This window comes from Oncorhynchus gorbuscha, unplaced genomic scaffold (genome assembly GCF_021184085.1).
Source record: "Oncorhynchus gorbuscha isolate QuinsamMale2020 ecotype Even-year unplaced genomic scaffold, OgorEven_v1.0 Un_scaffold_396, whole genome shotgun sequence".
Classification (NCBI taxonomy): Eukaryota; Metazoa; Chordata; class Actinopteri; order Salmoniformes; family Salmonidae; genus Oncorhynchus; species Oncorhynchus gorbuscha.
Genome location: NW_025745243.1, coordinates 853,216 through 915,641, shown reverse-complemented (window position 1 = coordinate 915,641; position 62,426 = coordinate 853,216). Strand labels below are relative to the sequence as shown.

General features: G+C 48.8%; 2 protein-coding genes across 2 annotated transcripts in view; one reads left to right on the top strand and one right to left on the bottom strand.

The window, feature by feature from the left end:
• The first annotated feature begins 14,427 nt into the window (after positions 1-14,427).
• On the top strand, positions 14,428-47,800 carry LOC124018138 (trinucleotide repeat-containing gene 18 protein-like). Its single transcript, XM_046333412.1, is given in 17 exon segments — positions 14,428-14,718; positions 17,071-17,199; positions 17,463-17,544; positions 22,565-22,682; positions 24,979-25,004; positions 25,007-25,053; positions 26,123-26,231; positions 27,182-27,298; positions 35,592-35,744; positions 39,492-39,907; positions 40,160-40,456; positions 40,510-40,935; positions 41,138-41,555; positions 41,558-41,682; positions 42,213-42,449; positions 43,770-43,844; positions 47,424-47,800. Coding segments are annotated over 17 exon segments (3,270 nt in total). The 3' UTR covers positions 47,628-47,800.
• A 10,324-nt stretch (positions 47,801-58,124) lies between these two features.
• LOC124018126 (actin, cytoplasmic 1) overlaps positions 58,125-62,426 on the bottom strand; it is a 5,172-nt gene continuing 870 nt past the window's right edge. The window contains exons 2-6 of the mRNA XM_046333400.1: positions 61,643-61,771; positions 60,713-60,952; positions 59,421-59,859; positions 59,119-59,300; positions 58,125-58,587 (exon numbers count right to left, since the gene is read on the bottom strand). Coding sequence (XP_046189356.1) covers positions 58,444-58,587; positions 59,119-59,300; positions 59,421-59,859; positions 60,713-60,952; positions 61,643-61,765 — 1,128 coding nt within the window. The 5' untranslated portion in view covers positions 61,766-61,771 and the 3' untranslated portion in view covers positions 58,125-58,443. The remainder of the gene's footprint in view (positions 58,588-59,118; positions 59,301-59,420; positions 59,860-60,712; positions 60,953-61,642; positions 61,772-62,426) is intronic.

The following is a 62,426-nucleotide window of genomic DNA, read 5'->3' as shown; positions in this document are numbered from 1 at the left end:
TGGATAAGAACGTCTGTTAAATGACTAACATGTTAATGTAACTGAGTCTCTGGATAAGAACGTCTGTTAAATGACTAACATGTTAATGTAACTGAGTCTCTGGATAAGAACGCCTGTTAAATGACTAATATGTTAATGTAACTGAGTTCCCTGGGATAAGAACGCCTGTTAAATGACTAACATGTTATTGTAACTGAGTCTCTGGATAAGAACGCCTGTTAAATGACTAACATGTAACTGGAGTCTCTGGATAAGAACGCCTGTTAAATGACTAACATGTTAATGTAACTGAGTCTCTGATAAGAACGCCTGTTAAATGACATGTTAATGTACTGAGTCTCTGATAAGAACGCCTGTTAAATGACTAAACATGTAACTGAGTCTCTCTGATAAGAACGCCTGTTAAATGACTAACATGTAACTGAGTCTCTCTGGATAAGAACGTCTGTTAAATGACTAACATGTTAATGTAACTGAGTCTCTCTGGATAAGAACGTCTGTTAAATGACTAACATGTTAATGTAACTGAGTCTCTGGATAAGAACGTCTGTTAAATGACTAACATGTTAATGTGTTGTGTCCTGACCCTGTGTTCTCTGCACCAGACTCTGACTCTGAAGAGGATGTCCGCCGGGGGGGCTGTCACCCCTTCTCAGGGTTGCGACCCCACACAACCCCGCCCAGGAAGAGACCGTCCCCCTCCTCGTCCAATCAGGCGGCTCGGGAGAGGAAACAGAAGCACTTATCCCTCCTGCTGCAGGAGGCTGGGCTTAGCTCCTCCGACGACTCCTTCGATCAAGGTTACTGACCACACCCCCTGGTTACTGACCACACCCTCTGGTTACTGACCACACCCTCTGTGATACTTTCATAAGGGCACAATGTTGCTAAACATTGAGATAGATGTTGTAGGGAATCACATCATCTCTGTTGAGATAGATGTTGTAGGGAATCACGTCTCTATTAAAACGCTGAGATAGAGATGTTGGGGAATCCTGTCATCTCTATTACTAAAGGTTGAGATAGATGTTTTGCTGTAGGAATCGCATCTCTGTTGAGATAGAGATGTTGTAGGGGGAATCACGTCACATCTCTGTTGACATAGAGAATGTATGAAATCACATCATCTCTGTTGACATAGAGGATGCTGTAGGGAATCACGTCATCTCTGTTGACATAGAGATGTTCAGGGAATCCTGTCATCTCAAAACTGTCAAATCTGCATCATTCTGAGTGTTTCGCCCACTGACCTCACTTCCTGCATACTGACCACACAGAGAGAGAGAGGGCTCTACAGCTGTGACATCGCTCCTGCGTGCTGACCACACAGAGAGAGAGAGAGGGCTCTTACAGCTGTGACATCACTTCCTGGCTCTAAGAGTCCCATTCCTCTCCCGCCGCTGCTGCCTCCTGGTTTTAGACTTGATTTGGTTACAGTTGTCACGGTACGGTTGTCACGGATGCGGTTGTCACGGTTTCGCCTGGCTTGCTCAGACTGCTTTTTTATACATTGATCATGTGTTGGTGTTGTTTTTTTCATAAAAAAAAAAGTTGTGTTTTTTGGTACTGAAGCTTTTTATTAAAGGTGTTTTTGAATTGAATTTGGTAAAGAAAATCAACTCACTGTGGTCCTTGTCTCTCGCTCTGCCTGTCTCTCTCTGTCCGCCTGTCCTGTCTTTTGCCTGCACACACTACTCGCTCTGTCGGACCTTATCCTCCTATGGCCCCCAACAGCACAAGGGCACTAGGTTCCTACACTGTAGTGCTTCAATGGGGTTTTAGTTTATCCCTCCCAACAGCACAAGGGCACTAGGTTCCTACACTGTAGTGCTTCAATGGGGTTTTAGTTTATCCCTATCCCAACAGCACAAGGGCACTAGGTTCCTACACTGTAGTGCTTCAATGGGGTTTTAGTTTATCCTAGCCCCAACAGCACAAGGGCACTAGGTTCCTACACTGTAGTGCTTCAATGGGGTTTTAGTTTATCCCTCTCCTATAGCCCCCAACAGCACAAGGGCACTAGGTTCCTACACTGTAGTGCTTCAATGGGGTTTTAGTTTATCCTCCCAACAGCAAAGGGCACTAGGTTCCTACACTGTAGTGCTTCAATGGGGTTTTAGTTTATCCTCTTCCTATAGCCCCCAACAGTAAGGGCGCCTCTGGGGCATAGGCGCCATGCAGAGAGTACAGTGGATGAAACACACACTCACACACTCACACACACAGAACTGTTTTCAATGAAGATGGTGAAATGTGATTGTGAGGGCTATGGTAAGGGTTGGGACGAGGATGGGTTTGAAGGAAGGCTTTTTAGATTCATAAAGCCTACACACACCCAGTTCAAACTATCTGATTGGCTCGTTGGGATATTTGCAGAATAGGGCCTTCCTGTCTACTAAACTCCAGATAACTCCGCCCTTCCTGTCGTTCGCTGCCACCTGCTCATCTTTCACCTGCTCACTCCTGACCCTCTCCTACCCATGATGCTTTACATGTCTCTCGGCCTGTGCTGTTTGTTCTGCTGCTGCTGACACACACAAGCCTGCCAGGACTAGCGCCACCTTAGCCATGCTACCTCGCTAAGGTATGGTTAGCTATAGCTAGCCTAACCTACAGCTAGTTGATGCTACGGCTAGCTATAGCTAGTCTCACCTACAGCTAGTTGATGCTACGGGCTTGCTATAGCTAGTCTATGCTACAGTTAGCTATAGCCAGTCTACTAAAACTTAAATGAAACAAAGTCTCAAATATTCGCTTGTCCCTTTTAATAGCCGGGCGACGGCACACATTTCTAGCTAAATTAATGGGTCTAAATTAATTGTTTATGAGGTTTGTTTAATTTGTATATTTAATAAATCAATAGTGATTTAAAAAAATTACGGCAATCATCATTAAGAAACTGCTAGCTACTTGCTAACTTGAAGAACAAAAACAGTCAACAACTTTGGGAAGTACCCTTATAGAAGTCGGCCCCTCTAGTGGTGAAATGTGAGAACTGCACAGTCAAAGAGGAAATAATTATTCTGTCAAGGAAAGTTTATTTTATTTTTTCGCGTAGAATGGAGGCACACTAAGACGACAACGTGAAGCAGTGTGTAAATGATGACATTGGTGAAGAAACCTGGTTGCATTAAACAATACAGGAAGTGAGTTCAAAGTTAAGCATGCAGATTAGCAAATCGACACCTGTTTCTCATCACCTATTGTATTCAGTGAGTTAAGCTAAATTAAACTTTTGGGAACAAATTCTTATTTTCAATGACTGCCTGGGAACAGTGGGTTAACTGCCTTGTTCAGGGGCAGAATGACAGATTTGTACCTGTCAGCTCAGGGTTTGAACTTGCAAACTTTCTGGTTACTAGTCCAACGCTCCAGCCCTTTAGGCTGCCTCTGCTGCTCCATAGATCTGTCATTCATTTCTTTCACTTTATTTAACTAGGGAAAGTCAGTTAAAAACAAATTATTATTTTCTATGACAGCCTAGAAACAGGAATGACAATGGTACCATGTCAGCTCGGGATTCATCTTGCAACCTTTCGGTTACTAGTCCAACGTCAACCAATAGGCTAGTGGGAATGGGGTAGATATTTTCATATGTGCTATTTCTATGTGTCTATTGGTTTTATACACCAGCTGAAAATACAATATTTTATTGAAAGCTTTTTCACAGTGGTTGGGGGTGGCAGAGAGTCAGTGGTTAGACCGTTGGACTAGGAACCTAATGCTGCGTGTCTAAACCCTGCTTGACAAGGTACAACTGTCGCTCTGCCCCCTGAACAGGCAGTTAGCTCACTCGTTCAGGCAGTCATTGAAAATAAGAATTTGTTCTTAACTGACTTGCCTAGTTAAATAAAGTTAAAAAATAAAATAAAAAGACCATGATTCTCTACACTGCTTGTTTTATTACATAAACTGAAATTAGGCGAACTCTTCGAATTTTAGCAACCAAAAAATTACTGCATATTGCATTTTTAAAATTGAAGTTTTACAGTATGCTACATCTAGTCGATGCTACATGGCTACGCTATAGGTAGCCGATACTACGACTAGGCTACATGGCTAAGCTACGCACGCTATAGCTAGCCGACACTACGACTAAGCTACATGGCTAAGCTACGCTATAGCTAGCCGATGCTACGACTAAGCTACATGGCTAAGCTACGCTATAGCTAGCCGATGCTACGATTAAGCTACATGGCTAAGCTACGCTATAGCTAGCCGATGCTACGACTAAGCTACATGGCTAAGCTACGCTATAGCTAGCCGATGCTACGACTAAGCTACATGGCTAAGCTACGCTAGCCGATGCTAGGCTACTCCATGCGCTGCCCTGCCTGAGGCCACACGCTTGTCACCTGTTGTGTAAGTAAGATGTCCCTACTCTCTCTGTGTCTCAGTGATGATGCTAACGCTAATATGGACGCTCAAACTACTATTCGCCTGGCGGGATCTGGGGTTGAATATTCAGTCTCATGAGCCCAATATTAATGCTCAATATGAACGCTTTTCCAAATAGAGCCTTGCTTGTGTTTCTGAGAGCTGAGACAGGATCCCTTCCTTCCTTCCTTTCCTTCCTGTAAGAAATGATCTGACCAATCTGGTTAGACTTGGATTGACCCTCACATGCCACAAAATCAACTTTTTGTAAAGAAAATGTGAGTCCTCTGGTAGGGAGGAGTCAGATCAGTGAGTCCTCTTTGAGTAGGGAGGAGTCAGATCAGTGATGACTCTCTGGTAGGGGAGGAGTCGAATCAGTGATGACTCTCTGGTAGGGAGGAGTCAGATCAGTGATGACTCTCTGGTAGGGAGGGTCAGATCAGTGAGTCCTCTCTGGTAGGGAGGAGTCAGATCAGTGAGTCCTCTCTGGGGGAGATCAGTGAGTCCTCTGGTAAGAGATCAGTGAGTCCTCTCTGAGTAGGGAATCAGTGAGTCCTCTGGTAGGAGATCAGTGAGTCCTCTCTGGTGGAGAGATCAGCAGTCTCTGGTAGGAGGGTCAGTGAGTCCTCTCTCTGGTAGGAGATCAGTGAGTCCCCTTCTCGGTGAGATCAGTGAGTCCTCTCTGGTAGGAGATCAGTGATGTCCTCTCTGGTAGGGAGGAGTCAGATCAGTGAGTCCCTTCTGGTAGGGGAGAGTCAGATCAGTGATGACTCTCTGGTAGGGAGGAGTCAGTCAGTGATGACTCTCTAGTGGAGGAGTCAGATCAGTGAGTCCTCTGGTAGGGAGGAGTCAGATCAGTGATGACTCTCTGTAGGAGGAGTCAGATCAGTGAGTCCTCTCTTGTAGGAGGAGTCAGATCAGTGAGTCCTCTCTGGTAGGGAGGAGTCAGATCGTGATGACTCTCTGGTAGGGAGGAGTCAGATCAGTGATCCTCTCTGGTAGGGAGGAGTCAGATCAGTGAGTCCTCCTGGTAGATCAGTGAGTCCTCTCTGGTAGGGAGGAGTCAGATCAGTGAGTCCTCTCTGGTAGGGAGGAGTCAGATCAGTGAGTCCTCTCTGGGAGATCAGTGAGTCCTCTGGTAGGAGAGTCAGTGAGTCCTCTCTGGTAGGGAGGAGCCAGATCAGTGAGTGAGACTCTCTGGGTAGGGAGGAGTCCTCCGTGGAGATCAGTGAGTGACTCTCTGGTAGGGAGGAGTCAGGTCAGTGATGACTCCTCTGGTAGGGAGGAGTCAGGTCAGTGATGACTCTCTGGTAGGGAGGAGTCAGGTCAGTGATGACTCTCTGGTAGGGAGAGTCAGGTCAGTGATGACTCTCTGGTAGGGAGGAGTCAGTCGGTGATGACTCTCTGGTAGGAGAGTCAGATCAGTGAGTCCTCTCTGGTAGGAGATCAGTGGGTCCTCTCTGGTAGGGAGGAGTCAGATCAGTGAGTCCTCTCTGGTAGGAGAGTCAGATCAGTGATGACTCTCTGGTAGGAGGAGTCAGATCAGTGAGACTCTCTGGTAGGGAGGAGTCAGATCGGTGAGTCCTCTCTGGTAGGGAGTGAGTCAGATCAGTGATGTCCTCTCTGGTAGGGAGGAGTCAGATCAGTGATGACTCTCTGGTAGGGAGGAGTCAGATCAGTGAGTCCTCTCTGGTAGGGAGGAGTCAGATCAGTGATGACTCTCTGGTAGGGAGGAGTCTGATCAGTGATGACTCTCTGGTAGGGAGGAGTCAGAGGAGTGAGGAAGGAAGGATGCATTCTGTGCTGAGTGATTAACCAAATTTTGTCCGACGTCGGTTCAATTACTGAATTCCATTTAGATCGGGTTTTGTGAAATCAAATCATTCGACAAAAATTAGGAAACTGTATTGATGCTGGAGTTGAAGCTGGAGTTGTAGTTCTCATTTAAGGAAATATTCAAACCCCAGTTCAGAAAAGTGGTAATTAACTACAATCCCATAATCCATTGCGGCAGTTTTCCCTCAACTTGTCGCCTCCCTTCCCCACCTTTCTGACAACAACTCCTCGTTATTAGGCCCGGAGACATGAGCATCTGGTCATTATATACAAACCTCTGGACGGATAGACTGTTACACCTGATACGTCTGTCTGTTTCACTTTCCTGTCTGTTTCTCTTCCTGTCTATCTACCTGTCTGTCTGTTTCTCTTCCATCTGTTTCTCTTCCTGTCATTTCTCTTCCTGTCTGTTTCACTTCCTGTCTGTTTACCTGTCTGTCTGTTTCACTTCCTGTCTGTTTTACCTGTCTGTCTGTTTCTCTTCCTGTCTATCTACCTGTCTGTCTGTTTCTCTTCCTGTCTATCTACCTGTCTGTCTGTTTCTCTTCCTGTCTATCTACCTGTCTGTCGGTTTCTCTTCCTGTCTATCTACCTGTCTGTCTGTTTCTCTTCCTGTCTATCTGCCTGTCTGTCTGTTTCTCTTCCTGTCTATCTGCCCTGTCTGTCTGTTTCTCTTCCCTGTCTATCTACCTGTCTGTCTGTTTCTCTTCCTGTCTATCGACCTGTCTGTCTATTTCTCTTCCTGTCTGTTCTCGACCTGTCTGTCATTTCTCCTCCTGTCTATCTTGTCTGTCTGTCTGCTCCTAACCCCTTACTTCCTCTGACCAATCACAGCTCTTCCTGTCTGTCTGTCTATCCCTAACCTTACTTCCTCAACCAATCACAGCTCATCCTGTCTACAGCCATGGTTCTAACTCCTAACCACTGGGCTGAGTCTCAATCCAGTAAGGTTCAGATGGCCCCCTATTCCCCATCTAGTGTACTACTATAGACCAGGACCCCTATTCCCATCTAGTGTACTACTATAGACCAGGGCCCCTATTCCCATCTAGTGTACTTCTAGACCAGGGCCCATAGGGGTAGTGTACTACTATAGACCAGGGCCCATAGGGGTAGTGTACCATTGCAGACCAGGGCCCATAGGGGTAGTGTAACTACTATAGACCAGGGCCCTTAGGGGGTGATGTACTACTATAGACCAGGGCCCATAGGGGTGGTGTACTACTATAGACCAGGGCCCATAGGGGTGGTGTACTACTATAGACCAGGGCCCATAGGGGTAGTGTACTACTATAGACCAGGGCCCATAGGGGTAGTGTACTACTATAGACCAGGGCCCATAGGGGTAGGGGTAGTGTATAGGGGTATAGTGTATAGGGGTGGTGTAAAGGGGTAGTGTGTTGTGAATAGGGGTAGGGAATAGGGGTAGTGTGTTGTGAATAGGGGTAGTGTGTTGTGAATAGGGGTAGGGAATAGGGGTAGTGTATAGGGAATAGGGGTAGTGTGTTGTGAATAGGGGTAGTGTGTTGTGAATAGGGGTAGTGTGTTGTGAATAGGGGTAGTGTGTTGTGAATAGGGGTAGTGTATAGGGAATAGGGGTAGTGTGTTGTGAATAGGGGTAGTGTGTAGGGAATAGGGGTAGTGTGTTGTGAATAGGGGGTGTAGTAGGGTAGTGTGAATAGGGGTAGTGTGTAGGGAATAGGGGTAGTGTGTAGTGAATAGGGGTAGTGGGTGAATAGTGTGTAGTGAATAGGGGTAGTGGGAATAGTGTGTAGGGAGTGTGAATAGGTAGTGAATAGGGGTAGTGTGTTGTGAATGTTGTGAATAGGGTAGTGAATAGGGAATAGGGTAGTGAGTGTAGGGAATAGGGGTAGTGTAGGGAATAGGGGTAGTGTGTAGGGAATAGGGGTAGTGTGTAGGGAATAGGGGTAGTGGTGTAGGGAATAGGGGTAGTGTGTTGTGAATAGGGGTAGTGTGTTGTGAATAGGGGTAGTGTGTAGGGAATAGGGGTAGTGTGTTGTGAATAGGGGTAGTGTGTAGTGAATAGGGGTAGTGTGTAGTGAATAGGGGTAGTGTGTAGTGAATAGGGGTAGTGTGTTGTGAATAGGGTAGTGTGTAGGGAATAGGGGTAGTGTGTTGTGAATAGGGGAATAGGAATAGGGTAGTGTGTATAGGGAATAGGGGTAGTGTGTAGGGAATAGGGGTAGTGTGTAGGGAATAGGGGTAGTGTGTTGTGAATAGGAATAGGTAGTGTATAGGGAATAGGGGTAGTGTGTAGGGAATAGGGTAGTGTGTAGGGAATAGGGGTAGTGTATATAGGGGAATAGGGGTAGTGTATATGGAATAGTGTGTTGGTAGTGTATAGGGAATAGGGGTAGTGTGTAGTGAATAGGGGGGGTAGTGAATAGGGGTAGTGTAGGAATAGGGGTAGTGTGTTGTGAATAGGGTAGTGTGTTGTGAATAGGGGTAGTGAATAGGGAATAGGGGTGTGAATGGGAATAGGGGTAGTGTGTAGGGAATAGGGGTAGTGTGTAGGGAATAGGGGTAGTGTATAGGGAATAGGGGTAGTGTGTGTATAGGAATAGGGGTAGTGTGTAGGGAATAGGGGTAGTGTATATGGAATAGGGTATAGGGAATAGGGGTAGTGTGTAGGGAATAGGGGTAGTAGGAATATAGTGTGGGAAAGGGGTAGTGTATATGGAATATGGGGTAGGTATAGGAATAGGGTAGTGTATAGAATAGGGAATAGGGGTAGTGTATAGGGAATAGGGGTAGTGTGTTGTGAATAGGGGTAGTATAGGGGTAGTGTGTAGGGAATAGGGTAGTGTATAGGGAATAGGGGTAGTATATATGGAATAAGTGGGAATAGGGGTTGTGTGTAGGGAATAGGGGTAGTGTATAGGAATAGGGGTAGTGAATAGGGGTAGTGTGTTGGAAGGGTAGTGTGTAGGGTAGGGGTGTGAATAGGAAATAGTGTGTTGGGTAGGGGTAGTGTATAGGGAATAGGGTAGTGTATGGGAATACGGGTGTATAGGGAATAGGGGTAGAATAGGGGTAGTGAATAGGGGTAGTGTGTTGTGAATAGGGAATAGGGGTAGGGAATAGGGGTAGTGTGTAGGGAATAGGGGTAGTGTGTTGTGAATAGGGCTAGTGTGTAGGGGAATAGGTATTGAATAGGAATAGGGGTATTGAATAGGGAATATGGGTAGTGAATAGGAATAGGGGTAGTGTGTAGGGAATAGGGTAGTGTATAGGAATAGGGTAGTGTGTTGGGAATAGGGGTAGTGAATAGGGTAGTGTGTTGTGAATAGGGGTATTGAATAGGGAATAGGGGTAGGGAATAGGGGTAGTGTATAGGGAATAGGGTAGTGTGTTGTGAATAGGGGTAGTGTGTTGTGAATAGGGTAGTGTGTTGTGAATAGGGTAGTGTGTAGGAATATGGGTGAAGTGTGTAGGGAATATGGGTAGTGTGTAGGGAATAGGGGTAGTGTGTTGTGAATAGGGGTAGTGTGTAGGGAATAGGGGTAGTGTGTAGGGAATAGGGTAGTGTGTTGTGAATAGGGGGTAGTGTGTAGGGAATAGGGGTAGTGTGTTGTGAATAGGGGTAGTGTGTGTGAATAGGGTAGTGAGTGAATAGGGGTAGTGTGTAGTGAATAGGGTAGTGTGTAGTGAATAGGGGTAGTGTGTGTGTTGTGAATAGGGTAGTGTGTAGGGAATATAGTGAATATGGGTAGTGAATAGGAATAGGGTAGTGTGTAGGGAATAGGGGTAGTGTGTTGAGGGGTAGTGTGTTGTGAATAGGGGTAGTGTGTTGTGAATAGGGGTAGTGTGTAGGGAATATGGGTAGTGTGTGTAGGGAATATGGGTAGTGTGTAGAATAGGGGTAGTGTGTAGGGAATAGGGTAGTGTGTTGTGAATAGGGTAGTGTGTAGGGAATAGGGGGTAGTGTGTTGTGAATAGGGGTAGTGTGTAGGGAATAGGGGGTAGTGTGTTGTGAATAGGGGTAGTGTGTAGGGGAATAGGGGTAGTGAATAGGGAATAGGGGTAGTGTGTAGTGAATAGGGGTAGTGTGTAGTGAATAGGGGTAGTGTGTAGGGAATAGGGGTAGTGTGTTGTGAATAGGGGTAGTGTGTAGGGAATAGGGGTAGTGAATATGGGTAGTGAATAGGAATACGGGTAGTGTGTAGGGAATAGGGGTAGTGTGTAGGGAATAGGGGTAGTGTATAGGGAATAGGGGTAGTGTGTAGGGAATAGGGTAGTGTGTAGGGAATAGGGGTAGTGTATAGGGAATATGGGTAGGGTATAGGGGTAGTGTGTAGGGAATAGGGGTAGTGTATAGGGAATAGGGGTAGTGTGTAGGGAATAGGGGTAGTGAATAGGGAATAGGGGTAGTATGTAGGGAATAGGGGTAGTAATGTAGGAATAGGGGTAGTGTGTTGGGAATGGGCGTAGTGTATAGTGAATAGGGGGTAGTGTATAGGGAATAGGGTAGTGTGTTGTGAATAGGGGGTAGTGTGTAGGGGAATAGGGGGTAGTGTATAGGGAATAGGGGGTAGTGTGTAGGGAATAGGGGTAGTGTATAGGGGAATAGGGGTAGTGTATAGGGAATAGGGTAGTGTATAGGGAATAGGGGGTAGTGTATAGGGAATAGGGGTAGTGTATAGGGAATAGGGGTAGTGTATAGGGAATAGTTGTGGTCTCCTATCCAGCCGTCTCAGACCTACAGAGGGAAGGAAGGAGCAAACGAATAGGAACAAGACAGACCTGCCAGCACCCCTCTGATTGGCTCTGTTCTGCCTGTCTGTCTGCTAAACAGTTCTGGCTGTCTGCTAGACAGCTCTGTCTGTTCTGCCTGTCTGCCTGTCTGCTAGACAGTTCTGCTGTCTGTCTCTGTCTGCTAGACAGCTCTGTCTGGTCCTGCCTGCCTGTCTGTCTGCTAGACAGTACTACCTGTCTGTCTGCCTGTCTGTCTGCTAGACGGCTCTGTCTGTTCTGTCTGCCTGCCTGTCTGTCTGCTAGACAGTACTACCTGTCTGTCTGTCTGTCTGTCTGTCTGTCTGTCTGTCTGTCTGTCTGTCTGTCTGTCTGTCTGTCTGTTCTGCTCTGTCTGTTCTGTCTGCTAGACAGCTCTGTCTGTCTGTCTGTTCTGTCTGCTAGACAGCTCTGTCTGTCTGTCTGTTCTGTCTGCTAGACAGCTCTGTCTGTTCTGTCTGCCTGCCTGTCTGTTCTGTCTGCTAGACAGCTCTGTCTGTCTGTCTGTCTGTCTGTCTGTCTGTCTGTCTGTCTGTCTGTCTGTCTGTCTGTCTGTCTGTCTGTCTGTCTGTCTGTCTGTCTGTCTGTCTGTCTGCTAGCAGCTATGCTCAACTGCAGAGTACATTTCCCCCTCTCCCTTTCTCCCCCACCCCCTCTCCCTTTCTCCCTCACCCCCCCTCTCTTCCTCACCACCCCTCTCTCCCTCACCCCTCTCCCTTTCTCCCTCACCCCCCTCTCCCTTTCTCCTCACCCCCCTCTCTCCCTTTCTCCTCACTTTCCCCCACCCCTTCTTCCCTCACCCCCTCACTCTCTCTCTCCCTCACCCCCCCATCTTTCCCCTCACCCCCATCTTTCCCTCACCCTCTCTCTCCCTCACCCCCTCACCCCTCTCTCTCCCTCTTCCCCCCCTCACCCTCTCTCTCCCTCACCCCCTCACCCTCTCTCTCTCCCTCCCCTCTCTCCTCCCTCACCCCCTCTCTCTCCCTCACCCCCCTCACCCTCTCTCTCTCCCTCACCCTCTCTCTCTCCCTCACCCCCTCTCTCCCTCACCCCCTCTCTCCCTCACCCCCCCTCACCCTCTCTCTCTCCCTCACCCCCTCTTTCCCTCACCCCCCTTTCTCCCTCACCCTCTCTCCCTCACCCCCATCTTTCCCTCACCCTCTCTCCCTCACCCCCATCTTTTCCTCACCCTCTCTCCCTCACCCCCATCTTTCCTCACCCTCTCTTCCTCACCCCCATCTTTCCCTCACCCTCTCTCCCTCACCCCCATCTCACCCTCTCTCCCTCACCTCCCATCTCACCCTCTCTCCCTCACCCCCATCTTTCCCTCACCCTCTCTCCCTTACCCTCTCTCTCCCTCACCCCCATCTCTCCCTCACCCTCTCTTTCTCTCCCTCCTCACCCCCCTCTCTCCCTCACCCTCTCTCTCCCTCCCTCACCCCCTCTCTCCCTCACCCCCCTCTTTCCCTCACCCTCTCCTCCCTCATCCCCCTTCTCTCCCTCACCCCCTCTTTCCCTCACCCCCTCTTTCCCTCACCCCCTCTTTCCCTCACCTCTCTCTCTCTCTCACCCCCTCACCCTCTCTCTCTCCCTCACCCCCTCTCTCACCCTCTCTCTCTCCCTCACCCCCTCTCTCACCCTCTCTCTCTCCCTCACCCCCTCTCTCACCCTCTCTCTCACCCCTCCCTCTCTCACCCTCTCTCTCTCACCCTCACCCCCTCTCTCTCTCCCTCACCCCCTCTCACCCCTCTCTCTCTCTCCCTCACTCCCTCTCTCACCCCCCTCTCTCTCCCTCTCTCTCTCTCTCCCTCACCCCCTCTCTCCCTCACCCCCCTCTCCCCCCTCTCTCCCTCACCCCCTCACCTTCTCTCTCTCTCTTCCTCACCCCCTCACCCTCTCTCTCTCTCTCCCTCACCCCCCTCTCTCACCCCCTCTCTCCCTCACCCCCTCACCTTCTCTCTCTCTCTTCCTCACCCTCCCTCACCCTCTCTCTGATACTACAGTAATACTGCAGTAATGCTACAGTAATACTACTACAGTGATACTACAGTGATACTACAGTAATACTACAGTAATACTACAGTAATACTACATTAATACTGCAGTAATACTACAGACAGACATACCTGATGTTTGAGTTCCACTGTGATCCTGAGAGTCAATAATCTCTCTGTCACAGAGTCCTCCACTGAGGAGGACGATGATGAGGAAGAGTCGTCGTGCTCTGAGGGAGTGAGCTGGAGGAGAGTGGGTTGGGCCTGCTGGCCAGGTTCGCAGCCAGCGCCCTCCCGGTCAACCCCGTCCCCCTGCCCCGTCTCCACGACAACAAACACCGTAGCAGGCAAAGCATTCTGGGTGAGCAAGAGAGATTTGGACGTGTGAATTCCATTGTAACCTTGTCAGAGGTGCCGTTTACTACGTTTCTACCACCTGTGTGTGTCCTCTAGGTTCTGGTTCTGACCTGTGTGTGTGTCCTCTAGGTTCTGGTTCTGACCTGTGTGTGTGTCCTCTAGGTTCTGGTTCTGGTTCTGACCTGACCTGTGTGTGTCCTCTAGGTTCTGGTTCTGACCTGTGTGTGTGTCCTCTAGGTTCTGGTTCTGACCTGTGTGTGTGTGTCCTCTAGGTTCTGGTTCTGACCTGTGTGTGTGTGTGTCCTCTAGGTTCTGGTTCTGGCCTGTGTGTGTGTCCTCTAGGTTCTGGTTCTGGTTCTGACCTGTGTGTGTGTCCTCTAGGTTCTGGTTCTGGTTCTGACCTGTGTGTGTGTGTCCTCTAGGTTCTGGTTCTGACCTGTGTGTGTGTCCTCTAGGTTCTGGTTCTGACCTGTGTGTGTGTCCTCTAGGTTCTGGTTCTGACCTGTGTGTGTGTGTCCTCTAGGTTCTGGTTCTGACCTGTGTGTGTGTCCTCTAGGTTCTGGTTCTGACCTGTGTGTGTGTGTCCTCTAGGTTCTGGTTCTGACCTGTGTGTGTGTGTCCTCTAGGTTCTGGTTCTGACCTGTGTGTGTGTCCTCTAGGTTCTGGTTCTGACCTGTGTGTGTGTCCTCTAGGTTCTGGTTCTGGTTCTGACCTGTGTGTGTGTCCTCTAGGTTCTGGTTCTGACCTGTGTGTGTGTCCTCTAGGTTCTGGTTCTGGTTCTGACCTGTGTGTGTGTGTCCTCTAGGTTCTGGTTCTGACCTGTGTGTGTGTGTCCTCTAGGTTCTGGTTCTGGTTCTGACCTGTGTGTGTGTGTCCTCTAGGTTCTGGTTCTGGTTCTGACCTGTGTGTGTGTGTCCTCTAGGTTCTGGTTCTGACCTGTGTGTGTGTCCTCTAGGTTCTGGTTCTGACCTGTGTGTGTGTGTGTGTCCTCTAGGTTCTGGTTCTGACCTGTGTGTGTGTGTGTCCTCTAGGTTCTGGTTCTGGTTCTGACCTGTGTCTGAGGAAGTTCCCCTCTCTGCTCCACGGGAAACGCTCCACTCCCGAACTCCCCATGTTACCCCCGGCAACGCGCCACGGCGACCACACGAGCAACGAGACCTCGCCGGTTAAACGCAAGCCTCGCCCATCTCCTCGGTCGCCCCGGAGATTCACCTTTGACCCCGCCGGGGGACTAGGGGGAGGGGCTAGCGAGGAGGAGGGATGGACACGCAGACGCAGCGAGAGGATTTTCCTTCATGATGCCTCCACCAATCAGATCTCTCCCTCCAGTAAAGACCCTCCAATCAGCACTAAACCCGCCCCCAGACCTAAAACCACACCCAGGGACGGGAAAGACTGGAAGGTGAGTCGGCCTGTCCTCTCTGGTCTGTCCTCTCTGGTCTGTCCTCTCTGGTCGGTCCTCTCTGGCCTGTCCTCCGTTCTGTCCTCTCTGGTCTGTCCTTTCTGGTCGGTCCTCTCTGGTCTGTTCTCTCTGTTCTGTCCTCTCTGGCCTGTCCTCTCTGGTCTGTCCTCTCTGGTCGGTCCTCTCTGGTCTGTCCTCTCTGGTCGGTCCTCTCTGGCCTGTCCTCTCTGTTCTGTCCTCTCTGTTCTGTCCTCTCTGTTCTGTCCTCTCTGTTCTGTCCTCTCTGTTCTGTCCTCTCTGGTCTGTCCTCTCTGGTCGGTCCTCTCTGGTCTGTTCTCTCTGTTCTGTCCTCTCTGGTCTGTCCTCTCTGTTCTGTCCTCTCTGTTCTGTCCTCTCTGGTCTGTCCTCTCTGGTCGGTCCTCTCTGGTCTGTTCTCTCTGTTCTGTCCTCTCTGGTCTGTTCTCTCTGTTCTGTCCTCTCTGGTCTGTCCTCTCTGGTCTGTCCTCTCTGGCCTGTCCTCTCTGTTCTGTCCTCTCTGTTCTGTCCTCTCTGTTCTGTCCTCTCTGTTCTGTCCTCTCTGTTCTGTCCTCTCTGTTCTGTCCTCTCTGGTCGGTCCTCTCTGGTCTGTTCTCTCTGTTCTGTCCTCTCTGTTCTGTCCTCTCTGTTCTGTCCTCTCTGGTCTGTCCTCTCTGGTCTGTCCTCTCTGTTCTGTCCTCTCTGGTCTGTCCTCTCTGGTCTGTCCTCTCTGTTCTGTCCTCTCTGGTCTGTCCTCTCTGGTCTGTCCTCTCTGGTCTGTCCTCTCTGTTCTGTCCTCTCTGGTCTGTCCTCTCTGGTCTGTCCTCTCTGGTCTGTCCTCTCTGTTCTGTCCTCCTCTGTTCTGTCCTCTCTGGTCTGTCCTCTCTGGTCTGTCCTCTCTGGTCGGTCCTCTCTGGCCTGTCCTCTGGCCTGTCCTCTCTGGTCGGTCCTCTCTGTTCTGTCCTCTCTGGTCTGTCCTCTCTGTTCTGTCCTCTCTGGTCTGTCCTCTCTGTTCTGTCCTCCTCTGGTCTGTCCTCCTCTGGTCGGTCCTCTCTGTTCTGTCCTCCTCTGGTCTGTCCTCTCTGGTCGGTCCTCTCTGGCCTGTCCTCTGGCCTGTCCTCTCTGGTCGGTCCTCTCTGTTCTGTCCTCTGGTCTGTCCTCTCTGTCCTCCTCTGGCCTGTCCTCTCTGGCCTGTACTCTCTGGTCTGTCCTCTCTGGTCTGTCCTCTCTGGCCTGTACTCTCTGGTCGGTCCTCTCTGGTCGGTCCTCTCGGGTCGGTCCTCTCGGCCTGTCCTCTCGGGTCTCTCTTGGGTCTGTCCTCTCTGGTCTGTCCATCTTTCTAGTGTGTTTATGATGGTATGTGTGCGTGTGTGGTGTGGTGTGTGGGTATGTGATGGTGTGTGGGTATGTGATGGTGTGTGGGTATGTGATGGTGTGTGTGCATGTGTATGGTGTGTGGGTATGTGATGGTGTGTGGGTGTGTGATGGTGTGTGTGCATGTGTGTGATGGTGTGTGGGTATGTGGTGTGATGGTGTGTGATGGTGTGTGTGTATGTGGTGTGATGGTGTGTGATGGTGTGTGGGTGTGTGCATGTGTATGTGGTGTGATGGTGTGTGATGGTGTGTGGGTGTGTGATGGTGTGTGTGCATGTGTATGGTGTGTGGGTGTGTGATGGTGTGTGATGGTGTGTGGGTATGTGGTGTGATGGTGTGTGTGTATGTGGTGTGATGGTGTGTGATGGTGTGTGGGTGTGTGCATGTGTATGTGGTGTGATGGTGTGTGATGGTGTGTGGGTGTGTGCATGTGTATGTGGTGTGATGGTGTGATGGTGTGTGTGCATGTGTATGTGGTGTGATGGTGTGTGTGTATGTGGTGTGATGGTGTGTGGGTGTGTGATGGTGTGTGTGTATGTGGTGTGTGGGTGTGTGATGGTGTGTGGGTGTGTGATGGTGTGTGGGTGTGTGATGGTGTGTGTGTATGTGGTGTGATGGTGTGTGGGTGTGTGATGGTGTGTGGGTATGTGGTGTGATGGTGTGTGATGGTGTGTGGGTATGTGGTGTGATGTGTGTGGGTGTGTGATGGTGTGTGTGTATGTGTGTGTGTGTGTGTGTGTGTGTGTGTGTGTGTGTGTGTGTGTGTGTGTGTGTGTGTGTGTGTGTGTGTGTGTGTGTGTGTGTGTGTGGGTGTGTGATGGTGTGATGGTGTGTGATGGTGTGTGTGTATGTGGTGTGATGGTGTGTGTATGTGGTGTGATGGTGTGTGGGTGTGTGATGGTGTGATGGTGTGTGATGGTGTGTGTGTTCTAACTTGCTTGTTTCTGTGTGTGTGTTAAACAGAAGAAGAGGCTGAAGGACTCTCCCCTGACCCCGCCCTCTCTGTCTAGTCCAATCACAGAGAGCCCGGTAGCCCCAACCCTCAGCCCTGCACGCAAGAGCCAATCAAAAGCCAAGGCTAAACCCCGAGAGGTCTGTGCACTGCTACGTCCATCCTCTTAACATGATCCTTCACGTGTGTCACATACAACTGCCTCTCAGATATGACAACTCTGTGTGTGTGTGTGTGTGTGTGTGTGTGTGTGTGTGTGTGTGTGTGTGTGTGTGTGTGTGTGTGTGTGTGTGTGTGTGTGTGTGTGTGTGTGTGTGTGTGTGTGTGTGTGTGTGTGTGTGTTTCAACAGGCTCGTGGAGCGGTCAGTAGGCTGATGAAGAGTATGGAGGCTGATGAAGACTTGAACCCAGTCAGGACAGCAGCTTCTCTGAAGACGATGGTCCTCCTCCGTCACACAGCAGTCTGGCTGAGAGGACCCTGTCTGGTTAGTTGACTGGTTATGTAGATATCAGTCTGGCTGAGAGGACCCTGTCTGGTTAGTTGACTGGTTATGTAGATATCAGTCTGGCTGAGAGGACCCTGTCTGGTTAGTTGACTGGTTATGTATATATCAGTCTGGCTGAGAGGACCCTGTCGTCTGGTTAGTTGACTGGTTATGTAGATATCAGTCTGGCTGAGAGGACCCTGTCTGGTTAGTTGACTGGTTATGTAGATATCAGTCTGGCTGAGAGGACCCTGTCTGGTTAGTTGACTGGTTATGTATATATCAGTCTGGCTGAGAGGACCCTGTCGTCTGGTTAGTTGACTGGTTATGTAGATATCAGTCTGGCTGAGAGGACCCTGTCTGGTTAGTTGACTGGTTATGTATATATCAGTCTGGCTGAGAGGACCCTGTCTTCTGGTTAGTTGACTGGTTATGTATATATCAGTCTGGCTGAGAGGACCCTGTCTTCTGGTTAGTTGACTGGTTATGTAGATATCAGTCTGGCTGAGAGGACCCTGTCTGGTTAGTTGACTGGTTATGTATATATCAGTCTGGCTGAGAGGACCCTGTCTGGTTAGTTGACTGGTTATGTAGATAGCAGTCTGGCTGAGAGGACCCTGTCGTCTGGTTAGTTGACTGGTTATGTAGATATCAGTCTGGCTGAGAGGACCCTGTCTGGTTAGTTGACTGGTTATGTAGATATCAGTCTGGCTGAGAGGACCCTGTCTGGTTAGTTGACTGGTTATGTAGATACGTTGGTGTGTATATATCAGTCTGGCTGAGAGGACCCTGTCTGGTTAGTTGACTGGTTATGTAGATATCAGTCTGGCTGAGAGGACCCTGTCTGGTTAGTTGACTGGTTATGTAGATACGTTGGTGTGTATATATCAGTCTGGCTGAGAGGACCCTGTCGTCTGGTTAGTTGACTGGTTATGTAGATATCAGTCTGGCTGAGAGGACCCTGTCGTCTGGTTAGTTGACTGGTTATGTAGATATCAGTCTGGCTGAGAGGACCCTGTCTGGTTAGTTGACTGGTTATGTAGATATCAGTCTGGCTGAGAGGACCCTGTCGTCTGGTTAGTTGACTGGTTATGTAGATATCAGTCTGGCTGAGAGGACCCTGTCTGGTTAGTTGACTGGTTATGTAGATACGTTGGTGTGTATATATCAGTCTGGCTGAGAGGACCCTGTCGTCTGGTTAGTTGACTGGTTATGTAGATATCAGTCTGGCTGAGAGGACCCTGTCTGGTTAGTTGACTGGTTATGTAGAGGACCCGTTGGTGTGTATATATCAGTCTGGCTGAGAGGACCCTGTCATCTGGTTAGTTGACTGGTTATGTAGATATCAGTCTGGCTGAGAGGACCCTGTCTGGTTAGTTGACTGGTTATGTAGATACGTTGGTGTGTATATATCAGTCTGGCTGAGAGGACCCTGTCGAGGACCCTGTCTCTGGTTAGTTGACTGGTTATGTAGATATCAGTCTGGCTGAGAGGACCCTGTCGTCTGGTTAGTTGACTGGTTATGTAGATATCAGTCTGGCTGAGAGGACCCTGTCTGGTTAGTTGACTGGTTATGTAGATATCAGTCTGGCTGAGAGGACCCTGTCTGGTTAGTTGACTGGTTATGTAGATATCAGTCTGGCTGAGAGGACCCTGTCTGGTTAGTTGACTGGTTATGTAGATAGCAGTCTGGCTGAGAGGACCCTGTCGTCTGGTTAGTTGACTGGTTATGTAGATATCAGTCTGGCTGAGAGGACCCTGTCGTCTGGTTAGTTGACTGGTTATGTAGATACGTTGGTGTGTAGATATCAGTCTGGCTGAGAGGACCCTGTCTGGTTAGTTGACTGGTTATGTAGATATCAGTCTGGCTGAGAGGACCCTGTCTGGTTAGTTGACTGGTTATGTAGATATCAGTCTGGCTGAGAGGACCCTGTCTGGTTAGTTGACTGGTTATGTAGATACGTTGGTGTGTATATATCAGTCTGGCTGAGAGGACCCGGTCTGGTTAGTTGACTGGTTATGTAGATATCAGTCTGGCTGAGAGGACCCTGTCTGGTTAGTTGACTGGTTATGTAGATATCATTCTGGCTGAGAGGACCCTGTCGTCTGGTTAGTTGACTGGTTATGTAGATGCGATTGGTGTGTATAAATTGTTGTTGTTTTTAAAAATTTGTTTTTTTTAAAGTTACCTAGTTTCCATAATTATTCAGACCCTTTGCTATGAGACTCAATTGAGCTCAGGTTTTTCCTGTTTCCATTGATCATCCTTGAGATGTTTCCTTGAGATGTTTCCTTGAGATGTTTCCTTGAGATGTTTCCTTGAGTCCACCTGTGGTAAATTCAATTAATTGGACATGATTTGAAAAGGCACACACATGTCTAGGGAGAAGGGCCTTGGTCAGGAGGAGACCAAGAACCCAATGGTCACTCTGACAGAGCTCCAGAGTTCCTCTGTGGAGATGGGAGAACCTTCCAGAAGGACAACCATCTCTGCAGCACTCCACCAATCAGGCCTTTATGGTAGAAAGGCCAGGACGGAAGCCACTCCTCAGTAAAAGGCACATGACAGCCCACTTGGAGTTTGCCAAAAGGATCCTAAAGGACTCTTTGGCCTCAACGCCAAGCATCACGTCTGGAGGAAACCTGGCTCCATCCCTACAGTGAAGCATGGTGGTGGCAGCATCACGTCTGGAGGAAACCTGGCTCCATCCCTACAGTGAAGCATGGTGGTGGCAGCATCATGTCAGGAGGAAACCTGGCACCATCCCTACAGTGAAGCATGGTGGTGGCATCATCACGTCTGGAGAAAACCTGGCTCCATCCCTACAGTGAAGCATGGTGGTGGCAGCATCATGCTGTGGGAATGTTTTTCAGCAGCAGGGACTGGGAGACTAGTCAGGATCGAGGGAAAGATTAATGGAGCAAAGTACAGAGAGATCCTTGATGAAAATGTGCTCCAGAGCGCTCAGGACCTCAGACTGCGGCGAAGATTCACCTTCTAACAGGACAATGACTCTAAGCACACAGCCAAGACAGCGCAGGAGTGGCTTCGGGACAAGTGTTTGAATGTCCTTGAGTGGCCCAGCCAGAGCCCGGACTTGAACCCGATCGAAGAAGAGACCTGAAAATAGCTGTGCAGCGACGCTCCCATCCATCCTGACAGAGCTTGAGAGGATCTGCAGAGAAGAATGGGAGAAACTCTCCAAATACAGGTGTGCCAAGCTTGTAGCTTCATACCCAAGAAGACTAGAGGCTGTAATCGCTGCCAAAGGTGCTTCAACAAAGTACTGAGTAAAGGGTCTGAATGCTTATGTAAATGTTATATTATTTATAAAAACTGGTTTTTGCTTGGTCATTATGGGGAATTGTGATGTCATTATGGGGTATTGTGATGTCATTATGGGGTATTGTGATGTCATTATGGGTTATTCAAATCAAATTTATATAGCCCTTCGTACATCAGCTGATATAAAACCCCAAACAGCAAGCAATGCAGGTGTAGAAGCACGGTGGCTAGGAAAAACTCCCTAGAAAGGCCAAAACCTAGGAAGAAACCTAGAGAGGAACCAGGCTATGTGGGGTGGCCAGTCCTCTTCTGGCTGTGCCGGGTGGAGATTATAACAGAACGTGGCCAAGATGTTCAAATGTTCATAAATGACCAGCATGGTCAAATAATAATAAGGCAGAACAGTTGAAACTGGAGCAGCAGCACGGTCAGGTGGGCAGAACAGTCATCATGTCAGGTAGTCCTGGGGCACGGCAGCAGGCGAGAGAGAGAACGGTAGAGAGCATATGTGGGGTGGCCAGTCCTCTTCTGGGGACAGCAGCGTGGCCAAGATGTTCAAAGTTCATCATGTCAGTTGAAACTAGTCCTGGGGCAGCGGTCATCATGTCAGGTAGGGCTCAGGTTCTCCGAGAGAGAGAAAGAAAGAGAGAATTAGAGAGAGCATATGTGGGGTGGCCAGTCCTCTTCTGGCTGTGGGTGGAGATTATAACAGAACATGGCCAAGATGTTGTGATGTCATTATGGGGTATTGTGATGTCATTATGGGGGTATTGTGATGTCATTATGGGGTATTGTGATGTCATTATGGGGTATTGTGATGTCATAATGGGGTATAGTGTGTAGATTGATGAGGTAAAACATTTTTTTAAATACATTTTAGAATCAGGCTGTAATGTAATAAATGCACTGTGTTAGTGTATATATTGATGCGTTGATATATTGATTGGTGTATATTTATTGGTATATATTGATTAATATATTGATTGGTGTATATTGATTAATATATTGATTGGTGTATATTGATGCGTTGATATATTGATTGGTGTATATTTATTGGTATATATTGATTAATATATTGATTGGTGTATATTGATTAATATATTGATTGGTGTATATTGATTAATATATTGATTGGTGTATATTGATTAATATATTGATTGGTGTATATTGATTAATATATTGATTGGTGTATATTGATTAATATATTGATTGGTGTATATTGATTAATATATTGATTGGTGTATATTGATTAATATATTGATTGGTGTATATTGATTAATATATTGATTGGTGTATATTGATTAATATATTGATTGGTGTATATTGATTAATATATTGATTGGTGTATATTGATTGATATATTGATTGGTGTATATTGATTCATATATTGATTGGTATATTGATTGGTGTATATTGATTAATATATTGATTGGTGTATATTGATTGGTGTATATTGATTAATATATTGATTGGTGTATATTGATTAATATATTGATTGGTGTATATTGAGTGGTGTATATTGATTCATATATTGATTGGTATATTGATTGGTGTATATTGATTGGTTTATATTGATTGGTGTATATTGATTAATATATTGATTGGTGTATATTGATTGGTGTATATTGATTAATATATTGATTGGTGTATATTGATTAATATATTGATTGGTGTATATTGAGTGGTGTATATTGTTTGGTGTATATTGATTGGTTTATTGCTATATTGATCCAGCTCCGGTCCAGTGTGTGTTGGATAAAGACTCTCTTCAGGATGGTCTGAGGGTTCTGATCCCCATGGATGATCAGCTGCTGTATGCTGGACACGTCAACACGGTACACTCCCCGGACATGTGAGTACACACACTATGCACCACACAGGGTAGACACCAGGTAAGTTACCTAATTTATGTCCCGATAAAACTGCCCTGAATGCCTCTGTTGATCCTCCTACTGCTATTGTAGACAGTAATCCATGTGCCTTTGTGCCACAGTGATACTGATACGTAGGTGTGTCCTAGTAGGAAGTCCACTAGCTCACCCTGCACTAACATAAATAACATGAGCATGTCTACTTCTGCTGAGCTTCCCAGTAAAGCAATGAAAATCATTAATCAAGCATCACAGAAAAGTTTTTTTTTAAATAGCCCACGTTAACATATGTCGCTTAAGGTTCATGGAGTCAATAACTTGCTAGTAAACAGATAACATTCATATTCTGACTATCTCTGAAACTCACTTAGATAATACCTTTGATGATACAGTCGTAGCAATACACGGCTATAACATCTACAGAAAAAAGACAGGAATGACTATGATGGAGGTGTTGCTGTTTATATTCAGAACTACATTCCTGTAAAGAATAGAGAGGATCTCATGTTAAATACTGTTGAAGTTAATATGGCTACAGGTCCATCTGCCTCCCCTAAAGCCCATTCTGGTGGGAAGCTGCTATAGACCACCAAGTGATAACTGTCAGTATCTGGATAATGTTAAATACTGTTGAAGTAATATAGCTACAGGTTCATCTGCCTCACCTAAAGCCCCTTCTGGTGGGAAGCTGCTATAGACCAGTCAGTATCTGGATAATGTTAAATACTGTTGAAGTTAATATGGCTACAGGTTCATCTGCCTCACCTAAAGCCCATTCTGGTGGGAAGCTGCTATAGACCAGTCACTATCTGGATAATGTTAAATACTGTTGAAGTTAATATGGCTACAGGTTCATCTGCCTCACCTAAAGCCCATTCTGGTGGGAAGCTGCTATAGACCAGTCACTATCTGGATAATGTTAAATACTGTTGAAGTTAATATGGCTACAGGTTCATCTGTCTAAAGCCCATTCTGGTGGGAAGCTGCTATAGACCAGTCACTATCTGGATAATGTTAAATACTGTTGAAGTTAATATGGCTACAGGTTCATCTGCCTCACCTAAAGCCCATTCTGGTAAAATAGTTAATATGGCTACAGGTTCATCTGCCTCAGTATCTGGTGGGAAGCTGCTATAGACCACCAAGTGGAGTATCTTTATGTGTGAAATTGTGTTAAATTAAAATATATTTCATATTTTATATTCTTTTTAGCACCTTTTGCCTTGATGACTGCTTTGCACACTCTTGGCATTCTCTCAACCAGCTTCATTACGTAGTCACCTGGAATGAATTTCAATTAACAGGTGTGCCTTCTTTATAGTTAATTTGTGGAATTTCTTTCCTTAATGCATTTGAGTCAATTAGTTGTGTTGTGACAAGGTAGGGGTGGTGGTGGTGGACAGAAGATATCCCTATTTGGTTAAAGACCAAGTCCATATTATGGCAAGAACAGCTCAAATAGGAAACAAGAAACGACAGTCCATCATTACTTTAAGACACGAAGGTCAGTCAATACGGAAAATGTAAAGAACATTTTAAAGTTTCTTCAAGTGCAGTCGCAAAAACCATCCAGCGCTATGATGAAACTGGCTCTCATGAGGACCGCCACAGGAAAGGAAGACCCAGAGTTACCTCTGTTGCAGAGGATAAATTCATTAGAGTTACCTGCACCTCAGATTGCAGCCCAAATAAATGCTTCACAGAGTTCAACAGACCCTTAATGTGTTGTGAAATGTTTTAAACTCTATATAACTGTCTTAATGTTGCTGGACCCCAGGAAGAGTAGCTGCTGCCTTGACAGGAACTAATGGGGATCCATAATAAACCCCAGGAAGAGTAGCTGCTGCCTTGGCAGGAACTAATGGAGATCCATAATAAACCCCAGGAAGAGTAGCTGCTGCCTTGGCAGGAACTAATGGGGATCCATAATAAACCCCAGGAAGAGTAGCAGCTGCCTTGGCAGGAACTAATGGGGATCCATAATAAACCCCAGGAAGAGTAGCTGCTGCAGGAACTAATGGGGATCCATAATAAACCCCAGGAAGAGTAACTCCTGACCCCTGACCTCTGTTCTGTAGTTACAGTGTGGTGGTGGAGAGAGGGAACAGACCTCATATCTACTGTCTAGAACAACTCCCGACCCCTAACTCCTGACCCCTGACCTCTGTTCTGTAGTTACAGGCGTGGTGGTGGAGGGGAGAGAGGGAACAGACCTCATATCTACTGTCTAGAACAACTCCTGACCCCTAACTCCTGACCCTGACCTATGTTCTGTAGTTACAGCGTGGTGGTGGAGGGGGAGAGAGGAACAGACCTCATATCTACTGTCTAGAACAACTCCTGCAGGAGGCTGTGAGTACATCTCATTTCGTCTGTGTTCTTTGGGTTTTGTTACAGGCCGTGGATGTGATGCCCTCGTCAGTGTGTGTGTTATTCTGTGTGTTAATGTGTGTTATTCTGTGTGTTATTCTGTGTGTTATTCTGTGTGTTATTCTGTGTGTTATTCTGTGTATTAATGTGTGTTATTCTGTGTGTTAATGTGTGTTATTCTGTGTGTTAATGTGTGTTAATCTGTGTGTTATTGTGTGTTATTCTGTGTGTTATTCTGTGTGTTATTCTGTGTGTTAATGTGTGTTATTCTGTGTGTTATTTGTGTGTTAAATGTTATTCTGTGTGTTAATGTGTGTTATTCTGTGTGTTATTCTGTGTGTTAATCTGTGTATTTGTTAATGTGTGTTAATCTGTGTTATTCTGTGTGTTAATCTGTGTGTTATTCTGTGTGTTATTCTGTGTGTTATTCTGTGTGTTAATGTGTGTTATTCTGTGTGTTATTCTGTGTGTTAATGTGTTATTCTGTGTGTGTTAATGTGTGTTAATCTGTTATTCTGTGTGTTATTCTGTGTGTTATTCTGTGTGTTATTCTGTGTTATTCTGTGTGTTATTCTGTGTGTTATTCTGTGTGTTATTCTGTGTGTTATTCTGTGTGTTAATCTGTGTGTTATTCTGTGTGTTATTCTGTGTGTTAATCTGTGTGTTATTTTGTGTTATTCTGTGTGTTATTCTGTGTGTTATTCTGTGTGTTATTCTGTGTGTTATTCTGTGTGTTATTCTGTGTGTTATTCTGTGTGTTAATGTGTGTTAATGTGTGTTATTCTGTGTGTTATTCTGTGTGTTAATGTGTGTTAATGTGTGTGTTATTCTGTGTGTTAATGTGTGTTATTCTGTGTGTTATTCTGTGTGTTATTCTGTGTGTTAATGTGTGTTATTCTGTGTGTTAATGTGTGTGTTATTCTGTGTGTTATTCTGTGTGTTAATGTGTGTTATTCTGTGTGTTATTCTGTGTGTTATTCTGTGTGTTATTCTGTGTGTTAATGTGTGTTATTCTGTGTGTTAATGTGTGTTATTCTGTGTGTTATTCCAGATTGTGGATGTGATGCCTCCATCAGTCTGGTATCTTCCTGAAGGCTGTCGTGTTGCTGCATACTGGAGCCAGCAGTACCACTGTCTCTACCCCGGCACCGTAGTCAACGGTAACGCACAGTACCACTGTCTCTACCCCGGCACCGTAGTCAACGATAACGCACAGTACCACTGCCTCTACCCTGGCACCGTAGTCAACGGTAACACACAGTACCACTGTCTCTACCCCAGCACCGTAGTCAACGGTAACGCACAGTACCACTGTCTCTACCCCAGCACCGTAGTCAACGGTAGCACAGTACCAGTCTCTACCCCGGCACCGTAGTCAGCGTGGCACAGTACCACTGTCTCTACCCGGCTCCGTAGTCAACGATGCGCACAGTACCACTGTCTCTACCCCGGCACCGTAGTCAGCGTGTAACGCACAGTACCACTGTCTCTACCCGGCACCGTAGTCAACGGTAACGCACAGTACCGCTGTCTCTACTCCCCCGCACCGTAGTCAACGGTAACGCACAGTACCGCTGTCTCTACCCGGCACCGTAGTCAGCGGTAACACCACTGTCTCTACCCCGGCACCGTGTCAGCGGTCAGTACCACTGTCTCCCCGGCACCGTAGTCAGCGGTAGCGCACAGTACCACTGTCTCTACCCCGGCACCGTAGTCAACGGCACGCACAGTACCGCTGTCTCTATACCGGCACCGTAGTCAACGGTAACGCACAGTCACACTGTCTCTACCCGGCACCGTAGTCAACGGTAACGCACAGTACGCTGTCTCTACCCCGGCACCGTAGTCAGCGATAACGCACATGCCAGGGTTTCCATTAGCCCGGTAATAGCTGGCTTTTGGCCAATAAAAACTAGAAAAGCCCGATAAATGAAATTGCAGAAGACAACATCCCATTTGAGAAAGTGTTTATAGTCTCATCACCAGCCAATAGTTTGGACACATCTAGTCATTTCAATCTGGGTGACCTGTTCCTCACTGAACTGATACTTGGTGTGTATTGACGTCTATCTAGGTGACCTGTTCCTTTAACCCCTTCCTGTCTGTACAGGAAGTTCAGACGGTGATGACAGTGATGACCTCATCACGGTGGAGTTTGATGACGGTGACACGGGTCGCATCCCCTCTCCCACATCAGACTGCTGCCGCCCTGACTACAAGATACAGTGTAAGGATACAGCCCCCTCTCCCACATCAGACTGCTGCCCCCTGACTACCAGATACAGCCCCTCTCCCACATCAGACTGCTGCCCCTGACTACCAGATACAGTGTAAGGATACAGCCCCTCTCCCACATCAGACTGCTGCCCCCTGACTACCAGATACAGCCCCTCTCCCACATCATACTGCTGCCCCCTGACTACCAGATACAGCCCCCTCTCCCACATCAGACTGCTGCCCCTGACTACAAGATACAGCCCTCTCCCACATCAGACTGCTGCCCCCTGACTACCAGATACAGTGTAAGGACACAGCCCCTCTCCCACATCAGACTGCTGCCCCCTGACTACCAGATACAGTGTAAGGATACAGCCCCTCTCCCACATCAGACTGCTGCCCCCTGACTACAAGATACAGCCCCCTCTCCCATATCAGACTGCTGCCCCTGACTACAAGATACAGCCCCTCTCCCACATCAGACTGCTGCCCCCTGACTACAAGATACAGCCCCTCTCCCACATCAGACTGCTGCCCCCTGACTACAAGACACAGCCCCTCTCCCACATCAGACTGCTGCCCCCTGACTACAAGACACAGCCCCTCTCCCACATCAGACTGCTGCCCCCTGACTACAAGATACAGCCCCTCTCCCACATCAGACTGCTGCCCCCTGACTACAAGACACAGCCCCCTCTCCCACATCAGACTGCTGCCCCCTACCAGATACAGCCCTCCCACAAGACACAGCCCCTCTCCCACATCAGACTGCTGCCCCTGACTACAAGATACAGCCCTCCCACATCCCTCTCCCACATCAGACTGCTGCCCCCTGACTACCAGATACAGTGTAAGACCCCCTCTCCCACATCAGACTGCTGCCCCCTGACTACAAGATACAGCCCTCTCCCACATCAGACTCTCCCTACATCAGATACAGTGCCCCTGACTACAAGATACAGCCCCTCTCCCACATCAGACTGCTGCCCCCTGACTACAAGATACAGCCCCTCTCCCACATCAGACTGCTGCCCCCTGACTACAAGATACAACCCCCTCTCCCACATCAGACTGCTGCCCCCTGACTACAAGATACAGCCCCCTCCCACATCAGACTGCTGCCCCCTGACTACAAGATACAGCCCCCTCTCCCACATCAGACTGCTGCCCCCTGACTACAAGATACAGCCCCCTCTCCCACATCAGACTGCTGCCCCCTGACTACAAGACACAGTGTAAGGCACAGCCCTCTCCCACATCAGACTGCTGCCCACTGACTACAAGACACAGCCCCTCTCCCACATCAGACTGCTGCCCCTGACTACAAGACACAGCCCCCTCTCCCACATCAGACTGCTGCCCCTGACTACAAGACACAGCCCCTCTCCCACATCAGACTGCTGCCCCCTGACTACAAGATACAGCCCCCTCTCCCACATCAGACTGCTGCCCCCTGACTACAAGGACACACACTCACACAAGGACACACACTCACACAGGGACACACACACAAGGACTCACACACACACACACACACACACACACACACACACACACACACACACACACACACACACACACACACACACACACACACACAAGGACACACACACACACACACACACACACACACACACACACACAAGGACACACACACACACAAGGACACACACAAGGACACACACACACACAAGGAGTCACACACACACACACACACGCACACACACACACACACAAGGAGTCACACTCACACACACACACACAAGCAGTCACACTCACACACACACACACACACACAAGGACACACACTCACACACACACAAGGACACACACACACAAGGAGTCACACACACACACAAGGACACACACACACACCCACAAGGACACACACCCCACAAGGACACACACTCCACAAGGACACACACACACACAAGGACACACACTCACACACCCACAAGGACACACACACACACACTCCCACAAGGACACACACACACACACTCCCACAAGGACACACACACACACACTCCCACAAGGACACACACACACAGGACTCACACACACACACACACACACACACACAAGGACACACAGGACACACACACACACAAGGACACACACACACACTCCCACACAGGACACACACACACACAAGGACACACACACACACACACACACACACACACACACAAGGACACACACACACACACACACACACAAGGACACACACACACACACACACAAGGACACACACACACACACAAGGACACACACACACACACACACACACAAGGACACACACACACACACACACACACAAGGACACACACACACACAGGTCACACACTCACACAGGGACACACACTCCCACAAGGACACACACACTCACACAAGGACACACACACACAAGGACACTCCCACAAGGACACACACACACACACTCCCACAAGGACACACACACTCCCACAAGGACACACACACACACACTCCCACAAGGACACACACACACACACACTCCCACAAGGACACACACACACACAATCCCACAAGGACACACACACACACACTCCCACAAGGACACACACACTCCCACAAGGACACACACACACTCCCACAAGGACACACACACACACACACTCCCACAAGGACACACTCCCACAAGGACACACACACACACTCCCACAAGGACACACACACACACACACTCCCACAAGGACACACACACACACACAAGGACACACACTCCCACAAGGACACACACACACTCCCACAAGGACACACACACACTCCCACAAGGACAGACACACACACACTCCCACAAGGACACACACACACTCACACAAGGACACACACTCCCACAAGGACACACACACACTCCCACAAGGACACACACACCCACAAGGACACACACACACTCCCACAAGGACACACACACACTCCCACAAGGACACACACACACTCTCCCACAAGGACACACACACACTCCCACAAGGACACACACACACACAATCCCACAAGGGACACACACACTCCCACAAGGACACACACACACAGGACCCACAAGGGACACACACACACACTCCCACAAGGACACACACACACACACACTCCCACAAGGACACACTCCCACAAGGACACACACACACACTCCCACAAGGACACACACACACACACACTCCCACAAGGACACACACACACACCCACAAGGACACACACACACACACCCCACAAGGACACACACACACACACTCCCACAAGGACACACACACACTCCCACAAGGACACACACACTCCCACAAGGACACACACACTCCCACAAGGACACACACACACACCCACAAGGACACACACACACACAACTCCACAAGGACACACACACACTCCCACAAGGACACACACACACACTCCCACAAGGACACACACACACTCCCACAAGGACACACACACACACACAAGGACACACACACACACTCCCACAACACACACACACCCCCACAAGGACACACACACACACACACTCCCACAAGGACACACACACACACCCACAAGGACACACACACACACACTCCCACAAGGACACACACACACCCCACACACACACACACACTCCCACAAGGACACACACACACACACTCCCACAAGGACACACACACACACACTCCCACAAGGACACACACACACACACACACTCCCACAAGGACACACACACACCCCACAAGGGACACACACACACTCCCACAAGGGACACACACACACCCACAAGGACACACACACACACCCACAAGGACACACACACACACCCCCACAAGGACACACACACACTCCCACAAGGACACACACACACAAGGACACACACACACTCCCACAAGGACACACACACACACACAAGGACACACACACTCCCACAAGGACACACACACACACACTCCCACAAGGACACACACACACTCCCACAAGGACACACACACACTCCCACAAGGACACACACACACACTCCCACAAGGACACACACACACACTCCCACAAGGACACACACACACACACAATCCCACAAGGACACACACACACACACACTCCCACAGGACACCACAAGGACACACACACTCCCACAAGGACACACACACACACTCCCACAAGGACACACACACACACTCCCACAAGGACACACACACACACTCCCACAAGGACACACACACTCCCACAAGGACACACACACACACTCCCACAAGGACACACACACAGGACACACTCCCACAAGGACACACACACACACACTCCCACAAGGACACACACACACACACTCCCACAAGGACACACTCCCACAAGGACACACACACACTCCCACAAGGACACACACACACACTCCCACAAGGACACACACACACACTCCCACAAGGACACACTCCCACAAGGACACACACTCCCACAAGGGACACTCCCACAAGGACACACATCCCACAAGGACACACACACACACACTCCCACAAGGACACACACACACACTCCACAAGGACACACACACACACTCCCACAAGGACACACACACACACTCCCACAAGGACACACACACACTCCCACAAGGACACACACACACACACTCCCACAAGGACACACACACACCCACAAGGACACACACACACACTCCCACAAGGACACACACACACCCACACACTCCCACAAGGACCACAAGGACACACTCCCACAAGGACACACACACCCACAAGGACACACACACACACTCCCACAAGGACACACACACACACACTCCCACAAGGACACACACACACACACTCCCACAAGGACACACACACACACTCCCACAAGGACACACACACACACTCCCACAAGGGACACACACACACTCCCACAAGGACACACACACACACACACACTCCCACAAGGACACACACACACACACCCCACAAGGACACACACACTCCACACACACTCCCACAAGGACACACACACACACTCCCACAAGGACACACACACACACACTCCCACAAGGACACACACACTCCCACAAGGACACACACACACACTCCCACAAGGGACACACACACACACACCCCCACAAGACACACATACACACACACACACACACACACAAGGACACACTCCCACAAGGACACACACACACTCCCACAAGGACACACACACACACACTCCCACAAGGACACACACACACACTCCCACAAGGACACACACCCCCACAAGGACACACACACACACTCCCACAAGGACACACACACACACTCCCACAAGGACACACACACACACTCCCACAAGGACACACACACACACTCCCACAAGGACACACACACACACTCCCACAAACACACACACTCCCACAAGGACACACACACACACTCCCACAAGGACACACACACACACTCCCACAAGGACACACACACACACACTCCCACAAGGACACACACACACACTCCCACAAGGACACACACACACTCCCACAAGGACACACACACACACAATCCCACAAGGACACACACTCCACACAGGACACACTCCACAAGGACACACACTCCCACAAGGACACACACACACTCCCACAAGGACACACACACACACTCCCACAAGGACACACACACACACTCCCACAAGGACACACACACACACACACTCCCACAAGGACACACACACACACTCCCACAAGGACACACACACACACACTCCCACAAGGACACACACCTCCCACAAGGACACACACACACACACTCCCACAAGGACACACACACACACTCCCACAAGGACACACACACACACTCCCACAAGGACACACACACACTCCCACAAGGACACACACACACACACTCCCACAAGGACACACACACACACTCCCACAAGGACACACACACACACACTCCCACAAGGACACACACACACACTCCCACAAGGACACACACACACTCCCACAAGGACACACACACACTCCCACAAGGACACACACACACACTCCCACAAGGACACACACACTCCCACAAGGACACACACTCCCACAAGGACACACTCCCACAAGGACACACACACACTCCCACAAGGACACACACACTCCCACAAGGACACACACTCCCACAAGGACACACACACACACTCCCACAAGGACACACACACACACTCCCACAAGGACACACACACACACTCCCACAAGGACACACACACTCCCACAAGGACACACACACACTCCCACAAGGACACACACACTCCCACAAGGACACACTCCCACAAGGACACACACACACAAGGACACACACACACACAATCCCACAAGGACACACACTCCCACAAGGACACACACACACACTCCCACAAGGACACACACACACACTCCCACAAGGACACACACACACTCCCACAAGGACACACACACACACTCCCACAAGGACACACTCCACAAGACACTCACACAGGACACACAACACTCCCACAAGGACACACACACACACTCCCACAAGGGACACACACACTCCCACAAGGACACACTCCCACTCCCAAGGACACACACACACTCCCACAAGGACACACACACACACAATCCCACAAGGACACACACACACTCCCACAAGGACACACACACACACACTCCCACAAGGACACACACACACACCACCCCCACAAGGACACACACACACACACACTCCCACAAGGACACACACACACACACTCCCACAAGGACACACACACACACACCCACAAGGACACACACACACTCCCACAAGGACACACACACACCCAAGGACACACACACTCCCACAAGGACACACACACACACTCCCACAAGGACACACACACTCCCACAAGGACACACACACTCCCACAAGGACACACACACACACTCCCACAAGGACACACACACACACTCCCACAAGGACACACACACACTCCACAAGGACACACACACACACCCACAAGGACACACACTCCCACAAGGACACACACACACTCCCACAAGGACACACACAAGGACACACACACACTCCCACAAGGACACACACACTCCCACAAGGACACACACACACACACACACTCCCACAAGGACACACACACTCCCACACACACACACTCCCACAAGGACACACACACACACTCCCACAAGGACACACACACACTCCCACAAGGACACACACACACACACTCCCACAAGGACACACACACTCCCACAAGGACACACACACACTCCCACAAGGACACACACACACTCCCACAAGGACACACACACACTCCCACAAGGACACACACACACTCCCACAAGGACACACACACACACTCCCACAAGGACACACACACACACACACACTCCCACAAGGACACACACACACACACTCCCACAAGGACACACACACACTCCCACAAGGACACACACTCCCACAAGGACACACACTCCCACAAGGACACACACTCCCACAAGGACACACACACACACACTCCCACAAGGACACACTCCCACAAGGACACACACACACTCCCACAAGGACACACACACACTCCCACAAGGACACACACACACCCACAAGGACACACTCCCACAAGGACACACCCACAAGGACACACACACACAAGGACACACACACAATCCCACAAGGACACACACTCCCACAAGGACACACACACACACTCCCACAAGGACACACACACACACCCCCACAAGGACACACACACACACTCCCACAAGGACACACACACACACACAAGGACACACTCCCACAAGGACACACACACACAAGGACACACACTCCCACAAGGACACACACACACACACCCCCACAAGGACACACACACACACACACAAGAACACACACACACACACACCCCCACAAGGACACACACACACACTCCCACAAGGACACACACACACACACTCCCACAAGGACACACACACACTCCCACAAGGACACACACACACACACACACTCCCACAAGGACACACACACAAGGACACACACACACACACAATCCCACAAGGACACACACACAGACACACTCCCACAAGGACACACACTCCCACAAGGACACACACTCCCACAAGGACACACACTCCCACAAGGACACACACTCCCACAAGGACACAGTCCCACAAGGACACACACACACACACTCCCACAAGGACACACACACACACTCCCACAAGGACACACACACTCCCACAAGGACACACACACACTCCCACAAGGACACACACACACACACAATCCCACAAGGACACACACACAAGCACACACACACACACACTCTTGTATTTTTTCAGTCTGTCTGATGTTTCTGATGTTAAACCTGCCCCCCTGTAGGTGCTGAGCCCTCCCCCGCGCTGCTAGTGGCCAGCTGCTCCAGGAGGCGTGTCAGGAAGTGCAGCAAGGACACCAGTGAGACGACGCCTAAAACAGGGGACTCCGCCCCCAAGGGCAGAGGGAGACCTGCCAAGAAACCCAAACCCAAACCTGGTGAGCCAATCAGAGACCTGTTATCCCTGTTGGGTCTGTTATCCCTGTTGGGTCTGTTATCCCTGTTGGGTCTGTTATCCCTGTTGGGTCTGTTATCCCTGTTGGGTCTGTTATCCCTGTTAGGTCTGTTATCCCTGTTGGGTCTGTTATCCCTGTTATCCCTGTTGGGTCTGTTATCCCTGTTGGGTCTGTTATCCCTGTTAGGTCTGTTATCCCTGTTAGGTCTGTTATCCCTGTTGGGTCTGTTATCCCTGTTGGGTCTGTTATCCCTGTTGGGTCTGTTATCCCTGTTAGGTCTGTTATCCCTGTTGGGTCTGTTATCCCTGTTGGGTCTGTTATTCCTGTTGGGTCTGTTATCCCTCTGTTATCCCTGTTGGGTCTGTTATCCCTGTTAGTTCTGTTATTCCTGTTGGGTCTGTTATCCCTGTTGGGTCTGTTATCCCTGTTGGGTCTGTTGGGTCTGTTATCCCTGTTGGGTCTCTTATCCCTGTTGGGTCTGTTATCCCTGTTGGGTCTGTTGGGTCTGTTATCCCTGTTGGGTCTGTTAGGTCTGTTATCCCTGTTGGGTCTGTTATCCCTGTTAGGTCTGTTATCCCTGTTAGGTCTGTTATCCCTGTTAGGTCTGTTATCCCTGTTAGGTCTGTTATCCCTGTTAGGTCTGTTATTCCTGTTAGGTCTGTTATCCCTGTTAGGTCTGTTATTCCTGTTAGGTCTGTTATTCCTGTTAGGTCTGTTATCCCTGTTAGGTCTGTTATCCCTGTTGGGTCTGTTATCCCTGTTGGGTCTGTTATCCCTGTTGGGTCTGTTATCCCTGTTAGGTCTGTTATTCCTGTTGGGTCTGTTATCCCTGTTGGGTCTGTTATCCCTGTTAGGTCTGTTATTCCTGTTAGGTCTGTTATTCCTGTTAAGTCTGTTATTCCTGTTAGGTCTGTTATTCCTGTTAGGTCTGTGGATTATGTTATCCCTGTTAGGTCTGTTATTCCTGTTAGGTCTGTTATTCCTGTTAGGTCTGTGGATTATGTTATTCCTGTTAGGTCTGTTATTCCTGTTAGGTCTGTGGATTATGTTATCCCTGTTAGGTCTGTTATTCCTGTTAGGTCTGTTATTCCTGTTAGGTCTGTTATTCCTGTTAGGTCTGTTATTCCTGTTAGGTCTGTGAATTATGTTATCCCTGTTAGGTCTGTTATTCCTGTTAGGTCTGTTATTCCTGTTAGGTCTGTGAATTATGTTATCCCTGTTAGGTCTGTTATCCCTGTTAGGTCTGTTATTCCTGTTAGGTCTGTTATTCCTGTTAGGTCTGTGGATTCTGTTATTCCTGTTAGGTCTGTTATTCCTGTTAGGTCTGTTATTCCTGTTAGGTCTGTGAATTATGTTATCCCTGTTAGGTCTGTTATTCCTGTTAGGTCTGTGGATTCTGTTATTCCTGTTAGGTCTGTGAATTATGTTATTCCTGTTAGGTCTGTTATCCCTGTTAGCTCTGTTATTCCTGTTAGGTCTGTTATTCCTGTTAGGTCTGTTATCCCTGTTAGGTCTGTTATCTCTGTTGGGTCTGTTATCCCTGTTGGGTCTGTTATCCCTGTTGGGTCTGTTATCCCTGTTAGGTCTGTTATTCCTGTTGGGTCTGTTATCCCTGTTGGGTCTGTTATCCCTGTTAGGTCTGTTATTCCTGTTAGGTCTGTTATTCCTGTTAAGTCTGTTATTCCTGTTAGGTCTGTTATTCCTGTTAGGTCTGTGGATTATGTTATCCCTGTTAGGTCTGTTATTCCTGTTAGGTCTGTTATTCCTGTTAGGTCTGTGGATTATGTTATTCCTGTTAGGTCTGTTATTCCTGTTAGGTCTGTGGATTATGTTATCCCTGTTAGGTCTGTTATTCCTGTTAGGTCTGTTATTCCTGTTAGGTCTGTTATTCCTGTTAGGTCTGTGGATTCTGTTATCCTGTTAGGTCTGTTATTCCTGTTAGGTCTGTTATTCCTGTTAGGTCTGTGAATTATGTTATCCCTGTTAGGTCTGTTATTCCTGTTAGGTCTGTTATTCCTGTTAGGTCTGTTATTCCTGTTAGGTCTGTGGATTCTGTTATTCCTGTTAGGTCTGTTATTCCTGTTAGGTCTGTTATTCCTGTTAGGTCTGTGAATTATGTTATCCCTGTTAGGTCTGTTATTCCTGTTAGGTCTGTGGATTCTGTTATTCCTGTTAGGTCTGTGAATTATGTTATTCCTGTTAGGTCTGTTATCCCTGTTAGCTCTGTCATTCCTGTTAGGTCTGTTATTCCTGTTAGGTCTGTTATTCCTGTTAGGTCTGTTATTCCTGTTAGGTCTGTGAATTATGTTATCCCTGTTAGGTCTGTTATTCCTGTTAGGTCTGTAGATTATGTTATTCCTGTTAGGTCTGTTATCCCTGTTAGGTCTGTGAATTATGTTATTCCTGTTAGGTCTGTGGATTATGTTATTCCTGTTAGGTCTGTAGATTCTGTTATCCCTGTTAGGTCTGTGAATTATGTTATTCCTGTTAGGTCTGTGGATTATGTTATTCCTGTTAGGTCTGTGAATTATGTTATTCCTGTTAGGTCTGTAGATTCTGTTATCCCTGTTAGGTCTGTTATTCCTGTTAGGTCTGTTATTCCTGTTAGGTCTGAATTATGTTATTCCTGTTAGGTCTGTTATTCCTGTTAGGTCTGTAGATTCTGTTATCCCTGTTAGGTCTGTTATTCCTGTTAGGTCTGTTATCCTGTTAGGTCTGTGAATTATGTTATTCCTGTTAGGTCTGTAGATTATGTTATTCCTGTTAGGTCTGTTATTCCTGTTAGGTCTGTTATTCCTGTTAGGTCTGTAGATTATGTTATTCCTGTTAGGTCTGTGAATTCTGTTATTCCTGTTAGGTCTGTTATTCCTGTTAGGTCTGTTATTCCTGTTAGGTCTGTTATTCCTGTTAGGTCTGTTATTCCTGTTAGGTCTGTTATTCCTGTTAGGTCTGTGAATTGTGTTATTCCTGTTAGGTCTGTTATTCCTGTTAGGTCTGTTATTCCTGTTAGGTCTGTGGATTATGTTATTCCTGTTAGGTCTGTTATCCCTGTTAGGTCTGTGAATTATGTTATTCCTGTTAGGTCTGTGGATTATGTTATTCCTGTTAGGTCTGTAGATTCTGTTATCCCTGTTAGGTCTGTGAATTATGTTATTCCTGTTAGGTCTGTGGATTATGTTATTCCTGTTAGGTCTGTGAATTATGTTATTCCTGTTAGGTCTGTAGATTCTGTTATCCCTGTTAGGTCTGTTATTCCTGTTAGGTCTGTTATTCCTGTTAGGTCTGTGAATTATGTTATTCCTGTTAGGTCTGTTATTCCTGTTAGGTCTGTAGATTCTGTTATCCCTGTTAGGTCTGTTATTCCTGTTAGGTCTGTTATCCCTGTTAGGTCTGTGAATTATGTTATTCCTGTTAGGTCTGTAGATTATGTTATTCCTGTTAGGTCTGTTATTCCTGTTAGGTCTGTTATTCCTGTTAGGTCTGTAGATTATGTTATTCCTGTTAGGTCTGTGAATTATGTTATTCCTGTTAGGTCTGTTATTCCTGTTAGGTCTGTTATTCCTGTTAGGTCTGTTATTCCTGTTAGGTCTGTTATTCCTGTTAGGTCTGTGGATTCTGTTATTCCTGTTAGGTCTGTTATTCCTGTTAGGTCTGTGGATTATGTTATTCCTGTTAGGTCTGTAAACTCAGGTCAGTCATTTGTTAACTCCTGCCTTTCCTTCCCTCTAGAGCCCCCAGTGAGCCCAGACCCCCGGGAGACGATACCCCCCCCGGGACCCAGCCAGGCTCCAGACAGACCTCAGCTCCCCACCAGACCAGCCCAGGACAGGCCCTCCTCCTCCCAGAGGCCTGCTCAGGAAAGACCCCTGTCTGCCCCCAGGCCGGGACCAGGCCGACCCTCCAAGCCCACCAGCACACCCAGCCTGCCTGCCACCCCACGCAGCCAGAACCCTAGGAGACCCAGCCCAGCCTCTCCCAAGCCCCCCTCCCTCTACCACCCAGCTCCTTATGGGAAGATACTAAGGGTGGACCTGTACAGCCAACCCAACCTCACCTCTTGTAACGTCAGCACCCAACCGAACCCTAAAACCAACCCTAAGTCCAAACTACTTAAACCCAACTCTACTTCCTATCATCAGACCCAAGCCTCTTCTACCTAACCCTAAAACTAACCCTAAGTCCAAACTCTCCCTCCACTACTTAAACCCAACTCTACTTCCCCTATCATCAGACCCAAGCCTCTTCTACCTAACCCTAAAACTAACCTTACCTCCGTACCAAAATCCAAACCTAGACCTAACTCTACAGCAGAACTCCCAGAAGTCCCTGCAGCTAACTTTAGTCCTGATCACAACATACCCAGAACCGCTCCCAAAGCAATCTCCAGACCCAAACAGAACCATAACAAACCCAGGCTCACCCTGGATCCTTCTACCAGGCCCAGAACCAGCCCTGGGTCCAGCTCCAGTACCTCCAAACCTAGAACCAGCCCCGGGCCCAGCTCCAGCACCTCTAAAACCAGAACCAGCCCTGGGCCCAGCTCCAGTACCTCTAAACCCAGAACCAGCCCTGGGTCCAGCTCTAGTACCTCTAAACCCAGCCCCGGGCCCAGCTCCAGTACCTCTAAACCCAGAACCAGCCCTCTGCCCAGCTCCAGTACCTCTAAACCCAGACCCAGCTCAGACCTCTCTGCTGTCAGATCCAGACCGGACCCTAGCACCTTTATTCCAGGTATCTCCAGACCCAGGCATGTCCCGGGGAGGGCGGGGTGGGAGGGCAGGGCGGGGTGCGACATGGGCGTAAGGCCCTCCTAGAGGAACCCCTAGTAAAGCTGGACCACGAGGGCGTGACCTCACCCAAGACCAAGAAGACCAAGGCTCTGATGCTGCTGGAGGCCAGGGGCTTACGGCAAGACCACACACCCCTCTCCACGGCCGCAGCCAGCCAGAAGCCGGCGAGGGTAAAGGGGAGGGCTCCGGAGAGCGAAGCGGGGCTGCTGGAGGCCAAGGGCTTACGGCAAGAACACACACCCCTCGCCACGGCCGCAGCCAGCCAGAAGCCGGCGAGGGTAAAGGGGAGGGCTCCGGGAGCGAGGTGGGGCTGCTGGAGGCCAAGGGCTTACGGCAAGAACACACCCCTCGCCACGGCCGCAGCCAGCCAGAAGCCGGCGAGGGTAAAGGGAGGGCTCCGGAGAGCGAGGCGGGGCTGCTGGGGAGAGAACCCGCCTACAGAACGCCTTCTCTGGGCAGAGAAAGAGACCGGGGTGGAGGGGGGACAGAGAACCAAAGAGAGAGGAGAGAACGAAACAAGGGGAAGAGAAGAGAGGGGAGGAGACAGGGGGTCTCACGGCAGCAGTAGTTCAGGATCTGAGGAAGAGGAGACGAGGAAGAAAACGGTGTAGCTCCAGCTGCTCCCACCCCTCCTCCCCAGCCTCCTCCTCCTCGTCCTCCTCTAGCACCTCCTCTTCCTCTTCCTCCTCCACTGACGAGGAGTCCTCTTGTACTTCTGACGAGGAGACCGACCCCGCTCCCCCTGCACCTCTCCCCGTCTCCCCCCCTCCAACTACCCCACAGGAGGAGGTGGAGGAAGAGAAGGAGGAAGAGGAAGAAACTAAGAAGTTGAAAAAGGCGGAAGAGGAAGAGGAGGAAGAAGTATTAGAAGAAGATCAATCTCCCTCCTCTCCTCCCTCGTCTATCTCCCCATCCACCAAGCCAGCCAGGCCCCGGGGTCGTCCAGCCCGGCAGAAGTCCCAGGGTGGTGTGGGGTCGGTGGGCAGACCACGGCGCAGGGAGGGGCCCACCTCCCCACCACCAAGGAGCTGGCTAAGAGACAGCGATTACCGAGCGTAGAGAACAGACCCAAGATCTCTGCCTTCCTGCCTGCCAGACAGCTCTGGAAGTGGTTTGGGAATCCCACACAGGTGAGAGGGAGGACACACGCTTGGGATTGATATTTTGAAGCTCTCGATGACACTTGAGTTGTTGTTTTTTGGGGGGCTGGGTTCAGAAGATTAGCCAGAGAAATTTCTCCCTGCATACCCTCTGTTTGTCTGTCTGTCTTTCTGACTGTCTGTCTGTCTTTCTGACTGTCTGACTTTCTTGTCTGCCTGTTTGTCTGTCTGTCTTTCTGACTGTCTGTCTTTCTGACTGTCTGTCTTTCTTGCCTGTCTGTCTTTTTGACTGTCTGTCTTTCTGACTGTCTGTCTTTCTGACTGTCTGTCTTTCTGACTGTCTGTCTGTCTGACTGTTTGACTGTCTTTCTGTCTGTCTGTGTCTGTCTTTCTGACTCTGTCTGTCTTTCTGACTGTCTGTCTGACTGTTTGACTGTCTGTCTGTCTGTCTGACTGTTTGACTGTCTGACTGTCTGTCTGTCTTTCTGACTGTCTGTCTGTCTTTCTAACTGTCTGTCTTTCTGACTGTCTGTCTGTCTTGCCTGTCTGTCTGTCTCCAGAGGCGTGGTATGAAAGGGAAGGCTAAGAAGCTGTTCTACAAGGCCATCGTGCGGGGGAGAGAGATGATTGGTATCGGGGACTGCGCCGTGTTCCTTTCGGCCGGCCGACCCAACCTGCCCTTCATAGGGAAGATCCAGAGCATGTGGGAGAGCTGGGGATCCAACATGGTGGTCAGAGTCAACTGGTTTTATCACCCGGAAGAGACCAACCCTGGCAAGAAACTACACGACAAGAAGGTAGGGGTCAGGGGTCAGAGTCAACTGGTTTTATCACCCGGAAGAGGCCAACCCTGGCAAGAAACTACACGACAAGAAGGTAGGGGTCAGAGGTCAACTGGTTTTATCACCCGGAAGAGACCAACCCTGGCAAGAAACTACACGACAAGAAGGTAGGGGTCAGAGGTCAACTGGTTTTATCACCCGGAAGAGACCAACCCTGGCAAGAAACTACGACAAGAAGGTAGGGGTCAGAGGTCAACTGGTTTTATCACCCGGAAGAGACCAACCCTGGCAAGGAACTACACGACAAGAAGGTAGGGGTCAGAGGTCAGAGTCAACTGGTTTTATCACCCGGAGGAGACCAACCCTGGCAAGAAACTACACGACAAGAAGGTAGGGGTCAGAGGTCAACTGGTTTTATCACCCGGGGGAGACCAACCCTGGCAAGAAACTACACGACAAGAAGGTAGGGGTCAGAGGTCAACTGGTTTTATCACCCGGAAGAGACCAACCCTGGCAAGAAACTACACGACAAGAAGGTAGGGGTCAGGGGTCAGAGTTAACTGGTTTTATCACCCGGAGGAGACCAACCCTGGCAAGAAACTACACGACAAGAAGGTAGGGGTCAGAGGTCAACTGGTTTTATCACCCGGAAGAGACAAACCCTGGCAAGAAACTACACGACAAGAAGGTAGGGGTCAGAGGTCAACTGGTTTTATCACCCGGAAGAGACCAACCCTGGCAAGAAACTAACGACAAGAAGGTAGGGGTCAGGGGTCAGAGTTAACTGGTTTTATCACCCAGAGGAGACCAACCCTGGCAAGAAACTACACGACAAGAAGGTAGGGGTCGGAGGTCAACTGGTTTTATCACCCGGAGGAGACCAACCCTGGCAAGAAACTACACGACAAGAAGGTAGGGGTCAGGGGTCAGAGTTAACTGGTTTTATCTCTCTCTCTCCCTCCCATCTCTCTCTCTCTCTCCTCCCATCATCTCTCTCCCTCCCCATCTCTCTCCCCCCCATCTCCTCCCCCTCCATCTCTCTCTCCCCCTCCATCTCTCTCCCCCTCCATCTCTCTCTCCCCCATCTCTCCCTCCCCCTGTCTCTCTCCCCCTCCATCTCTCTCTCTCTCTCCCCCCCCTCCATCTCTCTCTCCCCCATCTCTCCCTCCCCCTGTCTCTCCCCCTCCATCTCTCCCCCGTCTCTTTCCCCCTCCATCTCATGACTTAAATGTAAATGTAAATGTAAATCTCTCCCCCATCTCTCCCTCCCCCTGTCTCTCTCCCCCTCCATCTCTCTCTCCCCCATCTCTCCCACCCCCGTCTCTCTCCTTCTAGAACTGGGATCAGATGTCTGGTCAGTCTCTTCCTTCATCTCTGCTCTCCTCTAATCAGAGGAAAGACTTCATGGAGGTGAGACCCTCCCACACCCTAAAACACACACCCTACCACACCCTACCACACACACCCTACCACACACTACCACACACACCCTACCACACCCTACCACACACACCCTACCACACACACCCTACCACACCCACCCTACCACACACACCCTACCAAACCCAACCTACCACACCCACCCTACCACACCCACCCTACCACACACACCCTACCACACACACCCTACCACACACACCCTACCACACACACCCTACCACACACACCCTACCACACCCACCCTACCACACCCACCCTACCACACCCTACCTACACACCCTACACACACACCCTACCACACACACCCTACCCACACACCCTACCACACCCACCCTACCACACCCTACCACACCCACCCTACACACACCCTACCACACACACACCCTACCACACACACCCTACCACACCCACCCTACCACACCCACCCTACCACACACACCCTACCACACACACCCTACCACACCCACCCTACCACACACACCCTACCACACATACCCTACCGTACCACACACACCCTACCACACACACCCTACCACACACACCCCACACACACCCTACCACACAATCTACCACACCCTACCCCACACACCCTACCACACACACCCACACACACCCTACCACACCCTGCCACACCCTACCACACACACCCTACCACACCCTGCCAAACACACCCTACCACACTACACACCACCACACACACCCTACCACACCACACACACACCTTACTACACCACATACCACACCCCAACACACACCTTACCACACCCCCACACACACACCCTACCACACCCCCACACACACACCCTACCACACCACACACACCCTACCACACCACACACCCCACACACACCCTACCACACCACACCCCCACACGCACACCCTACCACACCCTACCACACCACACACACACACCCTACCACACCACACTACACACCCTACCACACCCTACCACACCACACACACACCCTACCACACCCTACCACACCACACTACACACCCTACCACACCCTACCAAACCACACACACACCCTACCACACACACACACCCTACCACACCACACACGCACCCTACCACACTACACACCACCACACACACCCTACCAAACCACACACACACCCTACCACACCACACACACACACCCTACCACACCACACACACACCTACCACACTACACACCACCACACACCACCACACACACCCTACCACACTACACCCCCCCAAACACACCCTACCACACTACACCCCCAAACACAACCTACCACACCACACACACCCTACCATACCCCCACACACACCCTATCACACCACACACCACCACACACACCCTACCACACCACACACCCCACACACACACCCTACCACACTACACACCACCACACACACCCTACCACACCACACACACACCCTACCACACTACACACCGCCACACACACCCTACCACACACCCCCAAACACACCCTACCACACTACACCCCCAAACACAACCTACCACACCACACTACACACCCTACCACACCACACTACACACCCCCACACACACCCTACCACAACACACTACACACCCCCACACACAACCTACCACAACACACTACACACCCTACCACACCACACTACACACCCCCACACACACCCTACCACACCACACTACACTACACACCCTACCACACCACACTACACACCCCCACTACACACCCTACCACACCCCACTACACACCCTACCACACCACACTACACACCCTACCACACCACACTACACACCCCCACACACACCCTACCACACCACACTACACACCCCCACACACACCACACCACACTACACTACACACCCTACCACACCACACTACACACCCCCACACACACCCTACCACACCACACTACACACCCCCAGACCACACTACACACCCTACCACACCACACTACACACCCTACCACACCACACTACACACCCCCCACACACCCTACCACACCACACTACACACCCTACCACACCCCACTACACACCCTACCACACCCCACACACCCTACCACACCCTACCACACCACACACACACACCCTACCACACCACACACACACACCCTACCACACCCTACCACACCACACCCTGCCACACCACACCCTACCACACCACACCCTGCCACACCACACCCTGCCACACCACACCCTGCCACACCACACCCTACCACACCACACCCTACCACACCACACCCTGCCACACCACACCCTGCCACACCACACCCTACCATACCACACCCTACCACACCACACCCTGCCACACCACACCCTACCACACCACACCCTACCACACCACACCCTGCCACACCACACCCTACCACACCCTACCACACCACACCCTGCCACACCCCACCCTGCCACACCACACCCTACCACACCACACCCTACCACACCACGCCCTACCACACCACACTACACACCCTACCACACCCCACTACACACCCTACCACACCCCACACACCCTACCACACCCTACCACACCACACACACCCTACCACACCACACACACACACCCTACCACACCCTACCACACCACACCCTGCCACACCACACCCTACCACACCACACCCTGCCACACCACACCCTGCCACACCACGCCCTACCACACCACACCCTGCCACACCACACCCTGCCACACCACACCCTGCCACAACACACCCTACCCTACCACACCACACCCTGCCACACCACACCCTGCCACACCCTACCACACCCTACCACACCACACCCTGCCACACCACACCCTACCACACCCTACCACACCCTACCACACCACACCCTGCCACACCCCACCCTGCCACACCACACCCTACCACACCACACCCTACCACACCACGCCCTACCACACCCTGCCACACCACACCCTGCCACACCACGCCCTACCACACCCTACCACACCACACCCTGCCACACCACACCCTGCCACACCACGCCCTACCACACCCTGCCACACCCTACCACACCCTGCCACACCACACCCTGCCACACCACACCCTACCACACCCTACCACACCACACCCTACCACACCACACCCTGCCACACCCTACCACACCACACCCTACCACACCCTACCACACCACACCCTACCACACCACACCCTACCACACCACACCCTGCCACACCCTACCACACCACACCCTGCCACACCACACCCTACCACACCCTACCACACCACACCCTGCCACACCACACCCTGCCACACCCTACCACACCACACCCTGCCACACCACACCCTACCACACCACACCCTACCACACCCTGCCACACCCTACCACACCACACCCTGCCACACCCTACCACACCACACCCTGCCACACCACACCCTACCACACCACACCCTACCACACCCTGCCACACCCTACCACACCACACCCTGCCACACCCTACCACACCACACCCTGCCACACCACACCACACCCTACCACACCCTGCCACACCCTACCACACCACACCCTATTTGTTGTTAACGTGTGTATTTGTTGTTAACGTGTGTATTTGTTGTTAACGTGTGTATTTGTTAACGTGTCCCTGCAGCGGGCTCTGTACCAGTCGTCCCACAGCGATGAGAACGACGTTCAGACAGTCAGTCACAAGTGTCTAGTGGTCAGCGTGTCGGAGTACGAAACCATGACTCTGACGCGTCGCTACGCCGACAGCCAAGACCTGTACTACCTGGCCGGGACATACGAACCCACCACGGGTATGATCTACAACACGGACGGAGTCCCCATCATCTGATGAACGACACGCTAACGACACGCTAACGACACCAGACCCTGACCTTGACCCGACCAACGCCAAGGTCGATCCGGTCAACTCATAACGTTTGATCCAACGAACGAAGACCACCTGAGAGAGACTACAGACCGTATTCAACGAACGAAGACCACCTGAGAGAGACTACAGACCGTATTCAGCGAACGAAGACCACCTGAGAGAGACTACAGACCGTATTCAACGAACGAAGACCACCTGAGAGAGACTACAGACCGTATTCAGCTCATAACGTTTGATCCAACGAACGAAGACCACCTGAGAGAGACTACAGACCGTATTCAGAAACTCTTGAAACACAAGGGTCTTCTCTATAAACACACACCCAGACTTCTACCTGTAAATACATACAATAGTTCTAACACTCATAGATATATATAAAAGACAGGAAGTGATTTTATTTACCAGGGAAGACATCCTCCTGGCTGGATCGTAGCTGTGAGTCACAGTAGTTTTGATGAGAGGTTTGTCTATCTGACAGACGTATTACGAGAGAGAGACTTGCTGACAATCCCAACAATGGGGGTGGGGATACAGTCCTGTGTTCTGATTGGTGCCTGTCCTGTCTGGTCCCGCCTACTCCCCCATGACCTTATCACCCTGCTGGTGTTAACAGGGTTCTGATGATCTGATGTTTAGAGATATTATCAGTGTTTCTCTGGAGTGAACACACTCTTATTGCCCCCCCCCCAACCCCCCCTGGTCCCCATCTATCTGTCCTCATCTTTCCTGCACCCCCTGGTCCCCATCTATCTGTCCCCCCTGGTCCCCATCTATCTGTCCCCCTGGTCCCCATCTATCTGTCCCCCTGGTCCCCATCTATCTGTCCCCCCTGGTCCCCATCTATCTGTCCCCCCTGGTCCCCATCTATCTGTCCCCCCTGGTCCCCATCTATCTGCCCCCCTGGTCCCCATCTATCTGCCCCCCCTGGTCCCCATCTATCTGCCCCCCCTGGTCCCCATCTATCTGCCCCCCCTGGTCCCCATCTATTCCCCCCTGGTCCCCCCCCTGGTCCCCATCTATTCCCCCCTGGTCCCCATCTATCTGCCCCCCTGGTCCCCATCTATCTGCCCCCCTGGTCCCCATCTATCTGCCCCCCCTGGTCCCCATCTATCCCCCTGGTCCCCATCTATCCCCCTGGTCCCCATCTATCTGCCCCCCTGGTCCCCATCTATCTGCCCCCCCTGGTCCCCATCTATCTGCCCCCCTGGTCCCCATCTATTCCCCCCTGGTCCCCATCTATCTGCAACCCCTGGTCCCCATCTATCTGTTCCCCCTGGTCCCCATCTATCTGCCCCCTGGTCCCCATCTATCTCTGCCCCCTGGTCCCCATCTATCTTCCCCCCCAGCGGGGTTTCAGCCTTTTCTCCGTCCTGACACACCCCATGAGCGTCTCTGTACGGGGGGAAAATATTATTTAGAAAATTCTAAACGTTTGTTTTGTAAATGTCTTTGAGCCGAGGGGGAGAGATGGAGGAGGGAGGAGGAGGAGGAAGAGGAGGAGGGGAGGTGGAGGAGGGAAAAGGGTTTGTTTCATATTTTACTGAAGCAATCAACTTAATCAGTGTTTCTCCCGATATCCATTTAGTAGATCAATATTTTATAGTTGATCAATAAAGAGATACATCTATCGATTGTCGTCTCCTGAATTATGTCTCCTGTCTTATCAGACCTACTAGATCATTAGCCGATCAATCCTATTGTATTTCAAGTATCTTTTACATTAACATTTGTCCTCAAGTGCTGTGCAGTGCCGAACAATGTCCTGTCCCCGAGCAGCGGCCCAGTTACCGGGGGAACCCCCTCCAGAAGGAGAAACCGTGTTCAGCTGGACTCCATTTTGTGTCAGTAATGAAGCTGGTTCCTGTTTTTAAAATGGAGGAGAGTTTTCCCTCTTAGGGTCTCCATGCTGAACACTCACACACACACACACACACGCACACACACACACCCTCCTTGCTCACACACACACACACACACACCCTCCTTGCTGACTCACACACCTTTCAATTTCTCTCTCCTCTGTCAGTTTAATTCAAGGGGCTTTATTGTCATGGGAATCATGTGTTAACATTGCCAAAGCAAGTGAGGTAGACAATAAACAAAAGTGAAATAAACAATAAAAAATGAACAGTAAACATTACACTCACAGAAGTTCTAAAAGAATAGAGACATTACAAATGTCATTATCTCTAAATAAATAAACATAAATATGGGTTGTATTTACAATGGTGTTTGTTCTTCACTGGTTGACCTTTTCTCGTGGCAACAGGTCACACATCTTGCTGCTGTGATGGAACACTGTGGTATTCCACCCAGTAATGTGTGATGTCACACTGTGGTATTTAACCCAGTAGATGTGTGATGTCACACTGTGGTATTTCACCCAGTAGATGTGTGATGGAACACTGTGGTATTTCACCCAGTAGATGTGTGATGTCACACTGTGGTATTTCACCCAGTAGATGTGTGATGTCACACTGTGGTATTCCACCCAGTAGATGTGTGATGTCACACTGTGGTATTTCACCCAGTAGATGTGTGATGTCACACTGTGGTATTCCACCCAGTAGATGTGTGATGTCACACTGTGGTATTTCACCCAGTAGATGTGTGATGTCACACTGTGGTATTTCACCCAGTAGATGTGTGATGTCACACTGTGGTCACCCAGTAGATGTGTGATGTCACACTGTGGTATTCCACCCAGTAGATGTGTGATGTCACACTGTGGTATTTCACCCAGTAGATGTGTGATGTCACACTGTGGTATTCCACCCAGTAGATATGGGAGTTGATCAACATTGGGTTTATTTGTGGGTCTGTGTTTCTGAGGGAAATATGTCTCTCTAATATGGTCGTACATTTGGCAGGAGGTTAGGAAGTGCAGCTCGGTCTCTCTCACCCATCTGCTCTGCCTTCCAGCAATCTTCTCTGTGGGTGTGTCAGCAGAGACCGTTCTGATTGGCTGAGTTCAAGCGAACAGAGGCGTCCTATTGGCCGACAGCACATTACTGTCAGAGACAGAGCAGGGAATGGAGGGGAGGGTAATTGTGTCTTCCTAACTGGCTGAGGAAGCCTCTGCTGCCCAAGGCTGAGACAGAGCAGGGAGGGGAGGGTGTTGTGTCTTCATAACTGGCTGAGGAAGCCTCTGCTGCCCAAGGCTGAGACAGAGCAGGGAGGGGAGGGTGTTGTGTCTTCATAACTGGCTGAGGAAGCCTCTGCTGCCCAAGGCTGAGACAGAGCAGGGAGGGGAGGGTGTTGTGTCTTCATAACTGGCTGAGGAAGCCTCTGCTGCCCAAGGCTGAGACAGAGCAGGGAGGGGAGGGTCTTCCTAACTGGCTTAGGAAGCCTCTGCTGCCCAAGGCAGGGAGGGGAGGGTGTTGTGTCTTCCTAACTGGCTGAGGAAGCCTCTGCTGCCCAAGGCAGGGAGGGGAGGGTCTTCCTAACTGCTGAGGAAGCCTCTGCTGCCCAAGGCAGGGAGGGGAGGGTGTTGTGTCTTCCTAACTGGCTGAGGAAGCCTCTGCTGCCCAAGGCAGGGTCTTCCTAACTGGCTGAGGAAGCCTCTGCTTCCCAAGGCAGGGAGGGAGGGTCTTCCTAACTGGCTGAGGAAGCTTCTGCTGCCCAAGGCAGGGAGGGGAGGGTGTTAATAACTGGCTGAGGAAGCCTCTGCTGCCCAAGGCTGCGTGTTTCAATCCAATGATATGAAAGATGTTTTTGAGATTTTTCTTTTAAACCTATTAGAATAAATATATTAATATAAACTCAGGAAAGAAATAAACGCCCCTTTGTCAGGACCGTCTTTCAAAGATAATTCATAAAAATCCAAATAAACTTCACAGATCTTCATTGCCCAGGGTCCCTGCTCATCTGCGTGAACGTGCCTTAGTCACGTTGGGGTGGCAGGGTAGCCTAGTGGTTAGAGCGTTGGACTAGTAACCGGAAGGTTGCAAGTTCCCTGAACAGGCAGTTAACTCACTGTTCCCCGGTAGGCCATCATTGAAAATAAGAATTTGTTCTTAACTGACTTGCCCAGTTAAATAAAGGTACAAAAAAAATAGGCATGCTGCAAGGAGGCATGTGGCCAGGGCAATAAACTGCAACGTCCGCACTGTGAGACGCCTAAGACAGCGCTACAGGGAGACAGGACGGACAGCTGATCGTCCTCGCAGTGGCAGACCACGTGTAACAACACCTGCACAGGATCGGTACATCCGAACACCACACCTGCAGGACAGGTGCAGGTTGGATACAACTGCCTGAGTTACACCAGGAACGCACAATCCCTCCATCAGCAGGACTGTCCGCGGGAGGCTGAACTGAGGGCTTGTAGGCCTGTTGTCAGGCAAGTCCTCACCAGACATCGCGGGCACAAACCCACCGTCACGGGAAAAAGTCTTCACTGATGAGTCGCGGTTTTGTCTCAGAAATCTTGCTTGTTTGTAGGTGACCAAATACTTATTTTCCACCATAATTTGCAAATAAATTCATTAAAAATCCTACAATGTGATTTTCTGGAATTTTTTTCTCTCATTTTGTCTGTCATAGTTGAAGTGTACCTATGATGAAAATTACAGGCCTCTCTCGTCTTTTTAAGTGGGAGAACTTGCACAATTGGTGGCTGACTAAATACGTTTTTTGCCCCACTGTATATATAAGATATATAGTAGTGTTACAGTATATATATATATATATATAAGTCTGTAGTGAAATCTGTAGCGTTACTAGTATCAGCTGAACGATATATAGTAGTGTTACAGTATATATATATATATATATATATATATATAAGTCTGTAGTGTTACTAGTATCAGCTGAACAATATATAGTAGTGTTACATTATATATATATATATATATATAAGTCTGTAGTGAAATCTGTAGCGTTACTAGTATCAGCTGAACGATATATAGTAGTGTTACAGTATATATATATATATATATATATATATATATAAGTCTGTAGTGTTACTAGTATCAGCTGAACAATATATAGTAGTGTTACATTATATATATATATATATAAGTCTGTAGTGAAATCTGTAGCGTTACTAGTATCAGCTGAACGATATATAGTAGTGTTATAGTGTGTGTATATATATATATATATATATATATATATATATATATATATATATATAAAAGTCTGTAGCTTGGGAGAAAGAAAGAAAATGTTCATCATCTCTGCTTTGGCAACAAAAAAAATGTAGTTTAATTATGAAGAAATTAAATATTTATTTAAATATATTAAGTTTAATTATGAGGAAATTAAATATTTATTTAAATATAGTTTAAGAAATTAAATATTTTTAATTATAAGTTTAAGGAAATTAAATATTTATTTAAATATATTAAGTTTAATTATGAGGAAATTAAATATTTATTTAAATATATTAAGTTTAATTATGAGGAAATTAAATATTTATTTAAATATATTAAGTTTAATTATGAACAGTATCTTGCAGGATTCAATCGGTGGAATTGTAAGAGTTGTTGCCTCTAATAGAATCCCAAATTAAATATTTTTATTCATCAAATTACTTGGGAAAAACAACCACTTTATTTTATGAGCAGTATTAATTTACCTTCCTTACTAACCACTTAATGTACATGTATGTTACTGTTGACTGTTCATCACCATGGAGATTAATCAAATCAAATCAAATGTATTTATATAGCCCTTCGTACATCAGCTGATATCTCAAAGTGCTGTACAGAAACCCAGCCTAAAACCCCAAACAGCAAGCAATGCAGGTGTAGAAGCACGGTGGCTAGGAAAAACTCCCTAGAAAGGCCAAAACCTAGGAAGAAACCTAGAGAGGAACCAGGCTAGGAAGAAACCTAGAGAGGAACCAGGCTATGTGGGATGGGCCAGTCCTCTTCTGGCTGTGCCGGGTGGAGATTATAACAGAACATGGCCAAGATGTTCAAATGTTCATAAATGACCAGCATGGTCAAATAATAATAATCACAGGCAGAACAGTTGAAACTGGAGCAGCAGCACGGCCAGATGGACTGGGGTGGACTGGGGACAGCAAGGAGTCATCATGCCAGGTAGTCCTGAGGCATGGTCCTAGGGCTCAGGTCCTCAGAGAGAGAAAGAAAGAGAGAATTAGAGAACGCACACTTAAATTCACACAGGACACCGAATAGGACAGGAAAAGTACTCCAGATATAACAAACTGACCCTAGCCCCCCGACACATAAACTACTGCAGCATAAATACTGGAGGCGGAGACAGGAGGGGTCAGGAGACACTGTGGCCCCATCCGAGGACACAACCGGACAGGGCTAAACAGGGAGGATATAACCCCACCCACTTTGCCAAAGCACAGCCCCCACACCACTAGAGGGATATCTTCAACCACCAACTTACCATCCTGAGACAAATCAAATTTTATTTGTCACATACACATGGTTAGCAGATGTTAATGCGAGTGTAGCGAAATGCTTGTGCTTCTAGTTCCGACAATGCAGTAATAACCAACAAGTAATCTAACTAACAATTCCAAAACTACTGTCTTATACACAGTGTAAGGGGATAAGGAATATGTACATAAGGATATATGAATGAGTGATGGTACAGAGCAGCATAGAGTAGATGGTATCGAGTACAGTATATACATATGAGGTGAGTATGTAGACAAAGTAAACAAAGTGGCATAGTTAAAGTGGCTAGTGATACATGTATTACATAAGGATGCAGTCGATGATGTAGAGTACAGTATATACGTATGCATATGAGTATAGCCCACAAAGATCTCCGCCACGGCACAACCCAAGGGGGACGCCAACCCAGACAGGAAGATAACATCAGTGACTCAACCCACCCCTCTCAGGGACGGCATGAAAGAGCCCCAGTAAGCCAGTGACTCAGCCCCTGTAATAGGGTTAGAGGCAGAGAATCCCAGTGGAGAGAGGGGAACCGGCCAGGCAGAGACAGCAAGGGCGGTTCGTTGCTCCAGAGCCTTTCCGTTCACCTTCCCACTCCTGGGCCAGACTACACTCAATCATATGACCCACTGAAGAGATGAGTCTTCAGTAAAGACTTAAAGGTTGAGACCGAGTTTGCGTCTCTTACATGGGTAGGCAGACCGTTCCATAAAAATGGAGCTCTATAGGAGAAAGCCCTTCCTCCAGCTGTTTAAATTCTAGGGACAATTAGGAGGCCTGCGTCTTGTCTTGTGATTGTAGCGTACGTGTAGGTATGTACGGCAGGACCAAATCAGAGAGATAGGTAGGAGCAAGCCCATGTAATGCTTTGTAGGTTAGCAGTAAAACCTTGAAATCAGCCCTTGCCTTATTAACAGGAAGCCAGTGTAGGGATGCTAGCACTGGAGTAATATGATAACTTTTTTTGGTTCTAGTCAAGATTCTAGCAGCCGTGTTTAGCACTAACTGAAGTTTATTTAGTGCTTTATCCGGATAGCTGGAAAGTAGAGCATTGCAGTAGTCTAACCTAGAAGTGACAAAAGCATGGATTAATTTTTCTGCATCATTTTTGGACAGAAAGTTTCTGATTTTTGCAATGTTACGTAGATGGAAAAAAGCTGTCCTAGAAACAGTCTTGATATGTTCATCAAAAGAGAGATCAGGGTCCAGAGTAACGCCGAGGTCTTTCACAGTTTTATTTTAGACTTCTGTACAACCATTGTTGTGTGTTCGATTCCCACGGAGGACCCGAAAATGTCCGCACTCACTGCTTTCGCTGTCATTTGCCTAGTTACTGGTTTTGATTTTAAATCTGCTTGACAATCTATGTCTGTCTAAGCAATGATCAACAAGCAATTTGACAGAGCTTGACGTCATTTTTAAAATATATTTTTTTAGAGAATAATGGGCAAATATTGTACTATCCAGGTTTTGCGCAACTCTTCCGACAGAGGAATTTATGCATTTCTCTGCAGGTGCGGCTGTCTTTCCCGATCTGAATCAATTTGATGGACAACAGATTTTCTCGTGGAGTTTTCATTCAATCGGGGTTTCAAAGTACATTTAGTTGAAGCCATCCCTTTAAATTATGGTGTACCTTTAATGATATATTTTGTGCACAGACTCACTAGAATTACATGGAGAGAACGGGTTCACAATATAGAGATCGATGACAGAAAGACATCAATGAATTTTCGTCTCCGTTTGCAAAACCAACTGGTAGATTTAAAAAATACTCTGATCTTGTAATTATTTAGACCGAAATGTACGGTTATCAATGTTTGTATGAATAAGAAAAAAACGGTTCGGGAAGCCTATAAAATATATTGATAAATTAAAAATAAAATAAATGCTTTTCCGGCCTGGAACCGGAAGGGTTCGCTAAACCTTTCCTCGTGGTTTCCTCGATCGGTAACGTGGTAGAATGATGAGGGAATTTAATCAAGGTTAGAGTGTGAAGAACATACCTTATTCTAGCTCCAACTCAAACAAATAGTGGATGAATAAACATGCTATTTTCATGCTTAAATTCAAGGTCAGAAAAGGCACAGAGAGAAATGCGTTTTATTTAGTGTCTAATGGAAGTTCAGACCCCTCGACTTTTCCCACGTTAAGTTACAGATGGTTTTTTCCCTCATCAATCGACCCCCAGTGACAAAAGCAAAAACAGGTTTAGAATTGTTTGCCAATAAAATATCGTCTTCAGACTTTTGAAGCACCTTGGTACTGGTACCCAGGCTATATGAGATGGACGTGACCCGACCGTCTCAAATCTACCATCAGAACCATGTTGAGTTGGACTGGACACCTTCAGACTCACAGCATGTACTTTCCTGTAAAAACATTTGATATCGAGTCTCCAGGTTAAATCGGGAGCTAACAAGCTCGACACAAAACTATTCTGAAAAAGTACAAGCACTTTTCCCATCATTAAATCTCACAGCTAAAAATCAACATTCCATCCCTGGTTACCACGACTGGTTAAACAAGCCACACCTGTGGGTAGACATACTTTCTACTTCAATGTTAACCGCAAAGTACACTTCCTGGCAGAAATAGCACTTGTATTTATTTGTAAACTTTCCCATTGAACGAGCAGCAGTCCAGAACATTATTTACTCCCCTTGTCAATTAAAAGGGAAATTACACACCTTCCAAACCTTAAAAGGTATTGAAATTAATTGGATTTGAGTGGGAAACCAAATCCAGAATCGGCCGAATTTAGGACCCGGGGGAGATGAGGTGCCAATTTGAGATCGAGCTGGCAACCCTGTCATTTCTCTCCTCTCCAAGAAGATGATCAGGTTGGAGAACCACCACTCTAATTCAATGATCCCCACACCGAGCCAGTATAGTATTACAGCCCCTGAACAAGGCAGTTTAAAACCCTCTAATTCAATGATCCCCACACCGAGCCAGTAGTATTACAGCCCCTGAACAAGGCAGTTTAAAACCCTCTAATTCAATGATCCCCACACCGAGCCAGTATAGTATTACAGCCCCTGAACAAGGCAGTTTAAAACCCTCTAATTCAATGATCCCCACACCGAGCCAGTATAGTATTACAGCCCCTGAACAAGGCAGTTTAAAACCCTCTAATTCAATGATCCCCACACCGAGCCAGTAGTAGTGTTACAGCCCCTGAACAAGGCAGTTTAAAACCCTCTAATTCAATGATCCCCACACCGAGCCAGTAGTGTTACAGCCCCTGAACAAGGCAGTTTAAAACAGCCCCTGAACAAGGCACCTCTAATTCAATGATCCCCACACCGTATTACAGCCAGTAATGATAGTGTGAACCAGATCCCCACACCGAGCCAGTATAGTATTACAGCCCCTGAACAAGGCAGTTTAAAACCCTCTAATTCAATGATCCCCACACCGAGCCAGTATAGTGTCACAGCCCCTGAACAAGGTGAGTTCCTAACCAGACTTACCTAGTTAAATCACTAGCGACATAACAGGTGCTAGCTGACAATTATCCAGAGACTCACATTGTGTTTATCTTTAGGTAGCTCTGAGAGAGATGAGAACATTGTCGCTGTGCTATAGGAAAGCACCAGGATGTTGATTTGACTGGAACCCACACTATACCCCCCCCCTTGGTCCTAGACCCGGAAGCTTCCTGCCACCCCACCCAGACAACAGTGAACTGTACAGGAAGGGAGTCTCAGACAGGAAGTGATGTCGGAACACATGTGCACTTTTATTGGGAGTTTAGTCAGTGTACAAGTTGCCCCCCCCCCCCCCCCCACTGGTCCCTCTGGCACCCTTAATCACCTCTGACCCCCCCAGCAGAGGTCACACTCGGGTTCATTTGCATAAACAAAAACAAAACAAAAAATTACCAGGACCAAGACTTAAGGCTGCAAGTACAAAAAAAAACCCAGACACTGTGACATAATTTACATACAAGCCCCATGTTACAGAACACTGTGGCAGAGAGCCGGCAGCCTTCACAGAGGCAAATACCTGTTCTGAAAAGTTTAACAAAACAATTGGAATGACTCGAAAAGAAACAGAATGTACATGTTTTTTAAAGTCCTCAGCTGCATGATAGAATCTCAGGGGTCCTTTACATTTTTTTGTTTTTTGTTTTTAACTCTTTAAAAACCTTTAATCCATTGTGTCACCGTTCCAGTTTTGTGTGTATATATTTTTTGTTTTTCACAGATCCTGAGTCAAAAGAAAAAGCGCCAAAATAAGAGAAGCCATGCCAATGAGACTGAGAAGCTGGGTCTGGGCTCACTCCGCGGCCCCCTCTCTCTCTCTGGGTGGTGTGTCTGGTGGCAGAGCTGAAGTGGTAAGTCGGGTGGCTGGGTCGGTCGTTTGGGATGGGTACAGTCTGTTTAGAAGCATTTACGGTGGACGATGGAGGGACCAGACTCGTCGTACTCCTGCTTGCTGATCCACATCTGCTGGAAGGTGGAGAGAGAAGCCAAGATGGAGCCTCCGATCCAGACGGAGTATTTACGCTCTGGAGGGGCGATGATCTGGAGAGGAGAGAGGGTTACATTAACATGGGTCTGACTGCAGTACTAACATCCGGCCACATGGTGGCAGCAGAGAGTTAAATTAACATGGGTTAGACTGCAGTACTAACATCTGACCACACAGTGGGGTTAAATTAACATGGGTCTGACTGCAGTACTAACATCTGACCACACAGTGGGGTTAAATTAACATGGGTTTGACTGCAGTACTAACATCCGACCACATGGTGGCAGCAGAGAGTTAAACTAAAGGTAGGGGACAGGACTTCAGATCAGTCTACTGGATACTAAGTTAAGCATTGTATTGCTGTTTAAAGGCCTGACGCGGTTGATTTTTACAGTGTTAGACTAATGTAATAACGGTGTATTAGTGATCTTTATAAGGGACTGTTAACTAAGCCTAATAGTAGTGAGAACAGGTATACTGGTGTTGCCAGGCCATCCGATTAGATGACTGGTATTTAGTCCTAGTTGGTAGTTCTTGTGTAGCCTTCATAAAGGGACATGACAGTGGACTGTAGTGATTCTCACCTTGATCTTCATGGTTGAGGGGGCCAGAGAGGTGATCTCCTTCTGCATCCTGTCAGCGATGCCGGGGTACATGGTGGTTCCTCCGGACAGCACCGTGTTGGCGTACAGGTCCTTACGGATGTCCACGTCACACTTCATGATGGAGTTGTAGGTGGTCTCGTGGATACCGCAAGACTCCATACCTGGAGAGAGAGAGAGAGGAGACAAAATGGCCGTCGTTACGCTGCTCACAAGACTGCTGCCGGCTGGCGACGACACATCTGACCTCTAGCGACGATTCTGAGTGTTTAGTTGAAACTCACCGAGGAAGGAGGGCTGGAAGAGGGCCTCTGGGCAGCGGAACCTCTCGTTGCCGATGGTGATGACCTGTCCGTCAGGCAGCTCGTAGCTCTTCTCCAGAGAGGAAGAGGAGGCAGCGGTGCCCATCTCCTGCTCAAAGTCCAGCGCCACGTAGCACAGCTTCTCCTTGATGTCTCGTACGATTTCCCTCTCGGCCGTGGTGGTGAAGCTGTAGCCGCGCTCCGTCAGGATCTTCATCAGGTAGTCTGTGAGGTCGCGGCCGGCCAGATCCAGACGCAGGATGGCGTGGGGCAGAGCGTAGCCCTCGTAGATGGGTACTGTGTGGGTCACACCGTCACCGGAGTCCATGACGATACCGGTGGTACGGCCGGAGGCGTACAGGGACAACACGGCCTGGATGGCCACGTACATGGCAGGGGTGTTGAAGGTCTCAAACATGATCTGGAGGGGAGAGAAGAGCGGGATGAGCCACGGTGCTGGAGGACTACAGTAGAGAGGGATGAGTCTCAAGGTGCTATAAAACCACAGTAGAGAGGGATGAGGACCACAGTAGAGAGGGATGAGGACCAGAGTAGAGAGGGATGAGGACCAGAGTAGAGAGGGATGAGGACCAGTGTCAAGGATGAGGACCAGAGTAGAGGGGGATGAGGACCAGAGTAGAGAGGGATGAGGACCAGAGTAGAGGGGGATGAGGACCAGAGTAGAGGGGGATGAGGACCAGAGTAGAGGGGGATGAGGACCAGAGTAGAGGGGGATGAGGACCAGAGTAGAGGGGGATGAGGACCAGAGTAGAGGGGGATGAGGACCAGAGTAGAGGGGGATGAGGACCAGAGTAGAGGGGGATGAGGACCAGAGTAGAGGGGGATGAGGACCAGAGTAGAGGGGGATGAGTGTCAAGGTTCAAGATCAGTCAGAGGAACATGCGCTAGTGAGTCGAGGAGTAAAGTTAGTGAAGAACCCGTTCAGAAACACAGCAGTCAACCCCACTGTAGGTCGAAACAGACCCCCTGTAAGCGCTAGTGTTGCTATGGTAACTCAGCTAGCAGAGGGCCAGTCTTATTGTTAGAATGAATGCAATCATTAAAGTGCCGTCACTATCTCTACACGCCATAACAGGCATCATTAAGGCCAGCAAGGTGCAGAACACAGAAAGGAGGAAAGACCTGGAGCTTCTAGAGAGATGAGACAAATCAGCTTTCAGAAGAGACGGCCTGGAGGAGGGGAAGAGGAGCGTGAGGAAAGACAAGGCAGAACCGAAGAGCAGAAGGAACCGTAGAGGTGAGTTGACACATACCTGGGTCATCTTCTCCCTGTTGGCTTTGGGGTTGAGGGGGGCCTCTGTGAGCAGGACGGGGTGCTCCTCTGGAGCCACTCTCAGCTCGTTGTAGAAGGTGTGATGCCAGATCTTCTCCATGTCGTCCCAGTTGGTGACGATGCCGTGCTCGATGGGGTACTTCAGAGTCAGGATACCCCTCTTGCTCTGAGCCTCGTCTCCCACGTAGCTGTCCTTCTGGCCCATCCCAACCATCACTCCCTGAAAACAGGACAGGGTTAGTATATACAGACGCTAGCTAGGACACGGCTAGCATACCAACTACTGGATTGGATGGGGTTAGTATATACAGACGCTAGCTAGGACACGGCTAGCATACCAACTACTGGATTGGACGGGGTTAGTATATACAGACGCTAGCTAGGAAACGGCTAGCATACCAACTACTGGATTGGATGGGGTTAGTATATACAGACGCTAGCTAGGACACGGCTAGCATACCAACTACTGGATTGGATGGGGTTAGTATATACAGACGCTAGCTAGGAAACGGCTAGCATACCAACTACTGGATTGGATGGGGTTAGTATATACAGACGCTAGCTAGGAAACGGCTAGCATACCAACTACTGGATTGGATGGGGTTAGTGTGTGTGATTAATATATATATAGTTTGCAGTGTCCTCAATATTAAGTCTGACTGCATTGAGGTGCAGAAGGCTAGTTGTATGTAGCCACTTCTCAGGGATGTGATCTATGGGATGTTCATCTCTATTCTAGTCACTAGGCCTCAAATTAATAATAAACAGACAAATCAAACTAGAACCATATGTAATTTTCAGTTCAAAATGTCCCAAAGCCAATCATATGAGATTAGTTTACATTTAGGCATTAGCAATAACAGGTCCATTTCCGGGTCCATTTCCGGGTCAAAAACCACTTGTTCCTCACCTGATGCCTGGGACGCCCGACGATGGAGGGGAAGACAGCCCGAGGCGCGTCATCTCCGGCGAATCCGGCTTTGCACATACCGGATCCGTTGTCAACAACCAGTGCGGCGATTTCATCTTCCATTTTGAACTGCAAAAAAAAAAAAAAAAGTATGTAAAAAATACAAACAAAGGCTACAAAGACAGACGTTTGAGAAGAGGGTAAAAAAAAAAACTGCGTTACCCCCTCAACACTTCCGCACAGCGCCACCCTTAAGAAACACTTCCGTATAAGAGCCCTGTGACGACATGACGCAACACGTCCTGCCTTCCTGGCAGGTTGTAATGACGCGTTCTGACCGCTAGGTGGACACCGCACTGCGCCCTCCAGACAAAGGAGAGTGGCGCTGCGTTCTTTCGATATTACCATATAAGGACATGTTTTGGGATTCTCAGCAGCCCTTTTTGGCGGTTCACAACCAGAGAATACGAACGGTTTTTTAAACAAACCCGGATGTGACCACTCCCCTCTTTGCCAAGTAGCATTTCAACCCCCCGGCCGCCATTTTATAAACTCCCCAAAAAACACAAGACGACCGTGGAAATCTGACTTTAAAATGAGCGCTAATGACATGGAAAAATAAACCTCTTTAATAAAATTTAAAACACACTTCTCAATATGAAATCCCAAGTCTATAACTCCCATTCAAAAGCTGATTTACTACTAAGGAGGAGACTTAAAAATAAAAATAATTTAGTTAACTGCCAAGTCCAGTGTTGTGAATAAACCTGCCAGGTTAAAGGCC